This window comes from Rousettus aegyptiacus, unplaced genomic scaffold, assembly GCF_014176215.1.
Source record: "Rousettus aegyptiacus isolate mRouAeg1 unplaced genomic scaffold, mRouAeg1.p scaffold_m13_p_4, whole genome shotgun sequence".
NCBI classification, from domain to species: domain Eukaryota; kingdom Metazoa; phylum Chordata; class Mammalia; order Chiroptera; family Pteropodidae; genus Rousettus; species Rousettus aegyptiacus.
This window is the reverse complement of record NW_023416307.1, coordinates 62,880,692-62,952,780: the sequence shown is the minus strand read 5'-3', so window position 1 is coordinate 62,952,780 and position 72,089 is coordinate 62,880,692. Positions and strand designations below refer to the sequence as shown.

Below are 72,089 nucleotides of genomic sequence, written 5' to 3'. Positions count from 1 at the left end.
TCAATATGACCTGCCACAAACGAAGGAACCACCAGAAGCTAGTGTTACCAAGCAAAGGCTGGCTGCCCTACATACATAGAAGCCAATACTATGGCATTGGCTTTTGAGAAAAAACTTTGAGAAGTTAATAAAGGGTTTAGGAATTTAGGGGTTTAGGGAAGGACAAGCCGGTATGTGGAAGCACTGGCAGGGCAGGTTTCAATGAAAGGGGTTTGGAATTTGACCTCATCTAGTAAAACATTGTAATGTGCTTTAGCAGAGGATCTTCCTGGATAGCGAACCACAGTTTCTGAAAGGTTCTTGTGTTCAAGTTCCAGTCATGTCCTGTGGAGGTGAGAGGCCAGACTTTTGGTTCCAGGAGTGACTAAAGGCCCCAATTCTCTCCTCTGTGCATGCTTCAGCCACATAACTTGTGGTTTTAGTCTATTGTCTCTGAAAAGCAACTCACTATCTTGTTAGAAGCAGGATGGAGCCTGTTTCAACTGGTTCTGTGGTTACACTAGGAAAGAGGCTTAGATCCTTCCCTAGTACCTTCAGAGAGAGCATGGTCCTGCTGGTAACAATCTCAGACACCTAGCTTCCGGAACAATGAGACATTAATTTTTGTTGTTTAAGCCAGGTGTCCTTAACCCCCAGGCCACAGACAGGTGCCTGTCCATGGCCTATTAGGAACCAGGCCACACAGCAGGAGGTGAGAGGTAGGTGAACAAAAGAAGCTTCACCTGTATTACAACTGCTCCTCAGTGTTAGCGTCAACACCTTAGCTCCACCTCAGATCACCAGGCATTAGATTCTCATAGGAGCAATGGTCCTTGGTACCAGAAAGGTTGGGGACCGCTAGAAAGTCACTCAATTTATTGTACTTCGTTATTGCAGCAACTGCAAAGCAACACAGAAGGTCTTATAAACACCCCACATGTTCATGTGACCTCTAATAAGAAGGAAATCACTGTTGCCCTCCATATTGCACATCTCTAAGGGAAAAAGTTCATGTTCTTGATTCCGTCAGTTAGTTACCCCAGAGTCTCTGCCTTTTAGTGGCACATATGCAACTTTCCTTAGAACACTTACCCTTGAATCCTAAAGAACCTCTTTCTAGAGCTCATAGCCTCTCTAAATTATGGCAGCACATAACATTTTCAAAAAAAAATCCTTAATATTTCAACATGTTTGATTTACATAGATGCAGTAATTAAGTAGCTAGGTAACACCAATAAATAGTGTTATGTGGGAACAAATTTTTATCAGCAACTCCTTTGAGATAATTGCACCAAGCAAAATATAATCCAGCACTATGGCTATTCATAAAATTAAAGGAAAATAATTCTTTGGGTACACCACATCAAGCTTCAGTAACCTATTAACAATGTAATTATGCACTGTACCCTAAAAGATACATTCCTACCCATAAGCATAAAAGCCTGCTGTATCATGAGAAACTGAATCTTCCAGTTATGAAGAAAGGAGGAGAATCAAAGTAGGAAAAGGAAAATAAGCAATTAAGCAATTAAGAAACAGTATTAAAAAGGGAAGAAAGTGTTTGATTTATAGGTATTGAGTCTTCGAATGAAAATATTAAGTAAATTTCTAGCTTTTCATGAATATTTCCAAAATGTCAAACAGAAACCGTATTAGTTTTAACTGACTTTTAAACTTCTTGCATTCCTGCCCATATTAACCAATAGCATAAAGCCAAAACATTTCCAAATCTGAAACCTAAAGTCATATTTAATACTTCAACTTTTTCCCCTTAGTTACACCATTAGATCCACCAGAAAGTCACCTTCAATATCTTATCTACTTCCCTTCATCTCCATCACCTCTATTCTCCTCCAAGCTACCATCGTATTGCCTTTGGATATTTTAATGCCTTCCTCCCTTGTTTCTCTGGTCCCACTCTTACTCATCTATAAATAACCCATCTTCCTCACAGCAACCAGACTGATAAAAAAAAATCTTGTTATGTCATTCCCCTGTTTGAAACATATTGAACAAAACTGTCTTCTGTTTTTTCTCAGTTGTATGACAAAACCAAGAGCCTACAGGTCAGGAAGACAAACTGAATAAGTGAAATAGAATGGAATTGAGACAGTATGGAGTATATAGTAGGAGGTATAGAGCCGTATCAAAATGGTGTCAACCGAAGGTTATCAATGCCAATTTAATGTCAACAGGATTCCCTAGTTTGAGGTATGCTGAGGAAAGAAATTTTATTCCATGAAAGCAGCACTGTTGTGATAAAACAGGACTGTGAGGCAGCTCAGGCAAGGCAGCCCCAGTGTTGACAGCTCTGGGGTTACAGTGTAGCCCAGCTCAGCTCCACTCCAACCCACTCCACTCCACTCCAATGTTGCAGTTCTGCTCTACTCCACTCTGCACCTGTGTTGCAGCTGTGCTCTATTCTGGTGATACAGTGTTAGTGTTATAGCTCCAGCCAGGGAAACACAGTCTCTGGTGAAACTAAATGTGTGTTCTATGAGCCAGAGGGGAGCTGACTTACAGAGAGAGAAGTCCCTGCTCCAATCTCTGATTGATCCATTCTCACGCTAATGAGGACTCCATAGCCTCACAGTTTGATTGGTTCAAAAAGCACCATCCTGATTGATCAGAATGGGGTTACTGTGATTGGTTGGTGAAAATACTAATGAGGATATCGCTGTGCAGCTCTGATTAGAAGAATAATGTCTGGTCCTATTGGTTGAAATACAATTCAAAGAACTCCTTTATAAGGGTTCGCAAAAACACAGTGCAAGGAGGCAGATCAGTGCAGGAGACAGGACATGCAGTTCAGGTGTCAGATAGTTCAGTGCAGGCTTCTCCCTGGAACCCAGCCTGTTTACCAATGGCTACTTGCCTGTTTTTAAAATTTGAGCCCAATCGGCCACCAGGAGTCCTTCTTAACAGGTACAATTTTCAGGATCAACAATGGAAAATGAATTCCCTATCTAAATAGCATGATTTGGGGGGGGGGGGATGGTGTCAGTGTTGCTAGATTTGATTTTTCAAGAGGAACTTTAAATGTGATTTTATGTAAAATCTCTCAGTTTTTGAATTTTGAAAGTTTTTATTTCAGTTTATTTCCCAAAGCACTATTAAGCCAAATAAAACAAGTATGTGGACCAGCTCTGACCCTTAAGCTAAGACTTAGCACTTCTGCCATGCATGTGCTTGACGTCACACCTAGCTCCCTAGTAGTTTACCAGTGGTGGTGTTTATGTATAAATGAGTGTTGGGGGAGACACTGTAGTCTCCCCTACCCCCACCAGTACACATAACAGGGGACTGTACTGTCTGTCGATAATTTTAAAATGGAAACAACTAAAAGTGGATTTGCTTTTTATTGTCATCATGCTCCACAATTCCAAAGAATGTGCTGTCCTCCAGGACAGAGCAGACCCACACCATTCTACCTAGGTGTGCCACTGTTCAGTACCTCACCTCACACCACTTTGTCTCTCACTCACTGTTTTCCAGTCTCATGGCTTTCTTTCTGTTCTTTGGAGAAACCAAACCTCTTCTTTCATGGGAACTTTTTAATCGCTTTTAACATTCCAATTAGAATCTTTTTCTTTTGTTTCTTAAAATTATTGGTTTATCCTCATTTTTCAGATTCCACCTTAAATTTATTTTCTTCAGTAAGATCTTTCTGAATCTCATAGTAACCCCCTTCAATTCTTCTTTAGATCACTTTTGTTATATTTGACATTGTTAAAACTATTTAATTTATTTAATTATTTAATTTATTTATTTAATTTATTTTACTCCTTCACCATCTCTCCTGCCCCCAATTCACACTAGAATATAAATTCCATGAGAGGCTTGAGAATAGGAATCTTGCCTTTTTAAATATTCACCAATTAACCTCAGTATCTAATTCATTGTCTGGTACACAGTTGGCCAATAAATATTTCTTAATTAAATGAAATGAATGATCCCAAAGATCAATGTAAACTATATGTAAAAATTCATGTATGAAAGGGAGCAATTTGGGTACAATTTACCATTTGACCTGGATGGGTCTCTCTTGAAACAACTACAATTTATTCTGATGAATGGTTCCCATGCTGTTTTTTGTAATATAAGAAAAAAAAGTAGACAGTAAATTATACTATCAAGTAGTAAAAATGGATGCATACAATTTGATTTCAGAACATGTAAATTTATAGGATTTGAATAATATTAGAATGCTTGTATCATTATTTGGGTTAATAAAGCTAAGAAAAGCTATTATTTGCAAAAAATGATAATGAAATTTCTCAGATTTTTTAAATTTTAAAAGATTACCTTCACCTCGACCATTTCTTTTTACTTTCTACAAAATGGAGATTAGAATAGTATGGCAAGTTTAATAACCTTCACAGTATTAGTGTTTATCTTAAAATAAGCATTTGTTTCTTTTTCTTTTGTTTCTTACATGTTTTTATTAGAGATCAATAATAAATGTCCAAAATAGTTGAAACTCAACATGTGTTAGCTAGGCATCAAATCCAATTTTATCTTTTCTTAACATATTGGAAATGCTATCTATATTTTGCAAAAATAGTTTCTATGTGGTAATATATTCATAGGTGAAATGTCAATACTGGGTACAACTTTGGGAATTCCAGTGTAGTTTCATTAATAATATTTCATTACGGTTTAATGATGTATCCCTGGTGAAAATGTTTTATAATAAAGAAGAAACTATCTACATGACACATAGGCAGAATCTGTATTTTGCTATTTGGTACCTCTGATCTAGCTCAAATTCTCAGAAATAGGCTGAAGATGAAATTTCACAGGAAAATAATGAGGAGTATGAAAGGACCAGGAGGACATGAGTTCATGTGTCATATCTCTAATTGTCATCAGGACCCCTTACTTAGTCTCCTCTCTCCTTTTTGAATCGCATCCAATTTGTAATTTTTCTTTTCTTTTCTACTCTGTGTATGTATTCCCTTATTTAATCTCTTTAGGTCCCTCCTCCCCCTACTTTTATTAGTGTTGTTTCATTACTGCATTTAATAAAGGCTTTCCTTTAGACACACAATTTAGATATAATAAGTATAAACTCTTCTAAAATAATGCACCAAAATTATTACGTTTTATTTTTTATTTTCATTTTTTTATTTTGTTTTTTCTAAATTGCACGAAACATCACTCTGACATGAAACTTGCTAGTATCATCGAGAGGTATGGCCAGACATTTTTTGGTAGAAGTCTTTTCAATTCAGTGCAAGAATATGGAGACAAAGCCTTGGTCAGTAGTCTCATATTCTTGGCTTATATGCTTCTTTTTGAGGCCTAGGTTAAAATAGTCAACAACTGAACATGGTAGATTCTGCTGACAGTTTTCACATAATCCATAGTAAACTCAGCAACAGGGACTGTTGCCTTGGTTCCAAAAGTGTAATAGTGTAATTCAAATACCAGCCTCTCTTTCTAAATTATATATATATATATATATATATATATATATATATATATATATATATATAGCGCAACTCTGCACCTGCTTCTGACCCCTATAATCTAGGGAATTAAAAAAAAAAAATGAATAGCAGTGTACCTAAACAGCATTTTGAAGGGACATTTCATGGAAAAATACTTCTTCACCTTTATAAATGTTATGCTTTAAAATGTTTTATTTATCAAATAAGTGTAGGAGACATGGTATTAAACAAATATAAAGAGATTTCTTTATGGCAGTATTTCTTATATCCTTTGGTATGGTAATATTGCATTTGAAATCTCCAAAAGGAGAAAATAGTACCATTTACTGAAATTTTGTGACTACCAAATCCTTTTTTTATTAAACCAAACTTAACTGGTATTCCAAAGAATTCTTTTTAGGATTCTGTAAAATAAGACGATTGCATAACTTTGAAATATAAGAATAATCATTCATTTTAAGGACCACATATAGTCTATAACCTTGCTTCTCAAACCTGGCCTGAGGACCAGAGCTATATGAGTCCCAAAGAGATTCCTCCACCTATTAAACTTGAGACACTCTTCTATAATCCCAAACTGTTATCAGCAAGATTTTAATATGTGGGAAGTAAAAGCGTTTCCTTAGTGTACATCAGCCATACCAGTTTATATAAGATGCCTCACTCTGGAGGAAGATATTCTTTCCTTCCCTCCTTATCTCTCATTTTCAGTAGAACTCTCCCCCAACACACACACACACACACACACACACACACACACACACACACACACACTCAATCTCTCTCTCTCTCTCTCTCTCTCTCTCTCTCTCTTGCAAATCAAAATACTCCCTCACTTGAAAGTGAAAATTAGAGAGAAGTGAAAATAGATCCCAACTGAGATTTCTTCCTTCTGGAGATAAGAGGAAACAAAACAAAACAAAACAAAACAAAAATAAATGAGCCATAGTAGCTTCAACAGAGAGATGGGTTGGGTAACAAATTCATCAAGTAAATGAGATCATTTCTAGAAGATTTAGTCTATATATTTTAGTAGACTAGATAACCAACAGTTGTAATTGTTTCTTTTTTAAAGAAACAGTTGTTTTTTTCTTTTTAAAGAAATTTATTATTTTTTCTTTTTTTGGTAGATGAATATGATATATTTTAATATCAAGATTTCTGCCAATAGTAGAGTGTTAGCCAAGGACCAAAAAGCCAAAATAATATCAGGAGGGCTGACCCAGATAGAAGAATCCAGAAATCATCATTTATACATTTATTTATAAAGTATAAAATATCAATTAGTGCAGATTAACAACTGTCCATGTGAGCATTGAAAGAATGGCCAATTGTCTAGTCACTTAGTACATTGAATTTAATATAATACTTAGGGAACTATATACAGGTATATACTTGCAACATGATTCGACTACAGTATATCCAAGTGAATGCAGTGCTTTAATTAAATGTTCAATAAAAGCTATCTTTTAAAAGAGGTCTTTAAAAAAATTGCTAAAAAATTCCAGGTAAATATTTTCCAAGATGATATTTTACAATGTGATATCTTATATGCCTTATTTCTCTCTAGGCTGAGTTGACACTGTATAAATGATTTACGGTGACGAATAATAACATAAAATTTCTGCATATCACGTTTACTTCTTGGCACTAAACTAAAATCTAATAGAGGAGAACAGGACCATTTCAATAAAATTTGAGTCACTAAAAATCCAAAGCTAAGATATTGATTGCTAAATTGACTAGCCAGAGTTTTTGATATATGTGCAATTATTTGATTGTGTAACCGAACTCTTCTGCTAGCTCTTTTCCACAGAATGGAAATAATAGTTACCATAGGGACCTAGAGGCTGTAAAGATTTCTCTTTGGCATAATGTTATGTCTAGGGTTCATCAGAGAGGGCAATATATCTTTGTCAGCTTTCTTCAGTACTCTTTCTGCTCCAGGACATAAGCACTAAATGCTGCGAACCCATTCCATTTTGCTATTCTCTGAACAGGGAACTGATAGTGTCACTCAACTGCAAGAAAAGCAAGAAAAGAAAGAGGAATAGTTATCAGCAATGACATCTGACACTTTTCTTTATTGGGAGGTTTGCTTCTAGGATTGTCAAATAAGTATTTCTTATTGGTTGATTTTTAAATGAGCCACTGACTTCTCCTTTAAGTAAATTAGTCAGGATTGATCCAGAGAAAGGAGAGCCTTTTAAAATGTGAAATCTACATAATGTTCTTCAGATGATTATTATGTATAAGTGTGTACATTTGTATTTTAAGTGGTGTGTTGGGTCAGTAACAAAGGATGGAAACCAGAATATAAGCTGATAGCAACTCAGAAAATACTCAATGCCACTTTACTTACTATTCCTCACCTTCTTTATTGCCCATAATAAAAATGAAAATGATGGCATTCACACAAGTTCTGTTGAGGACCGAAGTCAAGACAAACATGTATTTTCTGAGATATTTGAAATACAGTACAGAAGCCAACAGCTTTATCTTGAGAAAAAATTCTTCTTGGAAGCTGAAAATTCAGTAAGCAATGCATTTTGACTTTTTAAATTGGTGAACTATAAAACCTTGATTTTTCTACCAATCTTTCCTACCAAGTTGGACTGCTTCCAGTGTATTCCCCCTGTAGGAAGAGCAGGGGTGGCCAATTGTACCTATGTGCTGTCCAGATGCCAGAAAATTCACTCTGACCTGGAGATCTCTACTCTTGCATTTGCTGGAATGGCATTTTCTGGGTCATTTAATGTGCCCCTTCAAATTTGCTGAAATGTCAGCTCTTTGTTGGGACTTCTCTAATGCTATTTTGCTTCCGTAACATTTGATTCCCAACCTTATTGGGAAACAGCTGGGCAATGTTGGTTTTATCCAAACGTGTCAAATTGAATATTGAATCAACAAGGTCTGTAAATGTTTATTGCTGAATTCCAGCAGATCTCGCAGGATTCGATTCTGTATCCAGGAGAGGGATACCTCACCCTCTTCACTTAAATTGAGCATGTAGAATTTTGTGTCACTTCATAATATAAACCAGAAGACTTCTGTGCACACCACATCAAGTTGTATTCCCTTAATATACTGATATACTGATATATACAGATGTTTTTTTTTTCCCCCTGATGAAATGTACTATATATTCTGAGATCGCTACATCTTCTCCCTCTCAAAAGATAAGAGAATGTCCAGCCATATCATTAAATTCCTGCCTAGCAGAAACAAAGCATCATTCTTGTTCATGATTGGCTTGACATTGTAATTGCTTGCTTGCTCTCCTCTAGAATATTTTCAATGTGGCAAAACTTTCTTGTGCATATCAAAGCTGTGAAGGGAGTTAGTAAAAAAAAGTGCTTTGACAAAATGAATTAAAGTAAGTGTGAGTAAAATCAGGCAATTGTATTATTTTCTCTATGACAAATATATTTTTGGAAGCAAATGTAGTTATTTATTTATTTATTTATTTATTTATTTATTTATTTATTTATTTATTTGAAAAGTGTCTTGAGAGCCCAGTGCTTTTATGTTTCCAAGATCTTTTTAATCAGTTGCTCCAGTTTCTACTGAATAATACTGGAAAAAGTGGCACAGATGAGTCAGTGAATAAGGATAACCTCTCTCTTAGTAGAGGCTTACGAGAGACCTTTTCAAGAATCACTGAAACAGAAGGTCATCTTGCTTTTACAAAAGCATGTCTTTGTTCTTTATCTGCTTTATCAGGTCAGCAAAGAGGTTTGGAAGTGATTTGCAGTACACTTTTGGTGAATGGTAAAAATTCTTCTCTCGTTCCTCTTTTTCTCTGTCATAGTGACAAACATTTTGACATCATTCTGCAAATAATGGAATATATGCAGAAAGGGAAAACAGAGACTGTGTGACACTGTCGAAAATCTCTAGGCATTTCAAATTTTAGCTATGCATGAAGGAGTGTGTATTTATCTAATTTCACACTTGGATAGTATATCATTAATCCAGGATGAAAATGGACATTTTGCTTCTCAGGATTCCCCCTCCCTTTTAAAGTAACCCATCAAATAGCTTAATTTTTTGTCACTTAAACAAAGAAAGAATATTTTAAAATTATTTCTTGTGTGTCTCATTTATCCACAAGCACTCTAGTTATCCCACATGAAATAAGAAGCTATTTGCATATCTGCCTAATAAAACTGATTTTCATTCCTCTATTTGACCTTGCTTCTGTTGCTATTTATTCCCTACTACCCCTGGCTTTTTTTCCCTTGTGGATTTAGTCTTCTAAATTTATAACTTTTTAAAATATAAAGGTAAGAAATTTTGGTTTTGTTTCCTTTGCACAATGAGACTATTCATAACTACATGATGACATGATATATGCTAATAACTACCCTTTTGAGTGCTTATTTTATTTGTTACATTATCACATGTGTCCTTAGAACAAATCCTTGAATGACATAATTCCTATTTTTCAATGAACGAAACAGTGTTTGCATAACTTCTTCAAGATCCCAAGATCAAAAAGTTAAGAAGTGCTGTGTAAGGATCCAAGCTTAGGTTCAGTCAGACATGTTGTCTTCAAAGTCAGATAGCTTCCATTAAACAATGATCTGTGGGCCCAAAGTGGTTCCTTCACCTATGCCTAGAAAGCAGCCATCTTGATGTTTCTCATCATGCCTGTCTCCCACCTTGTTACCTGTAGTCAGGCTCCCTCTTTCACATTGCTTTTTTTTCATCTCCCCAATTTTTAAATGTTTCTTAATCCCAAGACCTACAAGAAAGATCTCTTATTCAAATTTTCATTGTTCAACTCTCTTAGAACTATTCTCTCTCACCTCAAAGAGCTCAAATGACCCAAGTTTGTCCTTCCTTCTATGACCCTTTTCCTTCAATGTACAGTTGCTGTAATACTTTCAAGTCTTCGTCCACCATATAATAACACTTTTGAGATCAGAATTTCTCCTTATTTCTTAAATATAAAAGTGTTCAATCAATATTTGCTTAATATAAGAATAAAGCCTGGTGAAAGAGATCAACAAGTGAGAATAGAATCAATCCATGACCCATTCTTCTGAACCGACCAGCTGTCTGCACTCTCTTTCTAAAATAACATCTGGTATGGGGATGGGTGAAATGTGTGAAGGGGGGTCAAAACATACAACTGTTGGGGAATCTAATGTACAGCGTGGTGACTATGGTTAATAATACTGTACTGCATATTTGAAAGTTGCTAAGAGAATCAATCTTAAAAGTGCTCATGAGGAAAAAAACTATCTCTATGGTGATGGATGCCAGCATCTGTATGTAGACTTATTGTGACCCACTTTGCAGTATATACAAATATCAAACCACTATATTGTACACCTGAAACTCATATAATGATATATCTTAATTAATACATCGATACAAACAAAAAGGTAAGAATGGGTGTCTTTAACTAATGCCATTCTTTGATTCTAAATCTGTGTCAGTCATGGGTCATCTTGACCTTTCCATAAGTTCAGTGTCAATCTTCTAATTTTTGGTTTCTGGAGCAGGCACATTTTTACAGACTGTCCAAAGTAAAATTATCTCCAGCAGTAAGTACTATTCAAGTGACATCCTTTTACACCCAGCATTTTCTCTGGGTCATATTATTGACATGGGCCAGTCTACCATCCTGGGATAACCATCACTCCTGGTTATTAGGGGCCATGCTTCTTCTAGACACTTATATTAGTACCTGGGACCCTGCTGGAAGGTATCTTAGAGATAAAAATCATGATCTTCCCTCCTCATTTAAAAATAATGATTGAACTAAGGCCAAGAGAAGTGTAGGGAGTTGGCTAGGTTTTAGGTCATGATACATTCCGGCATTGCTAGATCAAGACTCAGGTATCCTTGACCTGAGTCCTAAGTTCCATTGTAGGAAGATATCAGCACTTTTCTAATTCTTTTTCTTTTTCTTTTTCAGTTTTTAAATACATTGTAGCTACTGAGAAAAGTCCAAGTAGCAGGACTATTTCTATGGCCAAATATGCTGCTCTCATTTTGCATCCCACTGACCCTCCTTACACCTCTCCCTCTTCCATTAAAATCAGCGATAAAGGGAAGAGGCTGTTTTTCCACTCCTTCTATTTTCACCATCATATTTAAGCTCAGACTCAGGAGAAGATGCTCTAGTATATGCACACACATGTCTTGATTTATTTAAACTCAGACTTGAGGTCTACTGAATAATCCACTAAATACAGACACACATAGGGAAAAAATCTTCTATGAATTTTAAAGGGAAAAATAATTTTCAACTTTTTCGATGAGATTCAAGACTATGGGCAGCCAAATTTACATCACCTACTCCTTCATGAGTACTTGTGATCTGTATTTAACTTCTGTTTAATATGGTGGCACTTGTTGTACTCCTTTTTTGCAAACAATAACTCATTTTTCCTTCTTACTTTCAATTCTCAATCCATACCCTTTATGTTCAATCAGAGGAAGTGAGAGTAACCAACCTCACATACTAAAGCTTTATGTCTGATGTAAACACATTTAAATCAAATGTCTCTGCCACTTAAAAGTCAAAGAAGCCTTTGAGTGCCTTTTGAACTTTCAGGGTCAGGAGATTGAAAGGAGTGCCTCACTCACTGAGGGTAGAAGTCTGGCATTTCAGCTGTCCTGGTGGTATATACAGTTGAGGCTGAGGTCCCTTTTGTCTCCTGCACAACCTGGCCAGATAACCAGCCTTTTAAGTTTTTATGAAAAATAAATCCAAAGGTTACCTTTAAACATACATTGTTTCGAGGCCCTCCACCCCAATCACCATCATAAACCTCAGTTGGTAAATTTATTAGATACCACTTCAGTGACAAAATAAAGCCAGAGCTTGTTCACACTGCAACATCCATCTGACTTGCTTTTAGACACAATTTCTTGCTGACAACTAATGCAAAATAACTTTTCTCTAATAAGGGGAAAAGGAAAGAAATCTCTCATGGGCTTAAGATTGGAACCATAAATACATTTGTATGCTATTTAAGAGAAAGCAAATTTATTTTAATAACCATCTATTAAAAACCTAACATAAATTACAAACTTTGCTAGGAGCCACGATCACAAATATGATAGAGATCTAGTTCCCTGACCTTAAGGATTTCACTGTATGATTGAGGAAGTAATGGCTTCAGAATTGAGGCTCTGGAAATGGCCCACTGAAGTCTCCTCACTCTTCTTCCAGTCTACGCTCATCTACACTGTCCTGTGTATGATACACAGGACAGTCTACATCCCCTTTTCGCATTTTAACTTTAGGATTTATTAATTAATTCAGTATATATTTATTAAATCTAACTAAATACAGGAAATACAGAGGTGAACAAATGCATAGCTTCCCTCTTATGAAACTTTTGTTCTAATGAACAGTGACTGACTGAACAAGAAAATAAATGTTAAATATAATTTCAGGCAGTGCTATTAATTTTTTTTTGAAAAGACATGATATGATGGAGAGTAACTGAAATGAGTTAAGTTAGACAAAATTATCAAGGAAAGTTCTCAGAAAGGTGACATTTGGATCAAAACCTAGACTTTGAAAAGAAGCTGGCCATGAGGAGATCTGGAATAAAAACTTTCTAGGCATAAAGAACTATGAGTACCAAGGCCTTAAATCAGAAACCAAGTTGAGTTATCAAAAAAACAGAAAGATGGCCAATTAAACTTAAAAAATATGAATGCATTAGGCAAAATGGAAAATGGTAGGAGGTAGATTTTGAGAGGTAGGCAGAAGCAGATCATCTAGGAGCTTCTGAGCCGCAGTAAAGATTATGGATCATAGGTGTCCTGGAATGCTGCTGGATGCTCATAAGTAGTGTAAGGTTGTGAAATGATATATGTTTTAAAAATATCACACTGGCTAATATATGAAAAATGCATTTTAGAGGGTTGAGAGTAGAAAGAGTGGCTCCTGTTAAAAAGTTATTCTGACAGTTTGAGGGAATGATAATAGTTACTTAAACAAGTGGATAACAGTGGAGGTGGAGATAAGACCTAGCTGGTATCTTACTTATTGCAGGAACCCTTCTCTTATTGCTTAGGCACTCAGTCTCTTCCTTCTATGGTCGCCCATAAACATTTTGTCTATATAAGACTATTTCATAATTTAACAACTGTAGTAAATAGTTCTGATAGTTTATTATTTACTGGGCTAAATGCTTTGCAAACTTTCTAAATTAGTTAATCTGCACAGAAAACTGTGAAGTGAACAATATTATTATCCTCACTTTTAGTAGAGAAAACTGAGTCTCAAGAAGGTTAAATGACTTGCAGCTAAGAAATAATAGAGCTGAGATTTGAATCTAGTATTATCTTAAATATTGTAGGCTCTTAATTTCTAGTATATATTGCTGTCTATATTTTTTCCTGTTTTGCAAGTTGTGTTAGAATTACCTATCTGCTGGTTATACCATACACAAAGTTATGAGGTATAAATATTTATTGAATATGCCAACAGTTCTATTGACAAGAGATGTGTACCCAGCAGATCTGCAACTGAACTATCACGGGCACTCTGAAGCCCTAGTTAGGACTGTGGGAATACAAAATTTGAACTAGAGAAAGAATAGAACACTGGAATAGAATCATAGAGCTGACGATGACTGTAGCATTGCATAGAACCTGCAGAAAAGGAAGACGTTAAACTGACTGATAAAGAGAAAGTGAAGAATGACTCAAAAACATGTAGCAGTTGCCACAGGGATGTGACTAAGCTGTAGAACTGGCTTCATGGAAATGACACCTGTGCATTTAAAAGAGCTTAAAAGTGTTTGGTTTAATGCTCTGTTCTCAACATCTTGAAATTCTTAATCATTTTTGATTAAGAGGCACCACATTTTTATTCTGTTCTGGGACTCATAAATTATGTTGCCTTTTCTACTAGGCAGATCAAAGTGATCCAAGAGAAATGGGATTATGATGTATTAAATCTATCAAAATAACCCCAAAAACCTCGTAATACAAACACCTGGAAACGATAGAATTAAAATTATAAGCAAAACTATAACTTCCTTTTCAGATATAGTTGAGTTTATAAAAATTATCACATATTATGTAGTGAGAAGACACAAAATTAGAATGTTAAAATCATTGAGAAGGACTCACATTACCGGGTATCAGTATTTAAAGTAAATCTACAGTAATTAAAGTAAGGGAATTACCAAATAGACAAAACAGATCTGAATTGAGCCCTACACATCCATGAATATTTTACGTACCTCACCCGTGACAAAGTAAATCCATGAGGAAAACATGGAGTACTCAGAAACTGATCCTGGAAGGTTAGTTATCCAAACTGGAAAAAGCAAATAAATTTCTACCTTGCACCATACAACAAAACGTCTATCTATGTGGAGTAAAATCTTATGTGAAAGTTAAACTTGAAGATGTTAAGGAAAATGTAGAGACTATTTTTAAGAACTCTGGCTATACTTGGATATACCTATTTAAAAAACAAAACAAATATAAATTTTAAAACTTTCAAATTTGGGTATCTTAAAATTAAAAACTTATCTTATAAAAACACCTTAACAAAATGAAAAGACAAGCTACTGACTAGGTGTTTTTAGCACATATATTAGTAGTTATAGCCAGAACATATCCAGATACTTTTCAAATAAATTATTTAATAAACAAAATACTAAAGGTTATAATTGTACATTTACAGAATTAGAAATGAAAATATACAATAACTAAGAAATATTACTTAACCTCATTAGTAGTAAGGTACCAACATAGATAAATCACAAAACTTGCATTTTAACTTAAATTTAATTTTCCAAATAATAGTACACTATTATGATACTGACAAAGCTTTGAACTTATATTAAAATTAATTACCTAAAAGTATTCTTAAAATTAATTACTGTGTAACAATTAAATGCTCATATTATATGTGGTAAATATAAATATTTCCCTGTAAGAGCCTCATCAAATCCATTTTAACTTATTAATCCTTTCAAGCACTAACAAAGTAAAGGGCACAGAATGATTACTCTCATGTCCTACTTTTCAGGCACACATAATCTTGCAGTAGAAATGGAGCACGTATGCAAATCACTAAAGTACAACCAAGAAAGCTATAAAGTCTGAAAACAGGCAGGAAAATGCTATATGTTGCACAACTAACTGAGTGATCTAAGTCATCTTCCTAATTTGAATTAATTATTAAACTTGGAAAAAAGTCCGATTAAACCAATACTGTAAACATGTCAATGCACTTAGCATTTGGGCAATGTGGGTTGGGTGGCAGAGGACATTGGGAGAAGTAGACAGAATATTCAAGGTAGATAGAGCAGGGACAAAAATTAGTTAACTGTTTACTATGCCTCAGGCTTTAGCTACATTATTTATTATGATGATGATATATAACATCAATAATATATAAATATTGTTCTGATGATTTTATTGTAATATTCACAACATTCCTGTAAGGTGGATATTATTTATTTCTTATCTCAGTGTGAATAAGTTACCCAACTTCACAGGCTCAGAGAGTAGCAGATCTCAGATCCAAATCCCAGGTGTAGCTGAGTCTGAAGTCTGTGACCACCCCTGTTGTTTAACCTGAAAATAAAAGTCTGAAGTGAGAGGCAACAAGCATTCACGTGAAATTCAAAAGGATAGCTAGCTATTTGGGAATCACTGCTTTAGGCAGAAACCCAAATAGTATTCTGATTAGGAGACAAAGGCAATGGGTATTTATGAGAAAGAGAAGGGGAACAATTACATGAATGGAATGAAGGAATTTCTATAGGTGTAGCTAAGCTAACATAATGATGCTGATTCTAATGTTTTTAATTTTCAGTCCCATAGTCATAATGTCTGTTTTCTTATTACCATTGCAACCTGCTCTTTGGGATACAATGAGGCTTTAGGTTCAGTCCAAAGGTTATTTTGCCTAGTTTTAACATTCCAAAGTTTTGAGGAGCAAGACATGAAAGACAGTTCCTCTGGAATGGCAGTTCCGACTCTGTTTTAAAGTGTGTGTGGGGGGGGGGGGGGTGTGCGCACGCACGTATACATGCATGTGTGTTACAATGTAGTCACACTGTCTTTTAAGGAACTGTATTACATCTCATCTGGACATGTTCGATTCTAAAAAAATGGATTGTTAAGTAACTTCTATCAGTGATTAATGCGTGTTCTCCAGACCTTTGGTGTCTCAAGTGAAGTCTCCACGTGTATTTTTCAGGTTGAATCCTGTATGTCACACTTATAAGAAGATACTGTTTGCAATATGTAGCATGCAATATGTAATACTGGTGAAACATAGTATCATGAAAACAGCATTTGTTTAGTGAATAAAAACTTGTGTTTATTCAATAATTTCACGTTCTTTGAGTGTTTTGTTGTCATTTGAAAAAAAAAGCAGAAAAAAAATACCTCGAATATTTTATGGCATGTGTTAGACATTTATTTGTTTAACAAATATTTATTGAATGTAACCCATGTGCTAGGTCCTATTCTAAGGTTGCAGCAGTGAGCTAGGTAGAGTTTATGCCTTCATAGAGCTTTCACTTCAGGCAGGGGAGAAAATTTCTTTTTAAAAAAGCAATATAGCTTCAAATAGGGATGCTTATTATGAATTAAAACAAGTAGGCAAGAGAATGGTTGGGGGCTGGGATGGACAGAGATCTGATCATAAGGAAAGTAAATTTGCAGGTCCAGATTATATGAGTAATTGAAAGCAATTTCTCTGTGACTTGGCATTTATGTGATCAGCCCCAAACTGCTTTTGGAAAGAGATTCCTGACAGACATTTGACTGTGAATGTTTGCATTCATTTATTACTCTTATTTTTAAGAGGAAAATGAGGATTATACACTTCAGATGAAGGGTCAAGTAAAGTAAGTTTTCATTTTCTTTAGAGAAGTATTTTTTGTCTTACTCTAAGTTCAGTAGAGATATGGAAAGCATTTTCATGGATAATAGATAAAAAAGATTTATATCTGCCCTGGGAACTTGGGTTTTTTAGTGGAAAAATTTCTGAGTCCCTTTTCTCTGAGACACAATGTGTAATTTCACGAAGGTCACTGTAATTTCGTCTACCTCCCGGAGAAAATTTTTGACATCAGTTTGAAGGTGCTCTTATAAGAGACTCACTATAGAAACATTCATTTCTTTTCAGTGTGTTTAATTCCTTACTCTGATACTGGCTAGTTAAATGACCTTGGGAAAATTGCTTTCTATCACAAAACTTCTGATTCTCCCTGACAAATTCCCTTTTCTTCATCACTCAAATAGGTCTTGAAATCTCATCTCCTGCAGGAAGCAGTTTTAATAAATTAGAGAAGAAATTATTAATTCCAATATGTCACTTCCATTGTGCTCTTCTACTCTATGTACCTAGTAAATGCACACCCTTATTTACAGAGACTTAGAGAAGACACTTAGAGTTTGATTTCATTATTTACTTAAAACTAATTACTTATATGCTATTATCATCACATCTATTTTGTATATTATATTCTAAAGTGATTAAGTTATCCTTGACTTATTGAAAATGGTCTTTACCCTCTATCTTTTCATTCCTCTCAACAAAAGAAGAGAGGATTTTTTTCAAGAGTACAATTTCTTCTAGACCCATCTGAAGATATCACATGGCATCTTAAATGACCAACTTATGAACTAACAGAGATGTCTCTGAATATAGGGACTCATTAAGGCTTTTATATCTACATTCCTGGTCTTCAATCCAGTGTGAAACCTAATATAAGTGTTTCAGATTCACTGGTTGAATGATTGGTGACAAAATCAATCTTAGTGCTGCTTAAGAGAACCAGGACATTGGTTCTAGGATCTAAGATTTCCACAGAGTTCAGTTATGGCTTTGATAGACTGGGATCTGAAGATCTTGGGGGAGTAAAGGGACAGGGAATTCTGAGCATCCAATTTACTACCACCTCTGACACCAACTAGGTGGATGATCTTGGGAAAAATCACCTACCTCTTTGAAATACATACATATACACATTCACATACACATATGTGTGTGTATAATTTAATGAGATTATCTCTAAAGTAACTTTTCAAATAAACCAAAGCTTTCTTCCTAGGGACTGTTACTAAAAGTAGGCAACTCCTGCTGTGTTCAGAGGTGATGTCTGGATGATTATGATCCTTCTAGATAGGATGATGGTATAATGGCTATATTTGTAAGCATTTCAAGGAAGGAAATGTTTTTTGAGCATTGACGTGTCCAGTGCAGCAGGGCACTAAAACAAGAACGTCAACCAGTTGTGCACTTGAGATAATAGAAGTTCAATGCCTTGCAGGTAACAGGATTTTTTTGTTTGTTTGTTTGTTTTGTTGGTTTTATTTTTGGCAAAGAATGCCAAGGAAGGCTACACCTGTAGCAAGGTAGTGGCAAATACTGTTTCTTCTAGTACTGATGCTGCAGCTATGAATATAATCCTCCTCCCACTCAAGAGCATTGTAAGAATTAATGAGTGCAAAGTGCTTTGGCAAAGGGGTGAAACTTCCTGAGCCTGGTCTATGCCAATAAATTGGCTTGACACTAAATAACCCAAAGGTCCCCTAAGCAGGGTGCCATGAGTATTAACATATGTATTACAATGCATTAACATTAGGAGCAATTAAATTAACTATGAGCTACACATAACAATGACTAAATCATCCTTACCAGACAAAGCAGAAAATTACACACAGCTTTGGGCATGAGGCAGTGAATAAGATCATAGCACCTCAGTGTCAGTAAGGCAGAGGCAGCACTAAATGAAGCCTGTTGGGTTCACAAGATGCCCTGGCTCATTTCCAAGAAGTACTTCCCCTGCAATTAAGTATCAAAAGAATGTTCATGTACTCCACACTAACGCAGTGCTGTGGTATTTATTTATCCCTTTTGAAGACACATATAAAAAAAAAGAATAGTATTATCACATGTGGACATATGGGCAACATCCCAACTGAATAATAAACTCTACTCTATTTTTTCCTTTACATTGCAAGTCTCCGGCTTCGAGTGTCTCCTTGCTGCGCACATAAGAGAGTGCAGAGAGATGACAACAGACTGGTGCTGTCTTGAGTGTCATTCATGGTGATCACAGCATGACTTTACAGGATAGCACTACACATTGTTATACTGGGCATTCGTTAGAGGAAAGAAAACTTCTGTGAGAACCAAGACATAGCACATTGTGGTCCCAAGAGCTCCTTCTTGTTCAATGGCCTGTACTAATTGTTGCTGGGGAAAAATAATCTTTTTATTTTTGGCTTGAATAATACAGAACTCCTAAGCCACTCTAAGGGTATCAAAAGCTCACTATGTGGCCTTTTGTCTTTTTGGCCACTGTGTTGCTCCCATGCATTCCTGGGATTTTGAAGTCACCCTCACCTTCTTGTACTTGGACTCACTCCTTCCTCTAGTCCCCCTCTGTTAAACAGGAGCTTTGTCCAAGCAAGTTGCTATGGATGTTGCTGCTGCTTCAGTGAAAAGTGTTATGAATAATAGTTCATTTTCCTGAATGCTTCTGAAAACAAAACAACTAGTTGGTTTAACAACCACCCTTTCCAAGAGTTTTCTGCATGATTAGGAATATAAGCATACTTCTTAGAATCTGGAAACTCCCCTATTTCCTTTAGAAAATAGAACCGAACAAAACAAAACACGTTTTTTTTTTTTTTTTTTGTTTTTTTGCTGCTTCCTGAAAAATAGCTGCTTGATAAGAAATAAGCACAAATTGTGAGACAATATCTTAAAGCCTGGCTAAGTTTAGGTTTCAAAGGCCACAGTTGTGGCTTTATCTTCATTAATGGTTTTCAACTTTTCATTAGTTGTAATGGAAATTTGACCTATAGGACATAATTACATATGCTTATAAATTATAGTACTCTGTTCTCACATTGGCAAAGAACACATTCTTAAAGACACAGAGATTAAGCAATTGAGTCATTTATATCAAAATGATTAATTCTCAGAATTACCTTCAACATCATGAGAATTTACAAATATTGCTGTTTTACAATGAGACTTTTATAATGCTTCTGTTACTATTTTTGTTTTATTTTGGCTAGTTTGGTTTGGTTTTGCCTTTTAGCAATAGTGATAATCTGGGGGGGGCGATTCTGTCTAATAAAGAAATGATCTTTGGGGAAACTGATGCATTAAACGCTACTTCAAAGCATAAGTGATGAATAAGGTTTCCTGTGTTGAAAAAGAAATCAAAATTCTGTAACAAATATTTATTTTACTCACAGATGTCCTCTTTTCTCCATCCAGATTTCATTACCCAGGCCAAGGGTTCCAAACTATGTAGGGTTCCGGCTTGGGGTTTAATGCTTTGAAGTCACTCTTTTGAAAATTTTAACAAAGTTATCTCTGAACTTTTGTTTCTTAAATGAAGTTTAATGGGGCAAAGAAGCATGTACTGAGGGCAGATGGGCAGTACACCTCACCTCACCCTTTTATCTCCCTGGGACAGGTTCTCTACCACCTGCCTCCAGCTCCCTGGTGCTCCAGTCCAGCCAGACCTCTTCCCCATTGCTGTCCAGTGACCACTGCTGCCTAACTCCTCCTCTCCATAGGGTTTTGGGCACAAGTACAGGGATCATATGTGCCGTGTGGTCTCTCTGAGTTGGGCAAGGCAGCGGGGCAACTCTGAAGGGGTCTCATGTGCTCTATCCAGGAACCAAGAGTGTTTCTGCACCGAGGTTGCAATTTGGTTTGGGTCTCCTGTCCACAGAGAGTTGGAATAGCAGGCCGTAGAAGAGTAGAGTAGCTTCACGCTCCCAGCAAGGTCCGAGAATTTTCATTTTGCATAGGGCGGGGCAATAGCGAGTTCTCTCTCAACCCCCACCATTCTAAATATTGGTCTCACATTACTTTTGTTACAGTAGATTCAAAGGTCTTATTTATCAGTTAAAGAAAAATTTCCTGAAAGGAAAAATAAATGCTTCTAAAGGAATTTCGACTATGACCTTTATGTTTTTAAGTCTCTTCCTGAAATGAGAGAGGGCACACAGCTAGTTGGTGACTTTTTCAGTTAGATTTTCTTTGTGCATGTTTGCAAATAACAGAGAATTACTGATACTACCTGAAGGAAAAGTGAGTGTGTTATAAATTAAGGTGTGGCTATGGAAAGCCAACAGCAGTGGACCACTTGGGTGATCACTTCTCTCTCTATCTCTATCAGGAGCTGGCATGGTCTCTGTAGGGTATCTCTGCTCCTTTCCACACGTCAGCTCACTCAGGATTTTGATTATGTGGAGCTCACCATGGTGTGTCACAGGCTTCTGTTTATGCACTGGGAACTTGTGAAGTCTGTTCTCACTACTACTTCATAATCTAGATAGTTCTTTCATGCTAGGACACGTCACTACTGGCTGGCCCTCACTATGACTTGGCTACTCTTCAGCCAAATTCTTAATCCAGTTACCTCAGCTATGAGCAGAATATTGAGTAATAAAGCAATCTGCCTTTCTCATAAAAGGCTGTGAAAAAGGCAAGCACTTTAAGGAACATCTATGCAATGGTTCACTCTTCTTTTTCTGCTCCTGAATGATTCTGTCTCTTTTATTCCCTATCTCAGGTAAAGACCCCATCATTCCAATTATTTAATGAGACCCATAAGAATGTTCATAGTCTTTCCTTTCCCTCCTCATCATTCCTATTAGCTCTACCTCCTAGATTTCTCTTTTCATAGTTTGTAATTGATTTCAGAATAAAATTCAGTATCTTCAGTATGACACAAACTATTCTCTATCGTCCATGTTATTCCCCCCACCCCATGACTATTAAACTTCTTGCAGTTCCTTAAATGAACTGTCCTCTTTCCCATTTTAATAATTTCCCACATTCTGTTTTTATACATAACATAAGCACGCTGTATTTGCCTTCCTCATAGCATTTGTCACAAAGCAGTCCTGTTTATGTGGTTGCCCAACAAATTATGAACTTTTTGAAGGCAGACCCCATGTTTCAGTTTTCTGTATCCCCTACATCTAGCAGAGAAGATAGTAGAAGATATATATTAAATATAATGAATGGCTATTACCGTGTGCCCCTTATTTTAAAACTTTTAATGACCTCACATTGTTTTTAGTATAAAGTGCTCATTCTTCAGCATCTCTCTCATATCGTCTTTCCACTACTTTTCTATTTTATGTACCAACAGTAAGGAAATAATTCTGCTTAGTCATTATCGCATGACAATTTGTGTCTCATGCTTTTGTAAATCATGTTGTTTTTGTCCAAAATAATTTTTCCCTCACTTTTCTGCACAGTGAACTGTTATTCATTCTTAAACATTTAACTACAGGATCAGCTTTCTTGGGAAGTCACTGTGCTCTCTCTCATCTTTCTTGCAACTTTAGGCTTCTTCTCCTGCAACAACTTTTAGAAGCTTTTTATCCATTATGATACTTATCATATTATATTATTCTTCTTGCCTTTATTGTCTTTCTCTCAGGAGAAAGGAAGCAGATTATTTTTATATTTATATCCTTTATATCCTCTTGATACTTTTATATCCTTGATTTAGAGTACAGCATAGGTAATACTGTAGTTAATAATATTGTAATAGTTATATGTAGTGCCAGATGGATGCTAATGTAATTGGGGGGTCACTTTGTAAATTATATAAATGTCTAACCATTGTACTCTATACCTGAAATTAATATAAAATAATAAAAAAGAAAACAATTTTATACAAGATAGATTCATAGTTGTGTTGATGATGCCATAACTGCATAAAACATTCTTGCATATATTTTAGATAGGAAACAGATTAAGATGCTCTAAGAAAAACACCTAAAATGTAGAAGGTTAAGTAAAATTAAGATTTATTGCTCTCACATATAGGATTTTAGAGATGATTGGCCTGGCTGCTGTCAGTTTTTTCCCCACACCAGACAATTCTCCAATTATCCGATACCAACTAGGTATCTTACAATTTGATTCAATTTTGACACTAACTGGAGTAAGTGTCAGACTCCACAGGTTAAGGGTTCAGTCTCATAAGACAGTTGTTGCTTCAGATACCAGTTTCAAGTGTCAGGTCCCCAGGTTACCTATACTTCTGTCTGACTTGCCTTTAAAGTTGGGAGTCCCCATAACCACTCTAAAAGGTTTGATAACTTGCTAGAACAACAAACAGAACTCAGAAAAATGTTATATTTACTATTACGGTTTATTGTAAAGAATACAAATGAATAGCTAGATGAAGAGGTACATAGCATGAGATTCATGTGTCCTGAATGCAGAAGCCTCTGTTCCATGGAGTTGGGGTGTGCTACCTTCCAGGCATACGGATGTGTTCACAAGTCTAAAAGCCTCTGAACCCTTCTTTTAGAAGGTTTTATGGAAGTTTTATGATCTAGGAGTGGTTAATTAAATCATTGACAGTTGGTTATTCACTCAGTCTCCAGTGCCTCTCCCCTCCCTGGAGGATGGAGAGTGGAACTAAGTTCTAAACTATTAATCAAGGTTTAATCTTTTTCGTAGGCAATCCCCATCCTGGACCTATCTAGAGTTACCTATTTAGAACAAAAAACACTCCTATCTTATTGCTCAGGAAATTCTAAGTGTTTTAGGATCTTTGTGCCAGGAACCAAGGATGAAGACCAAATATATATACATATACATATACATATACATATACATATATATACATATACATATACATATATATATATTTTATTATACTATGACTGTAAGATAATTCTGTTCCATAAAGTCATTCAGGTACCCAAATTACTTCTATGTTGTTTCTCCTATTGCTTTTGGCTACATTGAAGCTGGGTTGCCACTGAGGACACTTGACAGCATATAAGAAAAGTCAAGAGGGTATAGGATACAAGATTTATTTTAATCTTGTGAAATGGAAATTACATATATCATTTCAGCTCATATTCTATTTGGAAGACATCTAGTCACAAAGGAAACTAGGAAATATAGTCTCAAGCTGGATGACATGTGCCCAGCTGGTACAATTATTATAGAAAGAAGGCACTGATTTTAGAAGACAACAGTCTGACTCAAGTACCTATTTTGAAATTATTTTTACAGCTAAAAGCACATTTACTTTGAAAATCAATTGGATATTCAGGAGTAAATATTGTGCAGTATCTCAAAGTTTGAGTTCCAGAGCTCTAGTCATCACTGGGTACATGGCCTGACAAGTTGCTTAACCTTTCGATGTTTCTGTTTCTATTTGTAAAATGGGTATAACAATGACATCCACTTTCTACATTGATAATTAAATAGATCAATATATGAGAAAAGCTTAAGATTATGTGGCACAGAGTGAGCACAATATAAATGTTAGCTATTATTAGATCTATTCCTAAGTGTTTACACTTATTTTTCTTCTGTGGACAAATATTTATTGTATAAATGGACAACCTAACTAGCTGATAAGTGTGCTTTATATATTAACTCAGAAAATTCAGATTTTTTTTATATTCTGTGTTTAATTTTTATAAATTTATACCTCTATTCTCACCTTTAGATTCTCAATTATTATGTCTTCCTACTATCAATCAATGTGTGTTCCTCTCGAAGCCTTCCATTTCTAATTTTCCCATTATACTATCTGTGAGTTTTTCTACTAGATGATTGGGCTTGTTTAAGCTGTGTGTAAAATAGAATCAAATAAGCTCTGAGAGACATTCTGAGGGGCATTTTTATGACATAAAGTAAGTATACATTTTAGTGTATTATCATTAAGTAATTATTTTTATTATTCAAAGATCATTTTATTTCCTGTGTTTATAGGTAATATTAGCAAATAAGTATCTCTAGAGAAGTGAGCTATAAAGTTTGATGTCCTTATAAAGATGATTACCAAAATCTCAACAAAACCTCGAAGCTTGATATATAAAGAGAATTAAAATATATATATATATCACTACACATTAAATGGAATGAAAATTTATTTCACTCTCTAGAGGAGAAAAAAAGTCAAAGCAAACAAATCTCATTAGAGTGAATTGGTAAGAATGTGCATAATAAAGTCAACCTCTCATCTACAGATTGCCAGAAATTAGATCTCCAAGTAAACGTGGGGTATGCACCACTCTTTGAAGTCACTTCCTCTGATGCTGCCTGAGTAGGAAGAATACCTCTTCTATGAGTTTTAATTCCCCTATGCTGTATTCTAACCAGCACAATCCATTGTTCCTTCCTGGTTTGTTTTGTTGCAATTGGAAAGCAAAACAGTGATGCTGACAGTACTAGGAAAGAAAGGCAGTTTTAGAGCAATTAAATTGAGGTACAATAGAGGGGGGGTGTGTGTGTGTGTGTGTGTGTGTGTGTGTGTAGTTTGATTTTGCAGTTATAGTTGTTACCTGCCCAGCATCTCTCCAGACATCCCAAGAGGCAGAGATCCTGGTAATTGATCCTGAACAATTATATGACAGTTGAGTAATGAAAGTATTTATTGTCTTAATTGCTGCTTTCTCTAACTTGCTAAGGTAACTACAAATAAAAGGCGGTGACCTTGATTGGATAAGTGCAAGCCAGATCTTTCTTCAGATTTTTTTTTTTGGTGTAAATCAGTATATCTAAGTATGAAAGTGTTAAATGTTTCAGGATGGAAAAGGATTGGAATAGCCTGTCATCTCTGTGTCATTCATTTCACCCCATTTTCCCCAAAAACACCTCCAGTCATTGCACGTCAGCAACTCCTTAGATGGTGATTGAATTTTAAACTCTCATCACACACAGGAATGGTCTACAGATATAAGGAAACCAAATTTCTAATTTGCTTTCTCTATGTGGCTGAATAGTCTGCAGCAAAAGGCTAATGGAGCCTATCTTTTATCATTTAATAAAAATCTTTAAAAGGGATAATTAACACAATGATTATAAAAAATATTCTGAAGTCTTAATACCCATAATTTTCTTCCAGGAGAGCACAAACATTTGTCTCTCTGTCCACTTCAAAAATTTTCTTCACTAGCTTTTATGCAATAAGTCCCCTTCCTTTTCTCATGACTCCTGTTAAAAAGTAACACAGAGGTGTTAGTCCATGAGGTTAAAACTACAGCAAGGAGACAAAAAAAGCATACAGCGTACCAAACAAAAACATTAGCCCATTGTGCCTTAGTGAAATTTGTTGTTTATAGACAAAAACTGGAGTTCTCTGCATTTACTGTGAGTGACTAGAGGAAGAGCAAGCACTTTAATCCATGCCCCCCCACACATTTGTGCTGTATTCCCTATGAATGTTAATGAACCAATCAAAACTATAAAAAGAAGTAACCGATGGATTAAGAAAAAAAGATTTGAGTCATAAAAAATGCAATATTTTCTTTTTTTCCCTTTTCATGGTATCTTAAGCAAAGATAGTTCTTACTGCATCTAGTTTCTTAATGTAGAAAGAAATGCTAATGGATCCAAAAAAATACAGGAAATAATAAAACTCAATTTTATGTACTATATCCACACTCCATTTAACAAACTTCCATATGGAGTAATTTGTTATTGTATATATCACTGAAATGTTTTAAAAAAGGGAAAAATCAATATCTATCTATATATCAATCTATTTATTCATTCATACCCAAAGCCTATGAAGGTGAAAACACCTTCAGCCACTTAGAATTCCACATGCTAGAGTATGGGATGCAATGATTTCTGTTTATTCGGCTCTCGGCTTTTTCGCCATTTATTTTGTGTTCTCTTTCCTAGTTTTGGACTCATGTACAACTACTAGTAATGGTGACATAATCCCCTCCCCCCCCCAAAAAAAAAACAAAGGGAAAGTACCATACAAACTGGAGACCTGAGACAACTTCAAAGAGAAGGTCTAGGAAACCTAGGGTAAAAGAGAGTGGGAAGGTAGGAATTGACTTCTTGAAGGCCATCATAACAATCTCTGGTGAGTAGGACTGACCTGCAGTCACATGAATTGTAGCTGGAAGAAACTAAGGGCCTGAGACTAATCCAGCCTTCGAGAAATGTCAGAACCACAGTCATTGTCACTCTAAAATTCAAGAATGCAAATTTGTAAGAATTTTGCACTGAAAAATCTGTAATGTGCTCATCCAACTCAATACATCCCTGTATAACAAAATACCATAGACTGGCTGACTTAAATAATAGGAATTCATTTTCTCACAATTCTGGAGGCTGGAAATCTGACATCAGGGTCCCACCATAGATGGGCTCTAAAGAGAGCTGTTTTCTTGACTTGCAGACACCTTGCTTCTCATTGTGTCCTTACATCATAGGAAGTGAGCTCTCTGGTGTCTCTTCTTAGAGTACTAATTCTATCAAGGCCTCATCTTTATGACTTTCTTTAATCTTAATTACTTTCTTACTCTAAATACAGTTGCACTGGGGGTTAGAGTTTCAACATAGGAGTGGTAGGGGCACAAATTAGTTCACAGAAGTTCCCTTTCTAGACAATTTTCCTGCACTCTCCTAAATGTGTGTATATGCAACTGTACTGGGGGAATCTTTAATAACTGGACTATCAAAAGTACAGTAAGCTGAGCAAAAAAGTACAGTAAGCCAAACTTCCTTATCTAAATATAGCCAGCAATGTCCAATCTTTTCCACATTTCATCACTCTTAGATGATTCTTTTCTTCCCTGTTTCATCATTTTAGGATCCTTGTGATTATATTGGACCCACCCAGATAACTGAGAAAAATCTCCCAATCTCAACTCACCTAATTAGAAAACAGTTTTATCTACAACCTTAATTCCCTCTTGCCATGCAATGTAACATCTTCATGGGTTCCAGGGATAAGTAAGTAGATATCTTTAGGGGACCATTCTAATTTTTATTCTTTTTTCCTTACCTACCAATATAGTCATATAATTATGTTAGAACACAATTTCTTGTTCCTGTAATCTAACAAGGTAAATGACAAGTAAATTAAATCATTATGTTTGGAACCTGGATTTGACCTAAATACTACTACTCTCTCAGGCATTTTAATTTCTAGCTTCCTAAAAATGGGCCTTTTAAAATTGGATAATACCCAAATCAAATTATGGATATAAATTAAAGTGCATTTCATCAATGGCACACAATTCAATTGTCTTTCAATTCTCTTTAGCATTCAGTCAGCTAATATTTGCAAATTTTCAAACAGTTTAATAATGAGAAACATAAACTTTGGGATAGGAAATACACTGAATTTGAAATTAAGATTTAGTATAGTTTAATTTTAAACAAAAATTTTAGGAAATATGAATAAATTCCCACCTATAATAATAAATTTGGAAATATAAAATTGTTTCTATTACTATAAATGTACAGTAAGAATTTTACAAATAACATTTTAGATATTTCTATACAGAGAGAATATAAAAAATACTGTAATGTTACTTCAACGATTTTAGAAAATGCTTAAATATAAATTACTGGAAATAATAATGTCATCTTTTTCAAATAATGTACAAACATATGTCTTTAATTAACATATTTATAAAGTGCTTATTTTGGCAACATTTGGAATGATTTAAAATTTTATAGAATAGAGGCCCCTAGAATTTACATATCTGGTAAAGGAGAGAATTTTAACAAATATATAAAATATTACCTATGCATAACTTTATGTTTTATTTTAATGCAATTAATATTAAATAGAATTTTTATTTGTTATTTTTAAAATTAAAAATGCAATTGCACACCAATGTTATTGGGTTAATTACAATAGGGTCTTTTTGAGAGAATGTGATAGGTAGGGAAAACCTGTTTTTCTTTTAATTATTTTAATTGAATGAAGATAGCTGATTTGTCCCTTTCACTTCTGTACACACACTCTCACAATGATCAAAATTCATTTAAAACAATTAAAGCACTGAGAGTCAGTACATATTTGCTATGTGCACGCACTACATGCACTCACGCACACACAGACACATATTCACAAGCCTTGTTATTTTTATGGGTCATTTCTTAAAAGAACCAAGAGAATAATAAAGCCATGTTGTGCAGATATTTCATATTTTGTTCTGACATACAGATGCTAAATAAATACTTGCTAAATGAATGAGTAAACAGTTCTCAATGAAGTTATTCAACATGAAAATGTATTTAAGGTTGCAAACAACCTCAGATAACATTCAATATTGGAGTTTGTTGAAAAGGTACATGGGAGTTTAGGAATAGAATATAGTTTCATCTTTTAACTATATGGCCACAGATCCCTAGTGCTTATAACCCTGAATATAGCAAGTTTCCATGAAACATTACAGAACCGTTTTCTCAGAATATTTAAGGTAAGTCCTGACTTTTCTTAACTAAAGTTTTCTTTTCTTTTTTAATGTTTATCATGGAGTATTTTTATACACCAAACTAGTTCAATGACCCCATATCCTTATCACACAGATGCAATGGTCATCAGCTCATCAGCTACTTCTGTTTTAACCCTACTGGACCTTAGCTTACCTCGCTGGATTATTTTGAAGTAAATCCCAGATATAATGTAATTTTATCTATACGTATTTATAGGTGAGTCACATTTTTAATTTGGCAAACTAGATGTGATTTTTTTTCGAGTATGAAATTAAATAAATATTTTGCCCATTTTTTCTATTGGGTTGTCTTTTTATTATTGATTTATGGGAATGTATTATATACTCTACATGTGAGTCCTTGGGTTTTATGTGTTCTTTGTGTATATTTAAACAATATCTTCTCTCCCATTCTGAATATATCTTTTGAGTTTCTTTATGTTTTTTTAATAAATAGAATTTCCCATTTTTGTTGTAGTCCTTATCAATATTTGTCCTTTATATAGTCAGTAATATTTTCTCTACAGTGGAAGAAAGTTTTGCATACACCAAGGTCATTGATATGTTACTGTATGTTACTATGGTCTAAATGTTTATGCCCTTTTAAAATTCATATATTGAAATCCTAATGCCCAATATGATGATATTAGAAGATGGAGCCTTTGGGAGGTGCTTAGGTCATGAGGATGGAGCTCTAATGAATGGTATTAATGCTTCTATTTTATTATTTATTTATCTATCTATCTATTTATTTATTTATTTATAAAATATCCATAGGGTACTTATTTTTGCAAAAATAAGTTCTAAAAATTATAAAGCTACATAGATTAATAATACAAATATTAAAATTAGATTAAAAATTTAGGTCATGTCTCTAATTCATTCTGTCCTGACATTAAAAGTATTACAAAAATACATACTTAGAACATCACCAAGTATCCCAAAATTTACAGACGTAGATTCTATTGAAAATTTTTTTCTCTGACTTTAGCAAAGAGAAACCAACCAAATTTTATTCTTTATATTGCTGACATGATTTAACTTTGGTACATGGTATTACTATGTCTCCAAGCAAGTTGTAGCTTTCTTAAGAACTTTTTTCCAACTATTCTGGAAATAAAATATATTTCCAACCTTCAAATTAAAATATTATGTTCATAAATATATGTACCAGGTTGATATAGTCACATATATCCTTTCCAATTTCAGGTCAAGCAAAGATATGCATTTAGAGCTATATTAACATTATTAAAGCAAAAGATAATCCACCTTAATATTAAGAGAATTTGTGACCTTCCATGAAGTATTTGATATTAAAAAAAAAAAGACATTGATTTTGACATATTTTATTCAAATACCAATCTGATCATGGTCCAAGAATATTCAAATAATAAACCAAAAAGAAACAGATGCTAAAAACTGGTCTTTAGACATTATAGCCAATGATGTCATGCTTACCTGTGACCTGCTAACATACAAACAACCACATCCATACCTTGGTGGCCACCAAACCATTTAACAAAGCTTCCTTAACTGTGAGCTATTTGAAACTACCAGTTGTAGAGCTATTGACTTTTCTTAATCTCTGAATAGCTGTAAGGATCTCATCAGGGGTTGGAGGAACGAGTTCAACCTTGGCATAGTGTCAAAATGTGGCCAATCGAAGCTTTGGGTAAGTCACAGTAGTGTTTACCAGAGCCAGGGCCTTCTCTTTGAGGTTACGGACAAACAGGGCCATGGTCTTAGGATGGAAAGCCCATGGCCTCGAAGAGCTGGCACAGATCTCTCTAGTGCCTTCACCATGTTGAGGGAGCAGCAAGAAATCAGCCATCTGCAACCTGGAAGAGCACCATTACCAGAATCTAATCATGCAAGCACCCTGATCTTGGACTTCCAAACTCCAAAACTTTGAGAAATAAACTTCTTTTGTTTATAAGCTACCCAATCTGTGATATTTTGTTATAGCAGCCCAAGTGGACTAATACAAATGTTACCTTCTAGAAAGCTTATTTTTTAACTTTCGCATTTAGCTTCAATCTAACTGTAATTTACACATATGTACATTACATATAAATTTTGTTTGTTTTGGCTTGGTCTTTTGCTTTTCTATATATATATATATTAGAATACATTGTTAAATTACACCAGAAATTAAAAAGCAAAAAGATTGTCAATCTTTTCATTTGAATTGCACTGAAACTGTATATCAGTTAAAAAAAAAAAAGATATTTTTACACTAGCGAGTCTTTTAATTCAAGCACATAGTATATCCCTCTATTTAATTTCTCTCAATAATGTTTTATAGCAGAGGTTTATGCTAAAGGAATCTAAAGTCATTCATTACTTTACTCCTATTTTGAGTTATTTGATTTCTTTGTAAAAGACATGCATTTTTAAATTTTATTTTCTATTTGCTACTGTTAGAAATACAATTGATATTTGGGTATTAATTTTGTAGTTTGTGACCTTGCTAAATTTATTTTTTTAGCATTTTATTTTATCTTATTATTAGTTTCAAGTATACAATACATTAGTTAGACATTTATATAATTTATGAAATGATCCCCCTAATTGCTCTATCTTCCCTCTGGCTCTGTGCATAGCCATTACATTACTGCTGACTGCATTTCCTATCCCGTGCTAAATTTATTTATTATTTCTAATATTTACCTGTAAATTCTTTTGAATTTTTTATTTTACAAATAATGATAGTTTCATTTTTTTCCTTCCAGAGACATACAACTTTTTTGTTTTCTTTGCATTTTTTGCATTTGCACCAGCTAAAAGATACAGTACCAGGCTGAATAAAGTAATGATACTAGCATTTTAATCATGTTCTTTATCTTGGTAAGAAGGCTCTCAATATCACTATTAAGTTTCATGTGTATTGTAGGGTTGTTATAGAAGTTCTTTATCAAATTATTTTTTTTTCTATTCCTACTTTTATCATAGATTTTTGACATGATCAGTGATGATTTTCCTTCTTTATGTTAATGTGATGAGTTGCACTGGTTTTCCAGTGTTAGATCTATTTAGGATTCCTGAAATAAGCCCACTTTGGTCAGGTTATAACCATTTTATATATTAAAAGATGTGATTTTCTAATATATTTTTAAAAATCTTTGTGTCTAATGTTTTTTCTCTTATATTTTAATGACCTTTTAACTTTTGATATCAAGTTTATGCTGGCCTTATAAAATGAATTAGAAAGTATTCCTACTTTCTCTATTCTTGGGTAATTTTGTGTAACATGTTTTTTTTTTTTTCTTTACCAAATCCTTGGAAGAACATTAAGAAAATTATCAAACCCTAAAGTTTTCTTTATGGAAAAGTCTATAATTAAGGCTCAAATACTTAAATAGATATAAGATTATTTAGATTTTGTATCTATTGAAATCAATTTTGCTAAGTTATATTTTTTTATTTTATCTTTATTTTCAAATTTACTGGCATATTATTGTTTATGATATTTATTTCTTATTATTTTATTGTGTTTAGGATTTTTAATGTGATGTTTCACCTTTCATTGTTGATATTAGGAATTTATACCTTTATTATTTTTCTTTGATTAGTTTTAATTGAAGTGTATTATTTTTCTTAGGGTTGTCAAAGGACTCAAATTTGGTGGCGTTGATTTTTTTTGTATGTTTGTTTTTTATTTAGTTCATACCTGTTCTTTTTATTATATTACATATTACTCTCTTTGGGTTTAATTTTCTCTTTCTTTTGTAATTCACTGAGACAAAATTTTACATCATTAAATTTCAGAGTTTCTTTTTTTCTTTGTTAACCCATGCATTCGATACTATAAATCTCTCTGTAAGCATACCTTTTACTAAATCTTATAGGTTTTTATATATTTTATTTTATTTTTTTGGTTTAAATTAATTTATGATTTCCTTTGTGATGTATTCTTTTACTTATGATATATTTTAGAATATATTGCTTAATTTCCAAAAATTGGATATATTAGATCTTTATTTAAATTGATTTCTAGCATAATTCCTGTCTGGTCAAATAAAATGCATTGAAATTATTTTAAAGCTGAAAATTTTTGGACCTTATTTTAGGACTCAACATACTATCATTTTGGTAAATATTGCATGTAAATTTGAAGAAAATGTTTATTCAGTCATTATTGAGTTTAGTGTTTCTGATATAATTAGATTAATCTAATTAATCTTGTTGAGATCTATATCTTTTCTAATTTTTTGTCAACTATGAGTAAAAGTTTATTATAAAATTTCTCATATGTGACGTGGATTTTCTATTTCTTCTTTCAGCTCTGTCCATTTTTGCTTCATGTACTTTGAAGTTCTGATAGTGAGAACATGGACTGTATATTGCAATATCTTTCTTGTGGGTGGGCCTTTTTCTTATGAAATATGTGTCTTTGTTTCTTATAAGTCTTATGGATTTAAAGTCCACTTTGTCTGGTATTGGCATAACTTCACCAGTTTTATTTTGTTTGATGTTTGCTTAATATATCTTTTTATGTGCTTCTAATTTTGACCTTTCATATGTTAAAGATGTATTTTTATATTTAAACTATGTTCTTATACTTACATCCAATTACTAATTAACATTTCACTGAAAATACATACAAAAATATATTTAAAATCATTTTTCTTAAAAAGTATATATTTTTATTGTAGCCATGAGAATGTCAAGATTTTCTCTTACAGAGTCAAATACAATTTAATGAAATTATATTATTATTAATTTACATTATATGTAATACACATATTCAAAAAGAGTGGTATAATTGATTACTCAAAAACTAAGCATTCATTGTTTCAGACTTTTATGCTGTTCATTTGGCTTGGAATCTGATGAAAGAATTCTTCTTGATAAGCTCTTGGAATAAACCTCTGTTGCTATGAGAAGATAACCAAAATTTATGGATCAGTAATCTAATCCAGACTGGCAACTCCCATGGAATGAACTGAATTTCCCTATTTCTGTGTTCACCTTCTTATGTGGAGTACTTGATTACAAATTCTATTCACCACCTCAGCCCACTCTTCAAAATCACCTTCATAAGCCAGGCTTCTCCCTTTAATGTAGCATTTGATTTTACATGTCTGTAGTGATAAATTAGTTCATATGAATAATTAGTTCATATGAGCCATTGTGTAAATGCCATATCTGACAATTTTTGGAGCTCTGTGTCTTCCTTCTCTACCACAGATTCCAGGCTTTCTGAGTAGATAAGATTTAATATAGAATATTATTTTATACCATATGAAATGGTAATTCCCATCTCCTATGTGCTCATGTAAATACAGAGCAGTCTTGGTTTAGAAAAAAAAACAATGTAATAAAGTCAAAAATAGTCATAACTTTACAAAGAATAACAGAAATGCTCTTCAATAATTCTAGAAAATGTATTGGGAAAAAGGTAAAGAAAATGATGGTCACAGATGAAAAACTTTGAACTTTTGAGGCCCTAAAACGATTTTCAGGGTAGAAGAAAGAATCACAGTGATACTTAGAATCTAGTCTCAGCTCTTTATTTTGTGGCATTGACCCACTAACTTTAATTTAATTTCTCTATCACAATGGACTATTGGTGCAAGTAACCTTTCAAAGCCTGACTTCGGTTAATCTCAACCTTGATACCAGACATAGAGAAGATTAGATTTTTAAGTGACTAAATCTAACTACTTCGATTTGAGGGATATATAGGAAAGAGTTCCTTTCAAATAGTATCTAGTTACCCCACACTTTGCATCTGAAAATAAATTTGCGGCAGCTTTTTTGATCATGATAACTCTCTGGTCATCAGGAGAAATGATTTCTTAAAGTTTACCTATCTATGAATCTAGACTTCTTAGAATAAATGCTCTCTAAGAATAGAGCACAAGAAAGGGACACAATAAAGAAGGAAGGTTCTTTTAAAAATTGAGAAAGAAACCTTTTCTATTTTAAAATCAACCTTCAGTCAACTTTTTCATTAAATAGTATTCAACCTTCAGGTGAATTTTAAATCAACTTTTCCATTTAGTTCCCATAGGTATGTTAAACAAGAAACCCAGGGGAGAAAAATCCACTTGATTAAAACATTATCTATGAGAGGGAATGTGGCACCAACATTACCCTTTTTAGATTTCTAATCTTCAGAGAGAATTGTATAAAGTTTATAAGATGTTCAGATCAAAACCAGACGTTGGTAGGAGATATATACACTGTGATGAAGGAATATGTGTAAATACATGCAAATATAAAACAAATGGAAGAGAAATGAGCAGCCTATAGTGATGTAATATTTGTGTATTTACCTATCCTGGCATTCTTACTTATGTATCAACAAAGCTATGAAGAAAATTTTAGGATGCTGAACATGTATATTTTAATAAAATCCAAAGGAGGTGTAATGTCAAGAAAATAGTAGATGTTTTCTTCCAATAATTCTAGACATTTTACTAATAAAAAGGTAGAGGTTGTGATTATACAACAAAAAAAATGCAAAATTTTGGGGTCCAAGTATGATTCTCAGGGTAGTAGATAAGGTTTGCAAAAACTCGTCCCAGAAAGAGCATTTTGCATTTGACTCATTGAAATCACCGCCAATCTCACAACAGATGCAAGTGAAGATGGAAAAAATAAATAAATAAAGACTCTAGCCAACTCAAACTGCAGGGGGATATTTTTACAGGCAGAAAGTAATTATCCAGCTGGAAGTTATCCAGAAAAAGTGAACAACCCTGTCCTGTCTCAAAAGTCTGTGGCATTTTTAATGAACGCAAATGGTCATGACCTTGAGTTTTATACTCCATCCACATAAAACCTTCTTAACAGCAATCCGGGTGTTCCCTTCATTGACCCATGCTGTGGGGCACCAATTCGGAACCAAGGATTAAGAGATCTTTGAAGGCAGTGAGGATAATGAGGACCCCTGCAAAAATTATTCGGTTCAATTAAATGACTAATTTTACAGGATAGTAACAGTGCTGTTTGGCTGCTAGTATCAAACTGCAGAACTTAATGAATTTCTATAAAGGAATTTACTATTTTAATGACAGAGTGGAGATCATCTATGGGAGCTTAATACTGCTTCTACTGCCAAATGGAACAGTGCTCCTATCCTCCCCAGCATCAGTTTTACTTTTGTTCATTAGTCATGGCCTACCTGTTTTGGACTAATTTTGCACACATGTATTTGATTTGTGGTGAATGGATGACAGATTAGCCAGATTGCAAATCATAATTGAGCAGAGATCCATGTAATGTAAATCACACAGCCCAGCATCCACTTCTGTTTGCCAAGGCAGCAGTCTTGAAAGTCGTCAGATAAAATAACAGCCCTCATGTTGAATATCAAGTATCGTTATGAGATATATCTTTTGAAGACTTCTTAACATGACCCCAACTTTGATTTTGTGCTTTCAGCCCACAAATTATCAAAAAGAGAATACCTCTTGGAGGACTACTGTAATGGGATCATAAGGCAGAAATGGGAAAGTACTATATCCCTTTGATCATTTACTATGTGCCAGACATTAAACTAGGAATTTTAAATATATATTATATTATTAAATCCTCTTGATAATGAAATAGATACTATTAATATCATTTAACAGGTAAGGCGAAGGGATGTTATTTCTACTACAGAATACTAAGCAACTAACACCTCCAACTCCCCTCCCCAAGCTCTATTACAATTGAAAATACAAAACGCACATACACACATTCATAGATTCATGCAATTCATACAGATCTGGGAAGAGAAATTTTGTGGTATGCATATTTCATATTACCAGACTGTATCTAGTGTAGAACCATGACAATTAAATTGTAGCATATGCACCTAAATCTGAAGGATGATGTATTATGCCAGGTATTTATTTCCCTATTTCTTCTTGGATGCACCCCTTCACGCCTTATTTGTTGTACTCTTAAAGTGTGCCCAACTTTTTCAAACTCTTTTGCCAGGGTTCCCTTGCTTCTATCTGAGTTCAGCTAATGCAAGAGAACTGGCATGACATGGAAGGATAGAAGAAAGAGAAAGCCAGGCTATATTTGTCATCTCTCATTCTCTCTGCTCCAGGCAGTAGGCAATGGCTTTGTTCTCTTCTTTGGCTTCAGTTGTCCTCCTCTTTGGTCCCAGCTCTAATGGGGAACTCAGATGTGGCCGATAATCTGTTAACACTACCTTTTTTCTTTATTTTTTCAGTCAGGTGGTGATAGCAGTTGGCTTGCCTTATCACTTTCTTGATGGTATTATTTCTAGCACAAAAGTTCATTTTGATGAAATCCAGTTTCCTTTTAAATTTTGTCCCTTGTGCTTTGCTTGTTGTAGCTAAGAAACCATTGACTAATCCAAAGTCTAAAAGATATACTCCTATTTTTTTCCTAAAATTTTTATAGTTTCAATTTTTACTTATTTATCTATAGATTATTTTGAGTAAATATTTTACATGATGTAAGCTAGAAATCAAATTTTGGTTTTTTTTCATGCGAAAATCCAGTTGTCCCAGGACCATTTGTTGAAAAGATTATTCTTATACCTATTTAACTGACTTGATACACTTGATTGCTATAGGTTAGTAACAAGTTTTGAAACAGGGACATTTGCATCCTCTAAATTTGTAATTTTTTTCAAGTTCGTTTGGGCTGTTTTAGGTTTCTTTAATTGTCATGTACATTTTGAACCAACAGGTCAATCTATAAAGAATCCAGGTGTAATTTTGAATATGCAGATCAATTTGGGAGTATTGCCATCTTAATATCTTATTAAATCTTCATCCATAATCATGAGATGTCCTTTTACTTATTTGGCTCTTCTTTATTTCAAAAATGTTTGTTTTTATTAAAGAGTTTTCAATAACAAGTTTTGTATATTTCTGCAATATTTATTCTTAAGTATTTTATTTTTGATGTTATTATTATCACATCATTTACATAACTTTATTTTTAAGTTTTCTGTTAGTTTATAGGAATACAATTGATAGATATATATATGTGTGCATATGTATATATATGTATATATATAACATATATATCTGTATATATATGTTAAATATATACAGATATATATATATCTTGTACCCTACAACTCAAATGAATTCCTTCACTACTTATAATAGTTTATATTGTGCAAGATAATGTCATCTGCAATTAAAGTTCCTAATTCCTTCCTTTCCAAATTCTTTACTTATTTTTGGATAGTTAGATTTTCTATTTCTCCTTGAAAGAGTAATTTATGCCTTTCTAAGATTTTTTTTTTATTTCATCTAGGTTTTTAAATTTTGTTCAGACCATTTTCTACAGTCATTTTTAAAAAATTTCTATAAGGTCAGTAGTAATGTCTCCTCTTTCATTCTTAAATTTAGTTATTGCTTCTCTCTTATTTGTCATTTTCTACAGATTTGTCAATTTTATTGATCTTTTCAAAGAACTGTTGACATAAGAACATCCAAATCTGTAGAAAATTATTATAAGAGTTTATTTGAGTCAAACAAAGGACATGCTTGGAGGCGAGATCTTAACAAATTGAGAAAAATGTTTCCCAGAATGACATTTTGCAGTTTCTTTTATGCATTTAGAATTAAGGAGGGAACCTAAAGATTACATGGAGGTAGCAGAAAGCAAGGTGAGAATTGAATTACAGTTTAGTTAACAGGATTATATGCTCTTTTACAATTATACTTCTCAGGGGTTTGAAAAGAGGCATTTCAAAGGTGTGTTAACCTAGATGTGCAAGAACAATGGACAGTGCTTGCTTAAGGTGAAGATAAACCTTTTACTAAAGAAGTTACATGCCCAAGTATGACTACCCACCATGACCTGCCCAGCTAGGAATTTATGATCGGATCACCCTGTGAGGTTACTTTCTATCACTGGACTTGTCAGATTTATTATAGAGCCCCTTTCTCACCCACAGAACTAACTTTTGATTTTATCGATTTTCTCTATTGTTTGTATAGTCTGTATATTACTTATTTTTGTTCTAAACGTCATCGTTCCTTCTTTTGTTTGCTTTCAGTTCACTTAGTTCTTTATTTTCTAGTTTCTTATGTTAGAATGTTACTTTGTATATAGGATTTTTTGCTAAAAATTTTCTGTAAGGGCTACATTAGCAGCATCCTAATCTTTTCATCTTACTGCATTTTCTAATTTCCCTTGTGATTCTTCTTCAACCCGCTTGTTATTCAGAATAGTGTTTTTTAAATTTTCACATATTTATGAATTCCTCAAATTGCCTCTATTATTTCTAATATAGTTCAATTATGGTAAAAACATTTTATATGATATTAATTATTTTAAATTTTTCAAGGCTTGTTTTATGTTCTAATATATGTTATATCTTAGATAATGTTCCATGTGCACTTGAAAGGAGTGTATATTTTGTTGATGAGTAGAAGGTTCTATAAATATACAGATTATAAAACTATAATTAAACTTACAATTGTTTTAGGGTATAATTCAAGTCTTCTATTCACTTGTTGCTCTTCTGCCTTGTTGTTCTAAAGATTTTTGAAAGTGGTGTGGTAAACTCTACTATGATTGTGAATTATTTCTCTCTTTGATATCATCAGTTTTTGCTTCATGTTTTTTGGTATTATGTTATTAGATGCCTATATGTTTATAATTGTTATGGAATAGCCTTTTATCATCATAAAATATCTTTCTTTGTCTTTACTAAAGTTTTTGTTTTAAAACACATTTTATTTTATTTTAATCATACAAATCCAGATCTCTTTTTGAGATTGTTCGCATAGTATATATTTTTTCATCCTTTCACTTTGAGTAGATTTATTTCCTTAAATCTAAAGTGTGTCTCTTGTAGGTAGCATATGGTTACATCGTTTGTAAAATTGTACTGCCAATCTCTCTTGATTAGTAGATTTATGTATTTAATTGATTTATATTCAATGTAATTACTGATAAGATTTACATCTGTCATTTTGCTATTATTTTATATCTTTGTTCCTCTTTTCCTTTATTATTACTTTATTTTGTGTTAAATAGATCTTTTCCACTGTACCATTTCAATCATCTTGTTTCTTTTGCTATATATATTTTTAATTTATTTTCTCAGTGGTTACCTTGGAGATTAGAATTAGCATTTTAATTAAAACAATCTAGTTTGGATTTGGATTATTACTAATTTAACTTCAATAGTGCATGGAAATTGTTTCAAAATACATCCATTTGCTCTCTTTCATATATATATGTGTATATATATATGTGTATATATATATATATGAAAAAATATATATAAAAAACATTACAGAAACCCAAGAACCAAAGGACATAGGTTTGGATTTTGTCCTTCTTTTAAAAATTATTAAATGCATCTTAACGAAAGTAGATTAAAAAAGAAAGGGTCAAAGCCCCAGAAGTCAGCAGGAAGAAGGAGAAGGAGAGGCCCAAGAGAGCGACAGACACCTGCACCACAATCTTCCTTGAATAAACGTTCCTCAGTATTTTTTGAATAAATGCCCCTCACATATTTTCAAGCATTTGCTTAATTTATACAAGGTCTGAAAAAGTTGATTTCAACATATTTTTGTTATTGTTTTTGCTGCTTTGTTCGATGAGCACATTTGTGGACAGCCTCACTTTGCCTTTCTGGAAGTATCACTCCTAGAAACATTTGGAAGGGAAATATTTTAATATAACTTCCTCTTGTATATGTATAAAGGCAATTATTAGGAACAGTCTAGTGTCCTATAGAAATATGATGTGAGTCACAAATATAAACACACCTGTTCATTCAAATATTTAGTAGTAATACTAAAATAAGAAAAAATAAACAAATGAACTTAATTTAATAATATACTTAACCCTATATATCCAAATTATTATCATTTTAAAATGTAATATTATAAGTTATTGAGATTTTATAGATTATTTTTTCATACTAAATATTTGAAATCTGGTGTATATTTTAACATATCATAATTCAGTTCGGACTAGCCATATTTCAAGAACTCAATAGTCACATATAGCCAATGACTACCACATTTGCAAGCACAGTTATAGAACAAGACTATTTGGGCTAATCACTATTCTACCACTCTCAAGGTGAATTACTTTGCCTTCACTTGTTTGTGCCTCATTTAAATTTTCTCCATTTGAAAAATGAACTTAAAATTACTTTTACATTATAGTCTGTTTGTCAAACTATGGCTCATTGTCCAAACCCTAACCTACTGTATGTTTTATAACATTTTATTGAAATTCAGGCATACTCATTCATTTATACATGATGCTTTTGCTGCATTTGAACTACAATGGTAAATTGAATAGGTGGGACAGAGATACAATTTGCAAAGCTAAACATATTTATTATCTGGCCCTTGATATAAACACTTTACTAACTCCTGCCTTATGGAATTGTTTTGAGGATTAAATTATTTAACACATTTAATATTTATAATAGAGGCTAACATATGTATTTCTCATATGTTAGCTAATATTAATATAATAGACACAGCCAAAGAAGAAATATATTTAATAATGCTTTGCATTTGAAAATACTGCAAATGAGAAAATAGATGTTTTTCACCATTAGCATAGTTAGCCAAAATACATTGTTCTGAATTTTTACTAATTTTAAAATAAAAATAGAATAAAAGTTTGATTCAAGGCTATAATAATCCTCATCATGTAAAGCATGTGAATAAGCTGTATTATTCTAATATTTCAAACTATGAGAGTTTTACCTAAAATCATTTTAGAAGATTTTTAATACAGCTGATTTTTACAACAGTAAAATAAAAGGTTAGCTATAGGAGTATCATATTAAATGTTGCCACACAAATTTCAGACTTATGACCTCTTACATATGGGAAAACTGGCGGGATACTTTCATACTATCTCAAATGTGGTCAAGTATGCCTTTTTGTTGATATCTCAGCTAATTTTCCCCTCACAACCACCTGCTCTTTAAAGCGAAAAGGAATATAGAAGCAATTTGTTATGAGGGGATCTTCTAGTCTTCACCCCATGTAATTGCTATAATCATTAACTCCCAGTAGTTGTTAAGAACAGGATAATTTCTGAGTCTTCATAGAAGTAAACACTCTTCCTTTATTTTATTTTATATATTCTGTAATGGTCTTCTCTTTGCATAGAGTCTGTCTCATGAAGCTGGTGCTATGAGAGAGATGAAGTTGACACAGTAGAGGAAGCTTAGACTTATTTCTCTGGGGCTTAGGAGAAAAAAAGAGCCCCTTCTTTTTTGTTCTTTTTGTTCTGGTACTCTTTAGAGGTGCTAATATTTTAATTTAGGCTTGGGAAAGAGTTTCTCGAGCTCATTATTAGTTTGGGCCAGATCATTCTTTGCTGTGGAGAGCTGTCCTATGAATTAAAGGATGTTTATTGGCATCTATTGCCTCTACCCACTAGATGTCAAAGAACTCCCCAGCTTTGGTAACTAAAAATGTCTCCAGATATTGTCAGATTTCCCCTGGAGGAGTAACATTATTCTCTGCTGAGAACCACTGGCTCAGACACAAAGTGGGGCAAGGAAGCTTTCTGTGTGTTAGATTCAAGATATTGGTTCTGTCTATTACACATAGGAGAAATGTTGATGGTTTCCCATAATCCAATTAAGTACACAAGGAATATGCACTAATAATTAAAAGGACTATACATCTTTATCAAGTGGGATTTATCCCTGGGTTACAAGTGTGGTTCAACATCCACAAATCAATCAATGTGATACACCATATTAACAGAATGAAGGATAAAGATCACATGATTATCTTAATAGATGCAAAAATGTCATTTGACAAAATTCAACATCTATTCATAATTCTCAACAGAGTGGATATAGACAAAACATGCCTCAACATAATAAGCCATCTATGACAAACCCACAGCTGTCATAGTTAATGGTGAAGAGATAAAAGCTTTTCCTCTAAGATCAAGGCCAAGACAATGATGCCTACTCTTGACACTATTATTTAACATAGTATTGGAAGTCCTAGCAAGAGCAATTAGGCAAGGAAAAGAAAGAAAAGGCATCCAAATTAGAAAGAAGTAAAACTGTCTCTATTTGCAGATGATGTGATAGTACACATAGAATATCCTAAAGACTCCATCCAAAAAACTGTTAGAACTAAAAATACAAATACAGTAAAATTGAAGGATACAAAATTAATGTAGAAAAATCAGTTGCATTTCTATATACTAACAGCGAACTATCAAAAAGAGAAATAGAGAAAATAATCTCATATATAATTGCATATATTTATATTATATAATATATTTATATGTATTATATGTTATATAATATATATTAATGGTGCTTTTAAAACTAATAATGCATAATAGAAACATTCCTAGAGCATTCTCTTTTCCTATTCTTATTAGAAAACTTATACTAGGTAACCCTTCAAGGATTCCGATGTTCAGGAGTCTAATGTCATAGATCTTTCTAAATATAATAATCTTATTTCAATCCAACTCACAATTTAACTGTTTTTTTTTTTTTCAATGACTCATCAAGCTTTTGGCTCAAAATAGTTTCTGGTTCTCAGTTGCACACAAAAAGGGAAGAGAAAATTTTTACTTATAATAAGTAATTCAAGTTGAATTATGAGAAAATTCATATTTTAACTCATAATATATACAGGTCATTCCTCCTGAAAGAAAAGACAATTTCTAATTTTGTTAGAAATTGCATTTCAAGAAATTGCATTTCAAGGAAACAAAATAATATTTTTATTTTTCTGGCTCATCTAAAGATGTTTTATGTTTTTTACCTTTATTTTTTCCAAAGATAGAAAAACAAAATGAACTGTAGAAAATAAGATAACTGAGTAGAATAAGGCAATTTAGGATGAAAGTAATACTCTTTGAGGGTGGGGGAGGGTAGTGCGTAAATAAGAGCCCTAATAATTGGTATGGTGGAAATTATGTTATCTAATGTAATTATATATGCTAAGAGTGCATGTTTTACCTTAGGAATAGTGGGAGATGCCATCTCATTATAGCAGAAGCATGTTAGACACTCACAATGAATGGGTTGCTGCGAGCAACACCTACATCCACTGATGGATTTTAAAAGGAGATTTGGCTGTGACAAAACTAAACAGAAAGGTGATTCAGGATCAAGCTGTACATCCTGAAAGGTACAAATGCTGAGATAGTGAAATTTCACTTTATCCAAGGTCAAACAAGGGTCATAAAAATATTGAACAAAACAAAAGAGAGAATATCCAGAAGAAATGAATAAAGAATATGCTGCTGAAAATGACCTCTAATGCATGATTCATAACATTATTTGACTAACTCAATAGAACTCAGTGAAGTGGGGACCACTAAATATTAATGCATTTTTAAAAATAATTTTTATTTTTCAATTACAGCTGACATACACTATTATATTATTTTCGAATATACAATATAGTGATTAGACATTTCTATAACTTATGAGTTGATCACCTCAGTAAATCTAGTGAAAATATACATAGTTATTACAATATTATTGACTATATTCCTTATACTACACATACAATGAAGGCTTAAATAAATTCAGTGAAGAAAGGACAGTCTCTAAACCATTGTAACATTGTCAGTATTAATTGTTTAACGTTTATTAATTATTAATTTTCACTATGATAAACCATTTACATGAGTTATTTCAGTTAATCTTAATTCTCTGATATTGTTGCTATTTTTATCTGCACTTATTAGACAAGAAAACTGAAGTTTAGGAAGGTCATAGTATGTAATTAAAACCATAAAAATAGTAAATAGAAGAGTTAGGAAATACATGGACATGTGTTCTTACCAAGTTAAAAGTGAAAAAAAGAAAGAGTTGGGAAAGATGGTCATGATGCAAATAGTTGGATGATTTGCACTAAAATTGGTAGTATTTGAACATTCATCACATAACTGATTTTAAACTTAAAAATAAATTTTATAATAGAAAATATCTACTGTAAAATACACTAACAGTAAATATAAGTAGACTAGACATTTGAATTAAAAGAAAATAAGAATAGAAAATAAAATCTACTCCAGTTTAAAATCCCATTTTCTCTAGTTTAGATTATGACTCTATAATATATATTTACTTTCCAGTGGAATTAATTTATTTTTTAGTACACTTCTATTTCACAGTTTTCTTAGCTATTTCTACTTAGCTATTTTTACATCTATTTTTTAAATTACTGTTTCAAAAATTTATCGTTACAAAAAAATAACTCATTGAGATTTTTAATTGAAAATATATTTAATTTATCATTCAATTTGAGAAGAACTGGCCTACTTTTATTATTTGAAGTCTCCACTGAAAATAGGTTTTGATTTTTCTTTAGTGTGTCACAGTTTTAATTACTGATATTTCTTGTTTTCTATTATTTTAGGTTTTTATTATAATTGTCCTTGAATAAAGTTATATAATAATTTCTATGCTGTTAAAGAAATATCATTGTATTAAGATCTGTAGGAGAATAATTATATTATTAAAATATTTCAATGTTGTGTTTCAATAGCACATTGGTTCAATTTTACCATAAAGTCTACAACCAAGAGCTAGCACATAATGACATTTAAACCTACATTGACTATTGATGAATTCTATGATGCTACCTTTGATTTATTAGTTTATTTATAAATGGCTTCGAAATTCTAGTATAGAAATCCTAACATCTCCTTATTTATCATTTTTCCACATCACATGCATAGCATAAATGCCAGTCAATTTTTATATTTTGAGAACTTGCCATAGCCTAGATTCTGTGATAAGCTCTTAAATATATACAGTCATGATTACTCTTCACAACAACACCATGAGATACATATTATTTAACTCCAGTTGTAAGTGAGAATGTATTTTAAATTACTAAAGAAAAATAATGTCTTAAATTCTGAGAAAACTCTTCCTATACTTCTTACACAGTCCTTAAGAACATTATGCAAAACAACTTTTAAAAATATTCTCCAAGTGCGCAACTTTTCCTTTCTTTAGATGAATTTCTTAGATTGGCTTTTGTGTGGCATTTGTATACTGAGCAACATGTTTTTTTTTAAAATACCCCTTATATAAAGTAGTGGACTTTTTTTTTTTCAACAGCATTATCAGCTAGAGAAAACTATAGTCCCCCAAAGTATTTCTATGACTGCAAAGGAGGTTCAATCAAACAAAATATGACCCTTGAAAAGCTTGAATGTTCTAAGCTTTCATCTAAAAAACAGAGAAGATAAAGCGCGCAGTGACACAGCAAGTTAATTCAGAGTTCCTTATTCCTGCCAAAGGCACACTTAAAGTGGTATTCTCCACCTTTTACTATTTTGTCATTTTCAGAGGTATTGATCTTTACCCAAAAATGAGATCCCTTCGTGACTATTTATCTAGTCATTCAAATTCAAATTCAGGGTTTTTTTTGAAAGAAAATATATTTTGCTTTATTGTCCTATTGGAGTTAGCACCAGCCAGACTTTGAAAATCTCCAGCTCTAAACCACTTTTATAAGGCTTCCAACTGCTCATTCGGAGTGGGGCTCCTGTTTCTTTCAAAGAATGGGGCTCGGGGACTGTATAGGAATCACTAGAGATACCATGATTCTACTACAAAGACCCAGTTGTGTAAGGTGTGAGTGTCTGAGAGAGAGAAAGACAGAAAAGAGGATGGGGGAGAATGAGACTATAAATAGTGATTGGGTTCAATGAGATATGCAACTATAGTTACAAAATTACAAGCCTTGTACCATAAAGTCAATTTTTGCCTTTTAGAGTTAAAACGATTATTTTATTAAGCTAGCCAAACAAAAATAATCTTTGTTCAGTATGTTTAATCATTCTTCAAGAATAGTTGACAAAAAGACACTATGTACATAAGATCGATGAGGTCCATGAGTGAAGAAAAGGTATTCATTCAATTACTCTTTTATTTAATTATTTAATCAATATTTTGAAGATATGTGAAATACAAAGCACGATGGTAGATGTTATCCATACAGGTGTAACAGGTGTAAACATGACATGAGGTCAGACACTAAACTAATAATTCTGAAATGAATTATGTATTTGCGATTTTGTAAAAGTGTATGGAGGAAAAAGACAAGGTGCTATAAATTCCTGTAACAAGGGAATATTATAGGAAGTATCTTTTATTCCCTCTTAATAACTCTTGTAATTGTGTGTGTATACTCACGTGTGTGTAATCCTGGCCTCCAATTGACAACAAGCATCACATCTGGCGTGTTAGAGGAAAGGGCAGGGGAAAAAAATAAAACCATCAGCATGTCTCTTTATCTTCATTTCTAGGATTATCCTGTAATATTTCTTGTGCTGTTTACTTTTGAATGATTAAGAACTACCTTAAAGTTTGGAATCTATTAGAATTCCCAAATTTAGTATGTCACTTGGCAGTTAGTCAATGATCTCTCTAATGTGGGATGTTATAAAAATAAATAACAACTGTGAAACAACTAATCTGTGTCCTATTTCCGGAGAATAATTTTGAAGCCCTGCTGACACATTCTACTCTTCCTTAGAATGACTGAAAGTTGAATAATCTTTGTAGTTCATCACCTCACAGTGACTTTTTTACAGTTTCTAGAATCATGACATTTAGAATAATGAGCAAATTAATGTTGTATATTTAATATAATTTGGTTATGGCGTTTCAGGATGTATACATCTATGTGAGTTGTTTAAAAATATTGAAGTTGATGTGGAGTTATTTATCAGGATGGATTTGAGAGATTGGTAAATATTGCCTTTTATTTTAAGGGTAAATAAGACTATTAAAATTAGACAGATTAAATTACTGGCTGACATCAAAACTGTATTATTTACAAGAACAAGGTGATTTTTTGTTTGTATTTTTGTTTTTTGCTAAATAAGCTTAGTCCTTTTCAATATTTCTCACTAGAATTTTTCAATCGTATTATTAATTCAAAACATTTAATGAGAATAAAATGTTGAAGTATAAAATAAAAATAAGTAAGGAAAGCAAATATTCTGTTGGAAATAGTCAATTCTGCTCCCCACCCCCCTTTTTCTTCTCCTTATTTTATAGGGCTATAGCCATCAAGATTTCCTCTTGGAGGAGTGAATTCATCAGCTTTCAGCACCTGCTAATTTTCTGACTATTGCCTCTCTTGGTTTCATTATGGAGCATTTAGGGAGAGAAGCATATCTGGCAGTTGCCATTAGGCTATCACTAACAAAGTGGTTAAAGATGAGAGATGAAGTTTTCTCGTTAGCATTACAGCAGCTGCTCATCATGCCACCCATCCCTAAACTGGAAGTCTACAACTCATTCTTCTGGAAAATACACATGCACAGGATTACTGAAGTGACAGATACAATTAAATCTCTAACAGCAGATGTCTGGTGGGAAGGGGCTGGAAAGTGAGAACATGGCTGTGGACAAAGATGCGGGGTTGGACATTGCAGCTTAAAAGAAAACAGCTAATTTTTATGTAATTTTCTATTTCAACTTTTTTGTTCCTATGATACCAGATGTGAAGATTCGATTTCTCCCACATCAGCTCTTACAGAATTATGTTTTCTTTTAAAAGGTCAAATGTCCTTAGAAATGGTCAAACTCTGATAGATTCAACTGCTTTACACTGGAGTTTCTTACATTCCATGATTGTCTTATCCTTTAAGGGTGCCTGAAACTATTCGGCTATGCCTGAAAAACATGATTTGGGCATGAGGTTTTACTTCTTATTTAAGTTCATTGTCCTCCTGTTAGTCCCAGTGCATGGATTAAGTCTAAACATAAACATTTATCTATAACAGATAGATTCAAAAACGTCCTTGAAAATTTCACGTTTTTAGAAAACTCTGCCAGACTCTAAACCAACTTTTTGACTTATTTTGCTTTTAAATTCATTCACATGTAACCATCGTTACTTTTATTACTCTAATAATAATTCCCTTAGAAGATTGTTGATGATCAAAGGAGTATCTAAAAGAGTGCCTGGCACATAGTAGGTGTTTGATGAATGACGGCTATAGCAGAGCAAAGTGGAAAAACCCTGGATTTTACTTACAGGCAGACCTGGTTGATAATACAACTCCATGGCTTGTTATCTATGCCATCTTAACTATATTTTCTAGCCTCTCTAAGCATCGATTTCCTCTGTATGTAGGTAATAAAATGTAACTTGCCTTAATAATTGAAGGATTGGAGGTAATATCCCCAGCAAAAATGGAGAGCTCTGTAAATCATAGTGATATCATCATTACCATCATCTTTCTTACCTGCTCACTTAACGAGCTCAAAATCTTTGCACTGGCTGTTAAAAATAATGTGTCTTCTTAGTTTCCCACACAACAAATGAGAGTAAACTCATAGCTTAAAACAGTTCAAATCAGTAGAAAGCAACATGGTACAAATATCACAGGCAGGGACCCTGGAGAAAAATAACCTGGCATGACTGTGAACTGTGGCCCCAGTGATGTGAACTTGATCCAGACGTGCCATGCTTGAAATATTTGTTTTCTACTCGAAAAAAAGTGAGTTTTTTTTTTTAATTCACCAAATATTTGAGACTACAAATATTTGAGACAAGTCTGTTCAATGGCTTGGGGAATATATGACAGAAATTACTGCTTTCCTCATAGACTTTACTTGGGGAGAAAGGAACAATAAGCAACCAAATGCATAGTTAGCTTACTTTTTAAGTTGAAACTATGAGTGCTGTGAAGGAAAGTTACAGATTGCTATGATAGCATTAATGAGCACCCAATTTAGCCTAGGAGAGCACTGTGGACTATAACAGTACTTTCTGCAATATAGTCATAAGAGTTACCTGTTTCACTGCATGAGAATTAATGAGAATTAGCTGTTACAAAGCACTTATCAAAATAACCTGGTACAAAATAAGGGCTCAGTAATGGTTTGCTATTAATGCTATGTTTATTGAGGTCCTAATGCATAGTTTCACATGACAAAAACTCTAATAATTAAAAAAAATGAGTTAGGTTGAAACCTTGTCTCCTAAAGTTTATACGACCCCACTGAAGATGCACTAGGTCATATAAATATGGGATTAAATGCCCAAGCAATAAACTTCCAGATGTTCATATAAAGAAACATCAATTTAGTCTGGAGTGATTGAAAGTGATCCCAGAAGAAGTAGAACTTAGTCTAGGTCCTGAAGGAAGACTAGGCTTTGTATAAGAGGAGAGTAACAAGAAGGGCTTAATACTAATGTGGACCTCCTCTTTTTATTGTTTATTTATGTAAGATCAATTTTAATATATCACTTGGTAGGTGATTCTAAATTGGTACAGCAGTTTGGCAATGTCGTCAAAGACTGAGATTCTTTCAAATTCCTCCATCATTTTCAGAGCAACAGTAACTTCAATTATAGGCCAGCACCTTCAAAGCTAAAGCCAGAGGGAGAATGGTGTTATCACAGCAGCCTTTTTTTTTTTTTAATTTGGAGAGGAAAATATTTTCCATACGCACCCCAGCAGACTTCTCACATGTCATTGGACCGGAAAGATTTCATGCCCATCCATAATTTTATAAATAACAATGAGAGTACTGTGAATGGCTTAGATGGATCATGATTCATCCCCTTAACAAGGCATCTGATGTTTAACAACAACAACAAACAAACAAATAAAAACAACAAAGAATTCTTCAATCAAAAGATGGAGGGGAAAATGACTTATGTGAAGACAACTGTCAGCGATACTTCCTCTTCCTCATCTTTTATATATAAATTCTGTTCTTATATTCACCTCTTTTAAGACCCCAAAGATGAGCTTATTCTTGGTGTACTACACCCCTGTTATGTATAAGCAGACTGTACTTTCTCCTCTAAGAAAGATTTAGTTTCTGCCTCTTCATCTAGGATGCTCAAGACATGACCGACTGCAACTTTTTTTCAGAGCTTTCAGGTACATAATGTTACATAGGAGTAGTCTGAGAGATGGCACATGGATGGAGCCCAGAAAACTTTTAATTGGGACATATAGACAAAATCATGGACAAAATTGCTCAACTGCTCTCTACTTAGATTCAGAACCTTTCTTGGAGGAGTGGTGATTAAATAGCCTATGGCATTGAGAGAACTGTCAATGGGCGCCAACTAAAAATTAATGAAGTGAGATATGAAGAAATAAAATTTGCATTTGTTTTGTGCAAAAACATTGGTAATTAGGTGTGCAAACACCTTCCACTTACCACTTGGCACAATATTTGTGCATGTCATGAAGGGTGAATTTGATGATCTCTTTTGAAGTCTTGTAGTATTTTAAGAGAAAATTCCATATTTTTATGTTTTGTCTTCATGTTGTACTACTTATACAGCAAGTCCATCTGTTCATAACATTTAATGTTTAGAAGGTATATTTGTAACACAAGAAATGTTATTCTCTTGACTCTCTAATCTGAGCTTGTTTTAGCACAGCATAGCATATGGCACAGAAAGGACCTGATCAATTGAGTCAAGGAGGGAGAACGGAAGGGGGGATTCACAGGTAACATACAAATGTAACTGCGATGGAAGAAGTAGAAAAATAGAAATGAGAAATTTTAAACTTTCTACAGAGAAGGGAGATCTAAAGGTTGTTATAAGGAAAGATTCAAGAAATTAAATGAAGAAAAGATTTAGGAATTTGTAGAAATTGAGTGAATTCAGACCTTGCTGAAAAATTTCATTTCTATGGCCCTTGTGCTTCTCCTGTAGTCTCCCATTACCACTACAGAAAAACTCCAGTTACTTCTAATTTCAGTATTTTATATTTTTTCACAAGTTGCCATCTGCTCAGCATCTAAAACAATGGCCAGAATTTTGTGCCTGAATTGGTGTCATAGGGCTCAGTGGAAGAGGTGGCCCTGATAATCCTGGGTGTCTGCTGTATGAGAAGAGCTGAGAGAGACATGAATAGCCTAGAGCCGAATCAGTCGTCTTTGCCTTTTGCCCTTCTCTTTTGAAGTATTTCATCTGCTCATACAATATTTGTCCCCAGGGACTTAGTGCTTCTGTGCTGTCCTCTCCCCATCATCCTCTAAGTTCAATTGTTTTTACAGAGAAAACTGGCCTTCCAGTTACTGTTCCCACCATAGCCACTTGGGATATTCCTAAAATGATCTGTTTTTATATATAAAATTGTTATCATTTCTCCTAACCAATAATTTGTTTTAAGTACATAGGCAAAATATTAAACAACTGTCTTCAAGACCTAAGAGCAAATAACTACATCGAGCCCAACCAACTCTAATTTACTTTCCCAGAGACCACATTTGTCAACAAATAGTAAAAATAAGAGTGGCAGTGTGACAAAGAGCATGGTCCTTTTAGGACACTAAGTAAAATCAGTTTTGAGAGATGATTCAAGGTACAGTGTGAGAAAGATTAGAGAGGTTAAAAAGGTACACATTTAAGGGGGGTTATGTGCCAAAGGTTTTGGATTTTAGTATTCAAAATAAATATACAGAGTACCTATTCTGTCCTGGGCACCATTCGATGGGTGGAATACACAACAGTTACCATGATCCCTGCCTTAATGGAACTTAGTGTCTCACAGACAAGGCACACAATAATCCCCAAAAGAGAGGTATTTGAAGAGTTTGTACAAGTAAGTTACTGTATCAGTTTTACTCTAATTTCCTAAGAATCAGTTCTCCAAGTTTATTTTTTTCTTAGACGGAGGAGCGAAGATGCATGATAAGCTTCCCACATAATCCTTGGATGCTAGAAAACCGAGTCCCAAATCATCTCTCCCTGTTCTTGTGACACACAAATACGAGGTGGCTGGGTGGCAGGGACCCTGAGGGAAGTGTTTGCACACCATACCCCAGGATCCTTCCAAACTAGTTTGGGTCAGATCCCATGGGTAGCCATGAAGTCCTGGGGCTCTTTATTTTTAAACAAGTGCAGCAGAATCTACAGAATATTTGCCTATGTAAAGCAGTGACTCTTGGAGGCTTAAAACTTTTTTTTTTAATACTAATTTGGGAAACTCTTGGAACTGCTTTTAAAACCAGTTAAAAATCCAAAATAAAACCAAGATCATTATTTCAAGATTACATGTTATTTCAGTGGTTCTCAAAATGTTGTCCGTAGACCAGCAGCACCAGCAGCACCTGGAAGCTTGTTAGGAATTAAAATTTTCAGATCCCACTCCTGAATCAAACTCAGGATGGGAGTCACCTAACCCTTCCAGGTGATTCTGATACTACTCGTCTGACAGAAGGACTTCCAGAAAGCCACCCTCAGAAGACGACGTGTTCTTATCATTGAGGTTATTCAAAGAAATATGTTGCCTAATGTAAAGGTAATTATTTTTTAAAAGATCAGGAACAGCATACAGAGGTTATTTAGAAGGAGATAACACTTATTAGAATAAATATATACTCACCCAGGCTTACAGCATGCCCATGGTGAAATCTGTAGCCTTATATTTCAAATTTAATAGAAGCGAATTCACATTTTGCTTGTCTAACTTATTTTGTCTTCATAATCTCTGTAAAAAATAAGCCATCGAAGTAGAACATGTTCAGCAATAAGAATGTTTTATATTTCATCATTGATCGTAAGAACATTTTTCATTCCATTACTTTATCATTCTACTTCCTTAATAATGTTGCTAACCACAAAACCTAATAAGCACAGTATCTCCAAGTGTTTTGCTATTGGAGTGGCATTTTTACATTCTCCAACACATGTAACCCCCCAATAAGAGGCGCTACCTAATTGGACAGTTCTAGTAAAATGTTCTTTTACTAGTAAAGAATCTCATATGCATTTGTAAATTGTGAGATGATTAATTTTTTAAAAAAGGAATGACTGACTTAGTTGGAAATTCATTTTTAGATACATTATTCCTTCTTTCAGACACACAAATTCAGGATAATGGAAGGGGAAAAAGATGTAGTTTTACTAAATAAGTCCATGCACAGAAACACTACATAATGAAAAGGAGTTTTTGTCTTTATACAAATAGTTAGAATTCTAAATCTCTCTAAAGTTCTCTTTTTATTGATTTATATTTAGACAAAGAAAAATCCTCTATAAACTGGGGAAAAACAAGCATGTAGCCAGATACAGATCTCTTAGCTGCTGTGTCAGCAGTTTTCCGTACACAGATTAACAGACAAAGGGACTCTCTCCTGGCATCTGTGTTTATATGCCACAGACGAGACAAAGAAAGACAATCTACTAACCAGCATGAATTGTACATACATTTCTTGTCACTTATTACCAAATGTTGCCATCCTTAAAGAAGTGTGAAACATTTTACTTTAACTGAACAAAAGTCTGGACACACTTAATAAACTCCTTTTGAAATGAAGTGATATATTTTTACAGTGTGTCCTTTAGACTTTATTTCAATTATTTCTTTTTTAAATACTCTACTGCCTAGGTGCCAAGGAAGAAATTTACTATGAACTTTGTTACCCTTTGTTAAGTTCTAGTAGATGGTGGAGAGAATATGTTTGCCCTGTGGGAGGAATGGAAAGAACACACAGACACAAAGCTTTAACTGGTAAAAGAGAATCAGACCGTATCTTTGTTCCAACAATCAAAGTGTTTTCTCATTAGGAAATCAGAAGGATAGCCTTCTCTCAGATCAGATATGCCTTCGTCACTGGCAAAATCCTGTTCTACTTTTTCTTGCTCTGCAAATAAAATTAAGTAAATAAATATGTAAATAAAGTGGTAGTGAATAGGATGATAGCTACACAGCAGTTCGAGAAGTTTGCTGTGAGGCAGGCCTGAGACAGATTTCTAGGACATTGTATTGCTCCTTCCCACCCTAGAAAAATGCAGAAAGCTAGTTATTTCTTAAGGACATGACAAGTTATCAACTGGAATAAGTTGGGATTTGTGCCAAGCCTATCCTTTTTTAGATATTGATAAAGTGTATAGTCACACACCTCTAAATGATGGGAATAGGTTCTAAGAAGTGTGTTGTCAGATGATTTCATTGTTGTTTGAGCATAATAGAGTGCCCTTAAATAAACCTGGATGGTGTAGCCTACTACACACCTAGGCTGTGTGCTGTAGCCTGTTGCTTCTAGACTGAAAACCTGTACAACACGTTACTGTCCAAAACAACACAAGATTAAATCAAGTACAAGAAGAAATGATGCATCAAGTGACATAGTAAACATGAGATGTCTGAGACTGCTACCTGCTTAACACGACGGTTTACAGCAAACTTTTTATCAATAGAGTGCGCTCTAAAATAATGATAAAAAAGTAAAGTAAATACATGAAAAGTAACAGTCATTTATTATCATTATCGAATATTGGGTATTGTACATAATTTTGCTATATTCTTATATGACTGGCAGTGAAGTAGGTTTGTTTACACCAGCATCACTACAAACATGTGAATTATGCATTGCATTGTGATGTTACAATGACTATGATCTCATTAGACAATAGGAATTGTTCAGCTCTGTTATACTCTTTTGCAACAATAGTCGTATATGATTCATCATTGACCAAAATGTCACTATGTGGCACATGACTGTATTTAAAAGAAATTGGCAACAATAATGAGATGACTTGGAGAATCTGATTGTATTTAGATGTAAACTAGCAAGAAAACCAATAGGATTAATCTTACTCTTGAACTTCAGTGAGGAAATATTATCTAGGTCTGTATGTTAAGAAAGATTCTAAGCTCCATCAGGCTAGCACAAATGAAGGACTTTTTGATCAAGGGTGTCTGTCAGGAATGGGACAGAGTGACCTTATGCCAGGGACTATTATTCCTAATGGAAAGAGAAGATTATATGCCACAGGCACTCAGATGTAGTCTTCCCGATAGCAGCTGAAGACAACTTCATTCTTCCAGCTGCTCAGGCCCAAGATCTTGGAAGAATCTCTCTTCTTTCCACCCCTTGCATCCAATCTTGGAATATCCTGTTGGCTCAACTTTCAAAATAAATCCAGAATCCACTGTTATCACTCTGATAAGAGCTATTATTATCTCTTGTAGCAAACCTAAAAAGTCCACCCATACCAAAATACATGCCCAGTCTATTTGCAACATAAAAATCAACACGAACCTTTTAAAAAGTTAAGTCAGTTATACCACACCCCCTGTTCTTCTGCCTATGGTCACCCTTCGCACTGGCTGTTGCCTCATCTGGAATGTCCGTCCCTCTGCCCCAGGTATCTGCAAGGCAAACACCCTCTGCTTCTTCAAGTCCTTGTTCAAATTTTACCTTCTCAGTGAGTTTGCTCCGGCCTCACTGCAGTTCTCCTCAGCACCCTAATCCTCTTTAACCTGATCTAATTTTCAATAGTATTTACATATTAACACACCGTGTAATTTACTTATTGCTTACTTTTGTTTGTTGCCTCTCTTTTACTAAAATGTGTGCTTCACAATGATGGGGATTTGAGGCTATTGTGTTTACTAATGGGTGATCTCATGTGCCTGGAATAGATATTCGTTGAATGGATGAATAAATTATGATCACTTGTGAGTGTGGAGGACTGTATTCAAGTGCTATTGTGTATATTGAAACTCTAAAAATAGGATATTGAATACACATACAGACAGACATCTAGATTTTCATGGTAATTATATTTTAGTTGCTTCTCCCTATTCAGTTTTGTAACTATGCATGAAGAGATGAAACCTCAATAAATTCATATGGAATGATCTACTTAAGTATTTCAAATAAAAAAAGAAAAAGAAGAGATTGCATTAAACCCCTGAATTTCTACAACTGCCTAATATGAATATTCTCCTCATAGAAGTTTATTAAAAGATGAGTCAATTTCTTATTTTTCCATAATGTTTTCTCCCAAACTTTTATTATGGCATATGTTTTTAATCTATGGTTAAAATAACATAGTTATTAAATTAAATGAGTGCAATTAGCATAATTATCTGCAGCATATGAAAACTAAATTTTCAGCCACTTGGTTCCATACTTTATTTTTTATTCAATTTTATATTGATGATCAAATTCCTCTTTGCTGTGAGCTAAAGTACTTAATCTATCCATCTTCTAACTCTACAGAGCTTGCCAGAAGACTCTAAGAAAGAGCTACTAAAAAAATAATAAAAATCTCATTTAAAAGTAGCTGGATTGTGTTGTGTTAGATGATTATGGTGTTTTTTGTATACACCCTAGAAATTGGTCTAAAACCATATAATTTTTTGTGGAATGTGCCAAATAGTGATGCAACTAGGCGTAACAAGCAGAGGACTGTCATAAGACCTTTATAACGCATTTGAAAACTTGTAGCAAGGCTAAACTCTGAAGCCCAGGTATCACTTTAAATTAAGGAACACATTTCAAAGGTAAGACGCTTTCCCCATGGTAAAAGGCACCAGGCTCCTTTGCTTTTAGTAAGCGCCCCCTTGTGGCCATAACATGAATGACCACATGGACCAAGGTCTTGGGGGATATGAACTTACTCAGGGTTCAATAGCAATACTTGCACCTAATTGGTCATGGGTTCCTTCATGCAAGGTAACCTTAGTGAAGGGAAAACTTAATCTACTCAATAAGTAATTTTAATCACAACTTTTAACAATAAATTGTGCCCATCCCACAGTTACGATAGATTTTGTAAGAATGAGTCTAAATGCAGACTCCTCCCCTAGCCATATAAAGTGAGGATAGCAATCACACCTACTCATGTAATGCTGTGAGGATTAAATGTGAAGTACCTAGCACAGTGGATTTGTAAATGCTTTACAAATATTCATTATTAATATTATAAAACTTCTACTTCTAGTTTGTAAAAAAAAGTGCTTTCTCAGAAAACCACTCTGGACAGGAGCCTCCTCGTCAAAAGAACAGAAAGTTTCAGACCAAATGAAATTTATGACAAATTGGCTTCAGACCTAGAAACAAACAAAAAATATATTTGCTTTGGGGATAAAATCCATTAATTTTTCTTTTAATGAAACCTTATCTGGATCAAGTAAATGTGCCAGAACCCAAAAGTTTAGGCAAAGTCTGTAACATCGGCTTGTGCTATCAAAAAGTTATTCATTATATCATAAGGAAGTATATTGCTCTTTTATCTCATTTAAATTTATTAGGCACTAAAAAGTCATAACTAAATATCCAAGCCCATTTAACAATTTTATTTGTTTTATTTTAAGATTATGCTAATTATACTGATTTCAATACAGTTAAGTCTGTTGCATTGTTTGATGAACTAATAAAAATCCATCTGGACTCTAAGCATGATAAGAAAATAAAAGATACCTATCAATGTCAGAATGAGCACCTAGGTATCAGAAGATTAGTATCTTTCAACTCCTGAGATAAATTATTCACCTCTCTATTGCTTTTAAAAAAATTATTTAAGCTTTAGACATGCTTAATAGCTGAGAATAATATATGTGATAGAATGAAATAAACCACATATGCATTTCTCACACTATAGCTAATGTTCCTACTATGTTCAATCCACCAAACTTCTACTGAGAAATGCTATGCACTGGGCTCTGTGCTAAAAGGACACTGGAAACACAGAGACAGGTAGCAGGTGGTCCCTGCCTTCAAGGAGGTGAGAGAAATGTTCAAAACAAAACAAAACAAAACAAAACAAAACAAAACAAAACAAACAAAAAAACCCGCACACATTAAAACTGCAAGTAGTTCCCTCAGTTAAAGAAATATCTGCAGGGTGTATAGGCTGTAAAATGATTGTCTTTGTGTGAGAAAGACAATGGGCATTTGGTCAGAAGGAAGATTGTTCATTGGAAGAACAAGACAATTTTAGAAAGAGAAGGGGAAAAGAGTTTTCTAAGAAATGAGACTAGCATGTGCAAATTAATAGTGGCAGAAAACAAGTACATTCAGAGGTCCTGAATGTTCCGTTTGGCTGGAACATAGTTTGATGTTTTTGCCATTTTCCTACCTTTGCATTTTGACCTAGCTGAAATCATTCTTTGGATTCCTAGTTCTGGCATTTTCCCAGCATATCATTTCATTAAGTCTTGTTACTTTATACCCAAAGGGTCTACTGAAAACAGAGCATAATGTTCACTCAAAAGCAAGCAAACAAACAAATGTCACCATTGCACAATGTTCCCCAAGTCATTTTTTGAAGCTTCAAATTTGAATGGTCATTTGTTCTGTCTCTCTCTAATAAATACTATGAAGTTTTGATTTTTATTTAAGCTTCTTTTTCCTATCTCTCATTCTACATCTACATCTACATTGAATTCTACTTTGAATTCTTCCCACTGAATACTGAGTGAGTCAAGTGGTTGTGGGCAAATGAGTTGGGTATTCTGGGTGGGGAAAACAGTTTGCCATGAGATTCCTTTCTCCATATGTTAGTCTTCTCTTCAGGGCAACTTCAATAGGACCCGAACTAGAGAAGGAAAAAGAAAGGAAGACAGAGGGGGAGGAAGGAAGGAGAGTAGGACAGGCTCGTATGAGGAAGTTCGGGCCCCAAAAAGAGCTATTTTAAAAGGAAAACTGAAATATGGAAACCAAAGATTTAGTATGTCAGATACCTTAAATGACAAGAGGAAAAGGAGAATTGTACCCACTAGTCTTCAGAACATGGTTTGCCCCTAGAGTAGAGTAAATTTAGTATAGAAGTAACTTAGAAGGTACTTTTGTACATCCTCCCATTTCCCAGCTTTGGAAGCACAGGCAGTTAATACCCTGAGCAAAAAGATTAACAGTCTCAGAGATGTCAGAAGCTGCAGGAATAGAAATGATGAATGTTGTTAAAAGTGCCTCATGGGCAATAAATAAAAAAAAATTGTTTGGAAGCTACCAAGCTATCCTTTAGTAGGAGAATGGCTAAATAGACTGTGGTACATCCAGACAATAGAATATTATTCAGTGTTAAAAAGAAATGAACTATCGAGCTATGAAAAGACATGGAGGGATCTTGAGTGCATATTACCAAGGGAAAGCAAGCAATCTAAAAAGGCTACATAGTGTATGATTTCAACTATATAGCATTCTGGAAAAGACAAATTACAAAGACAGTAAAAAGATCACAGATTGTAGGGGGTGGGAAAGAGATGAATAGATAGAAAACACAGACTATAGGGCAGTGAAAATACTTTGTGTGATATTATAATGATGGATGAATGTAATGTACATTTGTCCAAACCCGTAGAACGTACAACAGCAAGAGTGAACAATAAGGTAAACTATGGACTTTGGCTGGTTACGTAGGTTCACTGTAGGTTCATCCTTAGAGATAGATGTGCCACTCTGGTGAGTGATGCTGGTAATGGGGTAGGTCATATGTGGGGGCAAGAGGCAGTACCTCTCAATTTTGTGGTAAACCTAAAACTATTCTAAAAATATAAAGTGAAAAAAAAAAACACATAGGAGATGAAAAAACGTAGAAAGACAGTTTATAAGAACATGTGAGATACCCTCTGAGATTTTCAAAAATAAATGGAAAAATATCTAGAGAGTGGGTGCATCGGCCCTATTACACATGTAAAGGAAAAAGTTGATGAAATTCATACCATTGCCGATATAATTTCATTTGTATCTATAAACGGGCAAGATTTAAAAGGTATTCAGACCTCATAATTATTTAGCAACAAGAAAAATGGAAATAATTAAAATATATTCCATGGCTGTCGTATGGGAGAGCCTTAAGGACTTGAGATACATTTGATCCTGAGAAGAATATGCTGAAGTAGGTATTATCCTGACTGATTCCAGTGAGAAAAATGAGGCACGCACACATTAAGAACTTTGCTCCTGATCATACGGATAGTAAATAGCAGAGCTAAATTGGAAGCTAGTTTATCTTACCTCAAAGCCTCTGCTTTTCAAAATAAGATGTGAAGACTCAGGTCTTTCTTAGTTTTACTTCAAAGTAAAGTCCAAAGACATGAGACCATTAGTCTTCAATACAGTATCAAAGAGAACATTCTCTAAAGTCCTCCAAATTAAGTTTGCCAGATTTATCAAATAAAAATACAGATTCCCAGTTATATGTTATTTCAGACAGAGAACAAATTTTTTTAGTAGAAATAGGTACCAAATATTTTATACTAAATATTCATTTATTTCAAATGCAAATTTAACTGGGTGTCTTTTATTTTATCTGGCTAAAAACACTCAATACACTAATTTGTGTTATTCTCAGTATTAATTTATATTTATATTAATTTAATATGTAAAAAATTAAAAATGAAGAAAATTCAGAATCAGTGTTCTGGTGCACATGACTACTTCCTTAAAGATTAGATAATCACTCTGTGCTCTAAGCTCTTTTTACTTAAGCAGCAAGAAGATATGTTTAGAATTTTCTCTAAATTGTCGAGTAGATCTACAAAACAGAATACATACTGAAAAAAACCTTCAGAGAAGCTTTAGTTATCCTACATGCCTCATTCTAAGCTATTCTGGAGAATCTCTAGTATGTGATTCACTCTGAAAACAACAACAAAAAAAGAGAAATAATTTGTATTTACTGAGACTAGTGTTTGTCAACTCATACCTAGCTACTACCATCATCATTTTATCCCACACTGAAACCCAGCTTGTTTTTAATATACTGGACAAAAGACAAAGTCATGCATCTAATAGACACTATAGCAACAGGGAGACTTTATACTTTTGAAATGCAAAATTACTAAGTTTGACATGTAATTAAGAAACTGGGGTTCATATTGACTTCCTGAAATGTAAAAATATCTAACATACTAAAATTCTTAATTTAGACCTTATATAGTCAGCCTCTTTATCTTTATTTAGCTTGAATTTGGGGGTCTGCATACACTTTAAAAAGAATTGAATTCATTCCAGAACCACCATAACATCTGCCATGAGTATGAAAATTACCTGGGTGGGTGACTGTATAAGGCAGCTACATTCCTGATTTGTTTCTCCCCTTGAATTTGCTTTATTATCATGTGCAAGTTTAGCATCTTCTCTGTAAATAGTAAAGCATAAGTGTTGAGAGCCTGGGTTTGGGGGCCAGACAATCTAGTATCATATCCTGACTGCGCCATGGCATGTATGTGTGACCAAAGCAAATCATTCTGGTTCTACCTTACCAGAATTGTTGGGAGGATTAAAAGAATACTTAGAAGAGTGCCATGTAAAGAGTAACTCTTGCTACATGTTATTTATTTTATCTCTTTAGCAAAAAATAGTCCTATTATTTATAATATTATACAAAGATAAACACCAATAATTAGCCTAGTGACTGGTAGCAGTGTATAAAACAATTCTAGGTCTTGTTTCTTTAATGGTAAAATGAGAAACAATCCTTAAAAAATGATAGGTAAAATAATCTGTGATAATTATAATTGCTACTGATCTTTGGAAGACATCTTTGGAAGATGTTTTAGATGGTGAAAAACAAAAATGGAAACAATTCAGCAGTCACTTTGGCAAATTGGGGTAAAGAAACTAAAGCTAAATTCTCCCATTTGTTGTGTATGTTTCTGTCCAAGTCCTCCATTATATAATTATTCTCACATATATGACCATCTTTAAGAACCCAAATAGTTGTACAAGAGATTACCTAGTAAAATCCCTGAACTTGTAAGGAGAGGAAACAAAGACTCCAAGAGGTATGGTGCCTTGCTCACATTCCGCCACACTCCAAATGGTCCCCAATCATCCCCACTTCCTCGTATACATGTCCTTACAAAAGGCCTTCCTGTTGTGTGGGCTCTACTTGTTGATATGCCTCTAATGAATCTTTCTCTCTCTCTCTCTCTCTCTCTCTCTCTCTCTCTCTCTCTCTCTCTCTCTCTCTCTCTCTCTCTCTCCCCCTCCCCACCTTCTCATTCACTCTGTGAAAGCCAGCTTCCAAGTCATTAACAGCCAAATAGAGACGCTCAACTGGCAAGGAAGTAAAATTTCTGTCACATAAGTGAGTCCGGAGGTAGAACTATCATATCAATTCAGTCAAGCCTTCAGATGAATGATGCTCCAAGCATCAGCTTGACCAAAACCTCATGAGAGATTGGGTCAGAACCATTCAGCTAAGCTGCTTTTCAATTCCTGGCTCCAGAAACTGTGCGAAAGACTACATTTTGCTGTTGTTTAAGACTACATTAAGCTGCTATTTGGGTATATTGTTATACATCTATAGATAAATAACACAGAAGCAGAACTGTTAACCAGAGCATAATGCTCTTGCTGAGGAGATGGCAGTTTCTCTGAGTAAAGTGTGGAATATCATTGTTGGTTTTTAACAAGCCTGAGTAACAATTTAAAGTTGAAATTATTAGTTTAAAGAATTCATTAATTCAAATTATTAGTTCCATTCTTGGTTCAAAGTTGAAATTATTATTTGAAATGGGCTTATTATTCAGCTATAAAGAATTGAAAGCACTGATAGCACGTCTTATTTGCCAACCATCCATGGCCACAATTAACATTTCTGGCTATTTACTCGGGCTCAAACTAATCAGGCCTGACCTCAAATCCACCTTTCCTGTTTAGAGCAGATAAACATTTCTTACATATCCTGCAGATGATGACAACCCTTGTAAACATAGTATACACAGGTATATTGAATTCTTTATATTGTGACAACAAAACTCAGATCTGAGGACTTAAAATAGATGATATATTTTTAGACACAGAACTATTTACATAGTAATCTTTTAAGGTAGATTAGTATTTAATACCAGCTTTACACTATGAGGAAAAATACTAAATAGTGGCTCCCAGGTCATTAATATATAAGGCTTAGGCAAGTATTAAATGGAAGTAAAAATGAATTTATTCTGAGTTCAAATGGCATTATGTCAAACTGGTGAGCAGGTGGAGAAAACTTCCCAACAGTTGTTTTGCATGAGGTCTGAGAGACTTCAAACCACATTCAAAGCTGGTCACGACTTCCTAGATGAAGCAAAGGGAGTGAATACAAATGCATTTGGAAAAGGAATGAGCTAAACTTCTGGTAGAGAAAGCTTCTTAAAAGGAGGATTGAAGTTGAAGGAGTTAGATGCAGTGCAAAGGCCATGGTTCTCAAAAGAAAGAGGCAGTTGTGACTACAATACAGAGTCTTCATTCACATTGTCTCCTCAGCATACCTGACTTGGATGCCATGGAGAACAGAAGGAACCTAACATGAAAAAATGAAATAATGATGGCCTCCTTAAAAACTCTGCCAAATATTGGGAGCATTGCCTTGGGACTTATTTAGCACAGTAGGGCGGTAGGAAGAGAGTTTTTAATATTTTGTCTCAAATAACCTGCAAACAGTGACACTAAGAACATTCAGTGTTTTGCAGGTGTGTCCAGTAGGAATCCAGGGGCGCCTAGTGCAGAGCAAAGTTATGCTGACACTGCCAAATGTGTTAGCTGGAGATACCCTTTGTCTGGAGTGCAGTGCATCCCCCAGCAGAAGGGGACTGTTTTGTGAGCAAATGTAAAGCAACCTCTGGAGATTCCCAGGAAGGGTTCAGAGGTGGAGCCTTTATAAAATGGAAACAAGGGCCAGTGAATCTGAATTCCATTTGTCATGACTGTGGACATGTTCATGGGTTGATATGGTCTGGGAAGAATCGAGTTTCATGTACAAATGTACATTTAAAACAAATTGAGGGAGGAAAGAAGAAAGTCACTTTCTTGGAATGGCAGGAAGGCCATAGCTAACAGGTGCTAGAATTGCAACTAAAGAGACACAAAGCTTAGTAACTTCATTAATGGAGGTCAATTGTCTAAAATCAGTTTCTCTGAGATAAATATCAGATCTGTATCCTTGTTGAAGCCCTAGGGCAGATTCATTCCATTGTTTTTGTCGGCCTCTAGAGCTTGCCTACATTCCTTGGCTGTGGTCTCTTTCTTCAATCTTCAAAGCCAAAAAGTAGCATCTTCTCTCCTCTGTGACCTCTGCTTCCACGTTTGCATCTTCTCTTTCTAATTCTGATCCTCTTGTCTCCTTTCTATAAGGACCCTTTTATAATACTAGCCATCCTGGATCATCCAGGATGATCTTCCCAACTCAAAATTCTTAGCTTAATCACATCTGCCAAGTTCCTGTTACCATGTAAGATTACCCATTCACAGGTCCTGGGGATTAAGAATTGAATGTTTTTGGGAGTCTGTTATTTATCCTACCACATGCATGTGTAAGAGCCATGAATTTACACCTCATAATAAACTCCATCATCTTCTACTTTTTTTCTCTTTTTCAAGGTAAAATTTTTCTGGTTCATTTACCCTACTTTCCTTTGCTTTAAATACTTGGACTTTTTATAGCAATTTAACTAAGTTTAAAGTTGTCACATTTGGATTTATCCCACATAGAAAGTGGTATGTTAAGCTGGCCCCTTGTGAGAATATCAACAGCATTCATTTAATAAGCAACTTTTGGTCACCTTTTGTATGTCAGACAGTGCTTAGTATTAGAGATACACAATGTAAATGCTAGAACTTCTCCATTTCTTGGAGTCATATTAGGCTGGGAGCACCAAGGAAAATATTAGAGAGCTAGATCTTTGAAAGCTGTACAATTTTAATAATAGACATTATTTCTAAACATCTTAGGTTATTTAGAATATATTCAATCCTCTTTCTGTATACAAGCAGTTCTAGCAAGTCCAAGGAGAGATAACAAACAAATTAGAGAACCGCTACTACTTCAAAAGGAAAGTAATTTGTGTGTTTGCCTAGTGCAAGGTCTAGTTCTAAAAGAAAGTGTTCCCTTTATTTCACCTAAAAATTCTTAAAAGTCTCTGCCTTCAAAGTTAAGGTTTTAATGCTCCCTGGTCTGTGCAAGAAGAATCTTTGAATTTGGCCCTCACTCTTTCACTAACTGACTATTGTGATTTTGGATGAATAAACTCTTGGGCTATGACTATTTTTATTGAAGTATCAGTTTGTACAAAATGGTCTCTTCCAACTCTAAGTCAGCCATTAGCCTATTTATTGCTACTGAATGTATAAAATTTTGGTGAGAGTTTCAAGTTAAAGCCCCTTTGTAAACTCTATATCTGATTTTATTTTTAGTTCAGTGATTTTCTAAGGGTACGTTTGTTTTCACTGGTGTAGAACAAAAGATATTATTTCTGAATTAAGAAATGCCATCACAATCATCTACATCCTTAATGAGTACACAACTGTATGACTCCTGCTGATGAGCCAACATTTCTCACTTTGCATGATTGCTCTCTTTTTCAGTGTGGTTTCCATGTATCACTGCTTTCTGAATATAACATCATCATCATTAATTATAATTATACCTAATCTGCCAGCTGGTGATTATTTTTGCTTCTTCATTCTTGACTTTTTATATTTTAATTTTTGCTTTTTAAATTAATCTTCCCATCTATGATACATTTAAAGTTTATAATAGTCTTCATATTACAAAAAAAAAATTGCACAGCCTTACTTTCAAAGATTTACATATATGTATAAGACTAAAGAACATCAAAATCATCATGTTTCCAGTACTCGAATCCCATGCTGGCATTTCAACTTCTTTCAAACCAAACACTCCTTGAAGTGTTTCTATCTCTCTCATTCCAATAGAGCCAAATAAATGAAATTCTCTCTTTAGTAATCTGGCCATGCTTCATGAGCTCTTTTCAAAGGACCACATTCTAATCTGCTAACACTAAGGTAACTACATAACATTACTGTGGATGAGAATCTGACCAATTATGCATTTTCACAGGCATACTATTAAATTTCAAGTAATTGTTCAATTCTTGCATAACATGAGCTATTAACATAGTAGCGTGACAGTGTTGAATTTCTATCTGAGGGGTTATTTAATAATGACACTGAAATAAAAAATGAAATCTGTAGACCCTGAGCAATATCACTGCTTTTACATGCTCTGCAGTCTGTAATAGGCTATTAGATAAGAGATAGTAATGTATTCTGGAAGAGAAGACTCTTTGACAATGAATAAATGGCATGATTTTATTCTTGCTTCACAAAGAATAATATCTGTATCTTTCTTAAAAGAATTATCATCTTCAAAGCTTCCAGACTTATATTCTTCTGCAGCTGGCATATAGGTCTTGTTCTATACAATATTTTAAGAAGGAGAGCCAGAAATATTCTGGAATATATAGAACAATATCTAAGGACATCAATTTTTGAAATGTAAAAAGCACCAAGAATTATGTTAATAATGTTTACATATCTAATGAAAAAAAAAGACCTATTTCTTTAATAACATTTGTAAGATTTTTATATATAATTTAAAAAAATATTTTTCACTAATAAAACAAATATTCATGATGCAAATGTTTTAAATTCTTAACCTTATGTATGTATATATTTCTTAGTTATTCAAGTAATTTACACCAGGACAATTTCTATATAACTCTTGATAAATATTATGATGTTTTAAATGCCCAAAGATAAATACATTAATAATTCTTAAAGAAGTTGGTCATCTCTGATTTATCTATGGTCAGAGGAACACTCAAGGGCAGTGCAGATAGAATTTTCAGCACCTTGAAGAGCCATAGCCACCAGAACGCAAGCCAAGCACACGCCAGTCCAAAGCTGCTTTTATCCCACAGAAACTCTGTATAACCAGGGAATTTGAAAAAGACACTTTACTTTTGTTTAAAAATCATAATGTAATCTTAAATTACTATGCTATACTCCAGTGACTTGTAAGAACTTAAAAATTTCATGAGCTCCCTGTTTATACTGATCATTTAAAATTTCTATCTCACAAAGGAAAACCATCGAATACATTTAAAAATTTTAATAAGAATTTGAAATACTGAGCAAAAAGGAAAAAAAAAGTGAAAAACTTTCCATGTTTTTTACAGCACAAAAACAATTCTCTCCTTTATTTGCAAAAACCATTTGGAATCCTAGATATTGAATTTCACTGTAGCTTAGTGATGTCTTTAGTTCATGCTGTTGTAGGGCAAACTGCCTTTGACAGTTTGAAGCAGCTCAACAAGTATTGGCAGTCAATGTTTTTAACTGGATCTGAAGAAGAAACATATACATTAAAAGGAAAAAGAACTATCCTGCTCATTTGAAGCTAGATCATTGGGGTCATCAGAACACAGTCCACCAGCTGAGAACTAAAACACATTAAAAAAGAAAGGCGTGTTTGAAGCAACTGTTTTAAAATAAAAGGTATCTTTTATTAAGGCATCACACAGACTACAAAATAGGAAAACTAATAGACCAAGAAGAGAGAATCGGTCTAAATTTTAAAAGGAAAATTAAGCACGGGATCATGATTTGCCCATCTATCACAGCAAACGTGTTATTTTAGTAAAGTAATGGAGACGATGACCTCGTTTTCATGTAAAACCTGGAGTGAGCTACTCAGCTCCAGTAACAGCAACAACTACAAAAAGTTTAAAAATATATTCAGCAAGCTTCCTGAAGTTGACCGATCTACCTTGTCAATAAACAGTATGTATGGTTTGGAAGTATTGCATGCATTATGGTTGAGAGGGCAGGGAAGAAGCAATTTTAAAAGAAAGTTAGAAATTAAGATCTATTTGTTCTTTTGCACTTTTAGCCTATAGCTGGGATATCCTATTGCTCCTAAATTGCAGGATTTCTTCCAAGGCATTATATGTATGGAAGGAAAAGTAATACTAATCTTCCTCTTTCTTTTCTTCCTTCCTTCCTTCCTTCCTTCCTTCCTTCCTTCCTTCCTTCCTTCCTTCCTTCCTTCCTTCCTTCCTTCCTTCCTTCCTTCCTCTCTCTCTCTCTCTCTCTCTCTCTCTCTCTCTCTCTCTCTCTCTCTCTCTCTTTCTTTCTTTCTTTCCGCATAAAAGATATTGTTATCACAACCACCAACATCACTGTGAAAGCTCATTTCAGGTATAAAGAATCAACTTCAGAAAAAAAAAATATATATATACATACATATTTCACTCATCACATGATATACCCCATGTGTTCATAATGATTATTTCATTATTATTCAGAGAGGAGTTTTTTTGTTTTGTTTTAATTTTGTAATGAGACAGTTGTTAAAAATTATAATTGGCACAGACCTAATTCTGGGCACTAATCCCAACACCAGCACCAATTTATTTTATTATATGAGAGAAAGTCATTTTGCCTCTCTAGGTTTTAAGTTTTTCATTTATAAAAATAAAATAAAATAAAATAATAAAATAAAATAAAAAATTATTAGGATGTTTTGTCAAAGAAGAAACCACTTTTAGATTTTTGTATTCATTTACGGAACTAGTGGCCAGCCACTTTTGTGGATATTCATAAGTTTAATTCAATATTCACCCTTGATGATGACTTTTACTTGACTTACACATATCTCCTAATACCGAAAGAAACCCTTCTATTCTGAGTAAATTTTCCAACCATTCTCCATTATAAACTTTTACCCTCAATGTAATTTATATAGAAAAACTATTACTACATAACTAGTTCACCACATTGTATTAAAATTCTTATTCTCATGTAGTCCTACCCTCAGCTTGATAAGAAAGTGTAATTAAATATGAAAAATAAACTGTGTTCATTCAAGTTTCAGTATTTGCATTGCTGTAGCAACCAAGAAATGAGATTGTTTTTAGTGTCACATCAATTAATTCCAATCTCTGCTTACTGAAAGGATGAGGAAATAAATGAAGAATTTTGAAGTATGATTATACTTTTGAGAGAGGGAACTTAGTTTTCAAATAAGTCATCCAAAAGCCATCACCATTCCTTCAGCAGCAAGACTCCTTCAGATGGCCTTCAGAAGGCACATCTTCAGTAGACTGCTGAACAGAAAATTGTAAATCCTTCTGGAATTATTTCATAAAGAATTTACCCTATGGATATTTATCCTAATTTGACTTTATTTGTCCTTCTTGTCCTGATTTTTTCACTTTACATCTAACACTTCTCTATTGAGCAGTGACTTGCAGAGGAGAGAGTTTGAAGAGTTGATCTTCTAAGCTCTGATCATAAGTTTGTGTGTCTCAGGTAGGTTAGTTTATCAATTCTAAAGCTTACCTACATCCTCATTAAGAAGAGTTGCCTACAGTTCTCCAGTGACCACTCTAGTGTAACTAAAACTTAGTTAGTATGCTAATAAGCTTTAATTGAATATATTTAAGTATGTCTATTAGAATCACCAAACTCAAAACCTGGGTTAGTTTTTATCACTGTTTCTCTGGACAACAAAATTTCCAACTTATGTAGATTCAAATAACAAAGAATTCTTTGTTAAACGATTGACTAGAAGTAAAGAAATTTAAAGTGCACTAGACAATAATCCTATACTGATTTCCAGTTCACTTGGTCTTTTTATATTCAAACCAAATGAAATGACTCCATTTGGTTAAGTTGAAATATATATATATATATATAATTTTTTGAAGAATATATATATATATATATGATTAAGATATGTATGAACATCCTAACAAGGTTTTGTATGGCAAACATCTTTTTACACAGCTAGGGATTCATTTTACAGTGTGAAGAAATATGAGTGTAACTTTTCTCAAAATCACATTCTATGTGTAAAGTATTAAAATACTAATATTTCTAAAAGTATTCATACAGAATTTCCATTTTTTAAAATGTCAGACTAAAGAAATGATCAGAAACTAGGTATATTTATATATACTTTTATAGATTTCTCAAATTCGTTGTTTAAAACTTGACTTTTGATAATTCCTTTTCAAATTTCTTTAACATTTTGCCTTACTTTTGGCACTTGTTTTCACTTTCTCAAGACAGTAACTAGAAATATTACTTTCACCTCTTTCATTCTCATTTCTCACATCTGACCCAAGTGCTATCATTTCTGCCTCCAAAATACAGGTTGGCTCTGTCTATCTCTTTCCACCACCACTGCTGCTACCTTTGTGAATGTTACAATTATTTCTCACCTATGTCACTAAGAGAGCCTTAGTGATGTCCTAACTTCTACTACTGTCCTCAAAGTTATTTTCCACTTCAAGCCAGTAATCTTCACACTTTGGAGAGCGCCTTTCTACTTAAGTCTCTTCATGGTATCCCTTTGTGTTTTACAGAATATGCAAAATCCTAAAAAAATAAAGGTGGGGGTGAGGGAGGGATAGGAAGTATGTGCATATAATGTCCTGCACAAATTGGGATCTGCTGTCCTTCCAACTTCATTTGACTCAAGTCTCCACTACTGTCTCTCACAGCATTTCAGCTACTTTAGTCTTCTTTTGATTACTGAAAAGTTCTTTCCTGCTCCAGGGTCTTGCTGCTTTCTGTCCTTTGGGAGATCTTCTCCTCTTTCTTTTGCTATTAGTATTTTTTCTCTTTTAAAATATTTTTATTTGTAAAACATATATGGAGATTATTACAATTTAAATTTTACATAAAAATTTAAAATATTTTAAAATATCTTCCTATTTTAGATTCACTATTTTTTAGCTATATTAAAGTAAAATTAAGATACAGTAAACAACACATAATTAAAATCAACACCATGATGTGTTTTTGACATATATATTCACTCATGAAACCATCATCAGCTCAGAGCCATGAAATACAAAGATGGACTAAAAAATTGTTCAAGTTTAAAAGGCTAGGACATGGTTTGTAGTGTAGCAGTTAGCATGTCTGCTTTGCATGCAAAAGGTCCTGGGTTCACACCCCAGTGGAACCACAGGCCATGGTCT

At 33.8% G+C, this 72,089-nt stretch overlaps 1 pseudogene; it reads right to left on the bottom strand.

The window, feature by feature from the left end:
• Positions 1-31,077: 31,077 nt before the first annotated feature.
• On the bottom strand, positions 31,078-31,389 carry LOC107497185 (annotated as a pseudogene).
• Between the last annotated feature and the right edge of the window lie 40,700 nt (positions 31,390-72,089).